This window comes from Taudactylus pleione, unplaced genomic scaffold (assembly GCF_031769625.1).
Source record: "Taudactylus pleione unplaced genomic scaffold, aTauple2 ptg000064l, whole genome shotgun sequence".
Lineage (NCBI taxonomy): Eukaryota > Metazoa > Chordata > Amphibia > Anura > Myobatrachidae > Taudactylus > Taudactylus pleione.
In genome coordinates, this window is record NW_028284466.1 from 407,524 (window position 1) to 479,612 (window position 72,089).

General features: G+C 44.4%; 2 protein-coding genes across 3 annotated transcripts in view; both read right to left on the reverse strand.

Annotated features, from left to right (window-relative positions):
• Positions 1 to 430, reverse strand: part of FRMD7 (FERM domain containing 7) — a 71,410-nt gene extending 70,980 nt beyond the window's left edge. Inside the window, exon 1 of the mRNA XM_088465808.1 lies at positions 374 to 430. Coding sequence (XP_088321934.1) covers positions 374 to 430 — 57 coding nt within the window. The remainder of the gene's footprint in view (positions 1 to 373) is intronic.
• Positions 431 to 10,138: 9,708 nt separating this feature from the next.
• On the reverse strand, positions 10,139 to 40,168 carry RAP2C (RAP2C, member of RAS oncogene family). Of its 2 annotated transcripts, none has more exons than XM_088465738.1 (4): positions 39,987 to 40,168; positions 32,890 to 33,392; positions 26,016 to 26,333; positions 10,139 to 14,021 (listed from the first exon to the last, which is right to left on the reverse strand). In XM_088465738.1, exons 2-3 carry the CDS (start codon positions 33,160 to 33,162, stop codon positions 26,055 to 26,057), a joined length of 552 nt encoding a protein of 183 aa, XP_088321864.1. In that variant the 5' UTR covers positions 33,163 to 33,392; positions 39,987 to 40,168; the 3' UTR covers positions 10,139 to 14,021; positions 26,016 to 26,054. The 2 variants fall into 2 exon arrangements, with proteins under 2 accessions (XP_088321864.1, XP_088321863.1); XM_088465737.1 differs by having other exon boundaries at positions 39,917 to 40,168.
• Between the last annotated feature and the right edge of the window lie 31,921 nt (positions 40,169 to 72,089).

The following is a 72,089-nucleotide window of genomic DNA, read 5'->3' on the forward strand; positions in this document are numbered from 1 at the left end:
GTGCACATCTCAGAGCCAGCAATGTTATTAGGACTGACAAGCAATGCAGAATATAAGCCGTACTGACATGCTGTATTTCTATCACTGACATTTCATTCAGAACATTACATGTTACTATAATATATGTAAACAGAACAGTGCTGCTTTCTACAGTATATATAAATATATTATATAGTATTTAATAGCTGCCTCTCTGTTCAGTTATCTAATTTAAAAAAACGTATCTGGAACATAATCAGAAATAACATGTTACAAAGAATGAAACGGAAAATAATGCCCTATTCAAACAATGTATATCACAAAAGTCTCTTTCTCAAGCTACGTCATCTACTGTTTAAACACATTAGTGAAGAATTGTAATCAATTTACTTACATCCACAACAAAGGTCTTCTGAGAGTCATCCAGAAATTGGACTTTCAAGTGCAGCATCATCGGGTGTAAGACAGAAAGTGACCTGCTCACAAGAAGTGCAGCTGGATGGGGGAGCGTGCAGTGTCAGAGGCAGCTGATGGAGATTTTCTTTCTTTGCTTATAGATAAAACATCTACAAGTAGTGCATGCTAACAGGCACAGGCACAGATACTATTATAAAAAAGTATATATACAGATACAGTGCAAACAAATAGGATATAAAGTGCAAAACAAGCGATTAAAGGAAGAGTGCATAAGGAAAGAAGGACGTGCTCATGGGAGCTTACAATCTATAGCGAAGCAGTAAGTAAAGCCAATAATACAAGGGCAGGATATTACTGGGCTGAGCAGCATATCCCTGGCACCACAAGTAGTTGTCAACTGGTAATACACCCAGCAAGGTTAGAAGATACTTGAGTAGCACCTATCAGGACTGTGAGGTGGGTGGTGCAGCCAGTGCCAGCAGGATCATAGTTGCCAATTCCGCTCATAACAAGAGGAATTAGGTTTGTTTTTTCCAGTTGCTTTTTTTTTTTTTGTGTGCATTGCCGAGGCGCCCCTGGATGTAAGTGAATGTGTGTGTTTTTTACACTGGTAGTGACTGAAGGAGGGGGGAAGGTTGTGTCTGGGGAATAGAGGGCAGTAGCCAGAGGAGAGTGAAGTTGGATTGGGCAGACAGGAGGGAGTGGTAAAATGGTAGTGTCTAAATCCCCTTCACGGAGAGAACCCTGACGTCATTAGTCAGTGTCCAGCGTAATTTCCTACCATCCAAGTGGGCATAGAGGGAGAATATAACCATGTGGCGAGCCACCGAGCCCAAAGCATGGCGAGTGCAGCAAGCCCGCGAGGGGACAACTGTCTTGTTAAAATGGGGACAACTTACTTGTATAGCTGGCCTTCATGGGCATGAACTGCACCTCTGCCCTCACCGACATCACTTCCAGGTCCCTAACGAGAAGGGTAAATAAGCTCTACCGTGGTAAAATAGATGAAGGAAATGAGAAAAGTACATGGGGGGAGTTAAAATTACTGAGGCTGTTAAAGAGAGGGGATAATGGAATTAGGTGAAAGGAATGAGGGAGGTAAATAAGAGGGGTGAGAGGAATGGAGGGGAGAAGTAGAGTCAGGTATAGGAAAGGTGGGTGCACACCAGGGGCAGACTGGGCAGTCCTAATGCGTCCGCAAATGGTGCGTGGCCTCACCACAAAGGGGGCATGGCCAAGCCTGAAAGGGAGTGGCCTCACTGCATGGCCCCGTCTTTCAGTGTCCTGGCCGAGCAGAACCCCGGGAGGCAGAGCAGCTCGGCCGGGGTTTGCAGCCGGACCGGCCCTTCTGGCATTTTGCCAGAAGTGTCAGATGGGCAGTCCGGCCCCAGTACACACTAAATTATATGTCGCCCGATCGTACGGAATCAGGCTGACATATCGTCCACATCAGCCAGTGTGTACCCACTATGCGCGACCATGCACACTCCTGCAGGTTGTCCATCGGGATCATTCCGTCGGCCTGCATGTAGGGCTGATGGAACGACCCAGATGCAGACACCGGCATTGTGGATGGAGTCAGTGCCTGACATATCTGGCTGTCGGGTCACTGCATTGTGCAGTGTGTACCAACCGCCCAATATATCGCGTGGTAGGGCGTCATATACATCGGCAAGTGTGTACCCAGGTGAAGACTGGCAAGGGAATGCGGTATGAAACAAGGAAGGTTAAAATATGGAGGCTGGAGTAGAAAATCAATATAGGCAGATAATAAGGCAGTGTACTGTACACACTAGAACGACAGGCATTCGGCGCGATGGTCGGGCCGAATTCCCTTCATCTCAGACAAAGTGAGATTGCCCGTACACACTGTGCAATCCTATAAATGACGGAACGATATCCTGCACCACATCATACACTTTATCTTCTGATTGGAGGTGTAGCATAGCTATTCAGAAGATATAATATACCACCAGCGGGAGCGTGCAATAAGGCGTACACATTGTACGATCCGTACGATTTGACGTTCCAATTAGTCTGGAAACAACATATCGTGCAGAGAACGTGCTAGTGTGTATCCGGCCTAAATGTGGTGAGGGGAATGAGTTGGGTTAGCAAGGTTGGGCAGTTAAAATATTTAGGTTAGTGAAGAGGGGGGAGTAAAAGTAGTTAGGCAGGTAGAGAGCAAGGACAAAGAGACACCCCCATAAATCCTTTTTAGGATTGGTTTGGGCTTGTTTTTTACTTATTGGTTGCTTGTTTTTCATTTCTGAGTTGGCAACTCTTGGCAGGATGCCTTGGGGCAGTACTGGCCATACTCACCCTCCGCTGCAACCCACGCCCTGCTCTGGCTCATGGCTCCCGTACTGTGTGGGGAGAGACATCATGTGTTCTCCCATAGTGCTGTGGGATCTGTTCTTCCGCTCTTAGGGGTATATTTACTAAAGTGAGAGTTTTTAGAAGTGGAGATGTTGCCCATACCAACCAATCAGATTCTAGCTATTATCTTCTAGAAGCTGCTAGATAAGTGTTAAGTAGAATTTGATTGGTTGCTATGGGCAACATCTCCACTTCTAACAACCCACACGTTAGTATATATACCCCTTAGTGTCTGTAGGACGGATGGGTGGTCCCACCAGAGCAGTAGAGTATGCTGACTGTGCGGATCAAGAGCAGGAAAGGAGCCATGGAAACCAGTGTTGCATGTTATTTTACTTAACAAAAATCTTTATGATAGGAATAGTAAGTGTACATTCTCTAGATATTTATAAGCACTGATCTATGGGCATTTACCACACTCTGGTGATAATTGTTGGAGGAGAGCGTTCTGTGATGTCTCCTCTTCTGTATTGTCGGGATTCCGTAGTACCTGAGTCACGTCATAGCGCAACCTTCCACCCAAGTGCACTACTGCACATGTGCACCACCTCCACACATCTTTGTCCTCCATAGAGGAAGGATGTGCCCTTGGGAGGCTCCTTTGTGAGACTGCCTTCTGATACAGGAGAGACCCTGCATGCTCCACTGTGTCAGCACCACTGAAAGTGGTCGCATACCCCACTGGTTGTATATATACAGGTGTGTGCTGCCATATACACACATTAACTCCCAGATGTTCCTGGGTGGATCTACCAAATATGCTATATAGTGTACCTTCTGTGTTAACCTTGTTATCCTGCAACTCAGTCTACCTGGGTAATAAACTGCAACCAAGTTAAGTTATTCATTGTGCAGACTGAGCTCCATCACACACCCCTGGCACCTATATCAATACCTATAGGATCTGGATCTGCCAATAATAATGCCACTTGCAAGCTTACAAATACAAACCATTAAAAATGCCTGTATCCATCGATTTGTGTACTAGCCATTTATATACTGTATATATTAGATATAACGGCCTGTTATGACTAAAATCATGCAAACAGATACAGAATCCTGAGTACACTCATATCCAATCCCCTGCCCTCCCCAGCTGACACTCATATCCAATCTCCTGCCCTCCCCCAGCTGACACTCATATCCAATCTCCTGCCCTCCCCAGCTGACACTCATATCCAATCCCCTGCCCTCCCCAGCTGACACTCATATGCAATCCCCTGCTCTCCCCAGATGACACTCATATCCAATTCCCTGCCCTCCCCAGCTGACACTCATATGCAATCCCCTGCTCTCCCCAGATGACACTCATATCCAATCCCATAACCTTCCAACACTCATATCCAATCCTCTGCCCTCTCCAGTTGACACTCATATCCAATCCCATAACCTTCCTTATGCTGGGCATACACTCTACAATTATCTGTCAGATATCGGTCAAATCTGTCTGGTGGGAAGGAAAATCCGGTCCGTTTTCTAGTGTTTGGAAGCAAATATCTGTTGTTATTTGCTCCCATACATTACCAGATTTACCAGGTTTTCATTCCAACCAGCCAGATTGGACAGATATCTGCCAGATAATTGTAACGTGTATGACGAGCATTACAATCATATCCAATCCCCTGAAAAACATCAATCAGCATGGGCCATTGTGTGTGATGTGTTTGATATAATACTTACAGTACATAGGAATTAAAGATTTGCATGTTAAAATAAATTGCCACATGAGCAGTGCTTGAGAGGTGGAAAATTATATACTGTATGTTCAGGGCACATTTGGGGTTTGAGGGTCGTGTGAAGGGAATGTGGAGAGAGTATTTATTTGTTCACATTAAGGGCCTCATCCTTCATCGAGTTCTATCATACACTACAAATAATAAAACTCATTACGTATGATAATGGTGCTGCAGCCAATCAGATTCTAACGGTGATCTGTTTGAAAAATGACAGTTGGGAGCTGATTGTCTTGAGCACCATCTATTATGTTGCTACTACTGCAACCGTTTTGTCAAAGCACCACATAATTCATATACACGTCACAATTATTTACATGTTCATAAATTTATACCATCTGCAAAGTGGTACGTCACCTAACCATATAGGGGTATATGTAGTAGGCTGTGAACATCTAGCATTGGCGAGTCCCATATGAGACTGCCCAATGTTTTAAAGTAGCAGTCATTTAAAAGGTTTTGCCATTTAAATGACTGCTACTTTAAAACATTTGAGCAGTCTTGTATGGGACTTGTCGATGTTTGACATGCGCACCCTATTACATATACACCACCTAGTGTTTATTTGGTACTCACTTAAAAAAAAGTTGAGAACCTCTACTATGAGCAAAATACTGGAGAGTCCAGTTTCAGCACAGATATACCTCCCCCCCGACTCATCCACAATCAGCCAGGTTCTTGTTGCAGACACACACCCACCCTCCCAGAAACGTATTAGTTAATGGGCCACCTACTTATTTTACCAGAAGTCTCTAGATGCTGGGGAGTCATTCAGGGTTCATTGGTCCTCAAATATACCAGAAGCAACGTGGAGGTTCCTTGAGGAATTGCAAATCTCAGGGTCATGAAGACCTATTGGTATGGATGACCGCAGTGGAAGTTGAGGTCACCCTTGTCATCAGACAGTGGCCTTTGGATCCATTAAGATAGAGCACATTTACCCACCTTAGATGGAGCACTGGTATAACATTAGTAGAAGCACAAGAACCAAATACATGTTTAGCAAAGGCCCCTCCAGGCTGCACTTGTTGTAGTATTCAATTTTATTTTGGTGCTCAAATAGATGTAAGATCGAAGAACCCAGTTCAAATCAATAACAATCTTCAGAAAGATAAGCTGTATATACACATAGGTCTGATTTGGCACATTCAGCTACGAGGTTCAGAAAATAACCCCTGGAAAGAAAACAATCAAAAGATTGTTGTTTAATTCTGAAAATGCAAAACCTTCTTTGGAGCTGTAAAGGTGGCACAGAGCGGGATCCATGTCGACACTCAATGACAAGACTAAAATGTCTCCATGTGAAATGTCGACATTCTTAGAATGTTGATGGTTAGGGTTTGGCGCCCCTGGGACAATTAGGCACTAGGGGGAAGGTTAGGGATTGGGGATAATACTCAGCCAAACCTCCGTCTGCAGTGGTTATTATTATTACATTTTATTTATAGAGCGCCACAAGAGTTCCGCAGCGCCATACATACAGTAAAGAGTACACAGAGCATTACATTACAATACAGTAACCAACTTATAAACAGAGCACAAGTAACAATTAGCAACACAATTCTCCATACACAATACAGCTGGGAAGGTGAAGGCTGTCATAGAAGTGCTAGAGAAGAGGGCTGTGAGACAGTTGGGAGGAGGACCCTGCTTTTAGGAGCTTACAATCTAGGGGAGACAGACAGATGACATTAGGCATGAGTGTGTAGAGGGGGACCAGAGTTCAGGAGGTAGGCGAGATAGAGATGGCTGAGGCAGGAGGGACAGAGACTTGGTGACGGTTACCTGGTGTAAGGGTCTGCTTTGATGAACAGGTGGGTTTTCAGTGCACGTTTGAAGCTCTGCAAGGTCAGGGAGAGCCTAATTGAGCGAGGGTGCTCATTCCAGTGAAGGGGGGCTGCACGAGCAAATTCTTGTATACGTGCATGAGATGAAGTACCAGGTAACTGACTGCTGGGACACCAGGGATGTTAAGTCGGCATTCTATCATGTTAACATGGTCACTTGTCAACATAACTGTTGACCTAACATACCACACCCGCACTGAGCAGCCCAACTACTGTGTTAACAAAGGAGGACAGTAGGTTTCTATAGCTTGCAAATGTTCACATTTCCTCCATGACAGTGCACTATGGTTTGCTTGGCTGCAAATTTTGCACCAAAGTCCCCCAAGAATATAATTTTAACACTTAATATTTTGTCAAGTGTTATATGTTTATTTCAGTAAACCTCCTGTAAAAAGATTTAAGATCCATCTCAGTTGCTGATCAGAGTATAGCAATTATCAACAAGCGATATTGTTGTGATCACTCATTACTAATCTTAAATGGTGCTCCAACCAATCGGTTCCTGTCACTTTTCAAACACGACAGTTAGGAGCTGATTGGTTGGCGCACCGTTTAAGATTAGTAACAAGTGATAAGAATATAACTCGTTGATAAATTAGGCCCATAGGTTACAAATATACACAGCTTACTGGCTTACACTTAACCATTAATAGGAGCGTTTTTCAGTTTGAAAGTGTGTCTTGATTTTTATGCAATTGCAATCCATTAAATGTTCTTGACATATTGTACTGTTTGTATATGGTGTGTTTATTATTGTAAGCACCTGATGTCCTTTTATAGGGACTATTTATTGCCTTTTTTTTTTTTTTTTTTTTTTTTTTAGTAACAGGGCACTTTACCAAAGGCTGAAAGCAAGAGATCTCTCTTATGTTATAGGTAAGTACTGTACTTCCGATAATTCTCAATGAGGACTGCTCGCTTCACCAATAGATTAAGCTACAAAAAGCTTGCTATCCAGAGCTTCACCTCTAATAGCCAACACAGTCTTCAGCAACTATAAGCTAGTGTCGCTGGAGAGGGACCTTCAGATCCCTCCCTGGCAGCCTAGAGACACCTAATTATCGATTTTTAGTAAAGGAGAAATGGACCTTTACTAATAAAGTAAATAAACTCCTAAATCCACCAACAATGTGGATGCCGCTATTTTTGAGCATTTCCGGTGACATGTTTTTTTTTTTCTCTTTAACTTGTTTCAATAAAGTTTTTCCTCAATAAAAGGGAAACCCTCCCAGTGCTAGAGCCGCTACTTCCCATCTTTTACCCACCTCCCCGCCGAGGTAACGTCATTGATCGCAGTCCGCCGAGGCCCAGACATACCAGGAGAACAGACGGCAGGAGCCAAGCAGCATCTTCCCTAACCACCTCCACAGCTACTAGGACACAGGTTCTCAAACTCGGTCCTCAGGACAGTGCATGTTTTGCAGGTCTACTCACAGAATCACAAGTGAAATAATTAGCACCATATGTGGATCTTTTAAAATGTGTCAGAGTAATGAAAACACCTGTGCACCTGCTGGGTGATCTGGAAAAAATTTACTGTGTGGGGTCCTGAGGACAGAGTTTGAGAACCACTGTACTAAGAGGATAGATTAAGGGTAAGCCAGGGTCAGCATAGCTCCAAGACTTTGTACATTATCGGAACCCCCCTTACATTTGCAAAGAGCTAAATGCATTAATAACCAATTATTTATTTTTCAAGTGTCACTCCCATTTTTTATTCTAATTGTTTTATTTTATTCTAGTTTGGTTATTTTATTGTTTTAGACATAGATTTATTTTATTCCACCCAATTAAGCGCTCATAATTACCCATTTATCTACCAATATTCTAAGTGAGCTGCTATACATAATAAGCGCGATATATCCTCTCTTTATGACATAAGCCTAGTCTACAAACATCTCCTTTAAGGTGTGTACACACTTAGCGATTCTTTAAACGATTTGACAGATCGGACCGACAAATTGTTACATGCGGTGCACTCTCCCGTGGGGTCGTAAGTTGCTTCGCCAGGTCGGACCAACATGCAGGCCAACCTGACTGATGCCGACGAATCCATGCAGTGGGACGCGGCAGGGGCCGTCATATCCGATCGTTTAGTGTCGGCAGGTCATTGCTGGTCGCATTGCTGGGTACACACATCATTTAGAGTGTACCCAGCTACACCATAAGCGGCAAAAGATCTATTAAATTATTAAATGGGGGTATTCCTGACGGATGAGCTGGCTCAAGATGCCTTTAATAACACTGCACAATGAAAAGGTTTCAGATGTGAAAATGGTTACTTCTAATTGATTTCAGTATGCAAATAATGAATATGACATTTAAAACTCTCAGGTAGCTCTGAGTTCTGAGATATAGCCCATTTATGACGATGTAGGGGTATTCCTAGTGAAGTGGGCAGAATGGAGAGAATCTTACCAGCAATCTGCGTTCTGCGCAGAGGGGGAGGGGCCTAATGACCCAATTAAATGAATCAGTTATTTGTCTTCTCCCGTATTCAAATATATGCGATTCACGGGATTACCCACACAAGATAACTGTGGTGCATTGAGTGACAAGCATAGTGAGTGATTCCACCAAGACATTTCAGCAATGGAACAAAGATATCAGGGTAGGTGAATCACTACTGTTGGACAGTGACAAGAGATGCCCCAGAAGAAGAGGAGTACAAGCGACAAGCACAGAGAAAGCACCCCCATGAATAGGCCACTATATTAGATTGCACAGACTGTGTAATGGTAAGCGTTACTACCTCACAGCACTGAGGTCGTGGGTTCGATTCCCACCACGGCCCTAACAGTGTGGAGTTTGTATATTCTCCCTGTGCTTGCGTGGGTTTCCTCCCACACTCCAAAAATATACTGGTAGGTTAATTGGCTCCAAAACATAAAATTAACCCTAGTGTGTGTGAGAGTATGTGGTAGGGAATATAGATTGTAAGCTCCACTGGGGCAGGGACTGATGAGAATGGTAAAATATTCTCTGTAAAGCGCTGCGGAATATGTGTGCACTATATAAATAACTGGTAATAATAGTACTTTCGTATGCTGTATGTTTGTTTTGTATGCTTGTTTCGTTTTGTGTTCTTATTTGTGATTTATTGAATTAAAACTGTTATTTATTTTCTATCAAGAATATATCAGATTATTTTAAAATAGCCTTTCACTATGACACTAATGTACATACAGTATAGTGCAAGTAGTGTAGCTCAAAAAAGAGCTAGTAAAAACATTCTGAAATCATTTTAGTTTTTCTTGACCTCAAATAAGTAATGTATTACTATTTTAAGAAAACAAATTAAAAGTTTTAATTTGTTGTACAGTGTTATCAATTGCCACATTAATCGGCTATCACTGCGAGTAGCAATGATAACTGATATTAACAGGACAAAAGTGCTGAGAGTAATAAATAGACTGATAATTGGGTCTGTAAAACATTAGCATGAAGATATTGTGCTAAGATCTCAGCCCCCCCACAATTGGATACCACCACTAGAAATAACTATCAAACTTATCCATAGTTATTTGTGGAACCGTAAGAATTCTTTTACACTTTCCCAGGTAGCCCAAGACCAGCACTTTCATGCAATACCAGGCAAAAAAGGACTAAAATTCCATAGCAAAGAATTGCAGCTAATGCAATGGCCACCTTTGATGAATTTTGGACTATGCGTTTTTTTTTCCTTCTTGTTGGAAAATAACTTGAATTCAAGGCTCTCTCTACGTAAGGGTCATTTTAAACCCATTATTGTCTGCAACAGAAATATATCGAAAAGAAATCAAGCAAGGTCATTAATACATATTTATTTTATATATATATATATATATATATTTATAAAAAGAAAAAAAATGTACAAAAAACAGGTGAATTGTTGGGCTGCTATACAAAATGCCAAAACTGCAAATATATCAGAAGTGGCAAAGCTTTCTAGATGTCCCGGATATCTTCATTTAGATTGCTCCAGACTACCTGAATAATGAGAAATACAATACAATGTCCAAGCCTTAGGCAAGTGATTTAAACTCGTAAAATGGTGTCATCGTTAAGAACATACATTTGTTGCAGAAAACGCTCAACATGAAAATGCAAAAATCATCCGGAAGCCTGAAGGTTTGGTCCAAATCTCTCATCCAATGTGCTGAAGAAACCGTTTATGTCCTGAACATAATCCAAAGCAATATTCTGGTCAGTTTGGCCTTGAACGAACAAACGCTGGTAAACCGAGAAGAGAAGCCACTTTATACCAATTTTCAACTAGATTATTTATTTTCATGGTCTTAAACATTGTCAAATAAATAAAAACAAATGTAAATATCAGTTTTCATTACCTCCGTTTGCAACCAGGGTGTATTCCTACTGACAATTCACCTTGCTTATAAATATTTGCCTCAAGTCTGATATTAATGTGCAGACAATGTAAATGGCAAAAAAACAGTTTTAGGAAGAACATGAAATGAAATAAACCGTAAACATAAATCAGCAAGCACCTCCCTTGTTTTTTCAGTTGCACAACTTAATCTGACATTTTAAACAATCAACTGATCATTATTACTGCAATATATTGTATTGTGAGCACATCTATCTTTTTCTCTCCTTAAAAACAGAAAGTAAAAACTAAGGGCCTGATTCAGCTTCGGGAATAGAGTGAGACATCTCTCGTAACTGTGTACCTGGACAAACCATGTTGCAATGCAAGGGGTGCAAAAACATTTTTTTTTGCATGCAGGGTAAATACTGGCTGCTTTTGAATGTAGCCCACAAATACTGCACAGCTTTATTATTATTCTACAATTTAGATATCAGTTTGGACACCTCCCTCCCAAATCTAAATCTCTCTGCACATATTAAATCTGCCCCACCTGCAGTGCACCATGGTTTCACCAAGATGATCAGTTGAGTGATATAGCTCTTATTTCCAAAGCTGAATCAGGCCCTAAATCTGGTAGATCAAAGGATTATAAATAATTATATATATAGGTTAAGAGTTAAAAAAAAGGTACATTTTCCATTGTGGCTTTTCTTTTCTGGGAGTTTAAAAAACATTCTGAATATACCACTAATGCAATGCACAAAATATAAACATTTAGAAATCTGTATATCAGATCAATACAGTTGTAAAAGTCAGTACTATTTTGGAGACTAATGGATGTCTGCTGTAAAGGTTTTTTTGATCTAATCTGAGCCTCTGACTGGCATTATGTACCGTTTTCCATCAATGGAAGAATCCACCATCACTAAATTGGAAATGAGTGGATGATTTGGTGATAGTTTACAGTAACAGCTGATCATTTGCGCTAACCTTTGCTAAAATTAACTTTTATAAATAGAACTTTGCGAGCAAAGAACTTGATTTAATATGTGTAAATTGCAATGTACATAAGAGTAACCTTCAGAAGCGTCAGAGAAAGGAAACTCACCCCTCTAAAGTGAATACTATGGGGTATATTTACTAAACAGAGTGCTTTCAAAACTGCCTATTTTCAACGGCTTTGACAGCTTTACTTAAAACGTTGATAGTAATAAAAGGCTAAATAAAGCTTGTTTTGCCTTTATTGCTAATGCAATTTTAAAGATGCCAAAACGCACAATTTAGTAAATCTAGCCCTATGAGTAGTGTAAAAAAAGAAAGAAAAAGAAACCACATTTGCGTGTAAAAAGAAGTGATTCTTTGTAAACCCACAGAACAAATAATACTTTGTATTTATTCCAGATTAATGGTGATGGTTAAGTTACTGGCTTTCAAAAAAAATAATGCTTTTCTAAAATAAAACAAGGGTAATCCCAGTACAGAAAGATTATAAAAAGGTAACATAGGTTGCACGGCATTCACAGACAGCACTCCCCACAGAAGAACCAAAAAAGTGCCATAATTAATAAGTGTCACCCCTCCTTCAACTTCCAAGCTTGATCTATGCTTCAGCAAGTAACACAATGTCCTGACACTTTCTGTGTACGGTCCGTGATCATACTCTCAAACAGGAGAGCTTCAAGTAGCAATTGATAAATCCTCTACAAAACATACAGAGGTACAAGATGGGTATGCTTTATAAAGTATGCTGTCTACTGTAGCTTATGGCATCAGCAGAAAATGGATAGGATACATGAAAAATCTAATTTTCACTCAACATATAATTTAATAAAACTGTAATTACCAGAAAATGTCCTCAGCAATAGGTGTTTCTCCATAATAAAGGACACTTTACGTTCACAAGACATTAAGCGAACCGCTCTTTGGTTAAACATCATTTGTACTTGGTTAGGAATTTAAAAAAAAAAAAAAAAAAAAAAAGGACTTTTTGCTTATCTTAAGAACTAAATTGGTAAGAACATTACAGAAGACTACAACATTAGTAATAGGCTGTGTGACGCATGTTTGTGGCTAATGGCAAGAGTACAGCACGCCCAAATCATGGGCTATCCATAACTGTAACTAAGGTCAGGAGTGTGTGGGCGATAACCACCAATGCATGTGGTGGGAACAGACTTTGTTTCAATAAGTGTATTTAAAAACACAACTATTATAAACTAGAAAACATAAAATCATTTTATTTGCATTAGACTTATGTGCACAGGTGGAAAGAGGGGAAAATGGTTTGAAGTATTATTAGAGACACACAGGAGGTTAACATCCCTTACCTAGGTAATAGCATAAAGCAGATGGACAATGGGTTTGGAAATATAAAGCATTAAAAATAAAGACAAGAACGAAATAAACATAGTATAGACATTTGTGTTTTAACCGCTGGGTGCCTGCACTAGCCCGTCTGATACGCAGGCAGCTAACCATGATGCACCATAATAGGACAATTTCAGTATAAGCATTTTCATATGTTCAAAACACACACCGATGCCGGCATTGCCATTTCATTCTCCAGGAGGATTTTAACACTTTTTTTTTTCCTTCTCCAGAAGTCACCTCCTGATCGGAATAGGTAAGAGGGTACGACAGGCATCTGTGTGCCAACTTGTTTGCTTGGCCACAGATATAGAACAGGTAGGCATCTTACGCAGCACGTGCTACAGTGCTGAGAAAGGAGCCCCAACGGGCTGGTCCAATTTAAAGCAGCTTTACGTGATCACTGTAAAAACGTAAACATGAATCTCTAAGCATACACCAATCACTTTCAGGGAAAATAAAATGTGTAACCAATAAAAATCTAGTGTATGAACTCATACAATGCAAGAGGGGTTAGTCAGCGCTTTGCTGGCCCACTGGCACTGAAGGGGTTAAGAGCAGATTCGAGGTAACATATAAACCATTCTATTAAGGCTCCAATTATCCTCCATTAATGGTTTTCTAAAAAAGGCATTAAGTAGGTAATACTGAGTTTAAGTATTTAATAAATAGAAGTTTCAGAAAATGCTTAACTATCAATTAAAAAAAAAAACAGGACTGAACTGTTGCATATTAGCTATTAATAGGAACGGAGGAGACTAGAAAAAAAAAAAATAGAATAAAAAGGATTTTTTTTTTAAACTTATGGTAAACGTGCTAAGCAGAGCTGCTGATGGCGGGTGAGCGCGAAAGCCACACACCCTCTCTGAGCATTCGATGACATGTATGGCAAATGTGCTGTTGTGCAGACAGGTTTATCAAGGCTCAGATCTGCAACCTGGGCTGTAAAGTCCTCAAAAGCCAGAGCTGTGCAAATTTCCTCTGAGTTATCTGCAGAGAGAGAGAGAGAGAGAAATAGACGAGAACTGGTCATTTTATGCCGGAACACACAAACTTTACAAAAACATTAAAACCATTTGCAAATATAGGCAATGCTTCGATAGGTTGATTTCAGAGTTTTTGTACATTAAACAGATTTGGCTATTATACCGTTTATTATGTATGTATCTAAAGTCTGGCATTTCACTTAATGTTGGTGAAACATGGCGCAACTTGCTCTAATATCGCCGCATGTGTAGCCACAAAGACACCATTAAAAGTCGGTAGGACATTGCCTGGCATGTGGATGGACGCAGCCAGATGACTGGTATAATTAGTGGTCCAGGACATGCATGGCGAAGTTGGACAGTGACTTGCTCGCTGGTTTCTCTGGCACAATATGACTAGCCAGTTTATAGCTCCATAAACACTCATGAGTGGAATTACAAGCATTTGGTGTTGGACTCATCACCTTTCCTTACAGTAAAGCTGAAAATTATTGCTGAAAAAGTATTTGCTCTTTCATAATATGGCCTCAATGCAACTACGAAATTCTCTGCAAAAATTACTTTTAAAGTCAATGTCCAGGTTACTAGATGGAATTGGCAGAAAGGCGCCATCACTTTGGCTAAATTGGGTGCTTCCTGTGGGCTCTATAATGGCAAAATATATCTGTAATGACTACAATAGTATGTCCCTGGTAAAGGATTTTTTATTAAACTATCTTATGGACCCATACTGGTCTCTTCCTGTAGACCGATTTCTTTACTGAACCAAGACATCAAAATATTTACAAATTATTGGCTGAGAGACTACAGCAAACTTCTACTAAAATATTACACAGGTTTTAGTAAAAATTGCCAATCGGTACATAATATTAGAACTCTCATTGCAACTATGATCAAAACCCATCAAGGGCGGGAGATGGGCAATATAGTTATTAGTTGCGACACAGAAAGCTTTCGACAGAGTATCCTGGGCGCATTTAAACAGGATATTTTCCTTTCAGAACTTTGGCCCAGAATTTACCCATATCTACCACCTTGTATCACACACCGAGAGCTTTTCTAATGGTCAACACTCTCAATACCCAACCCTTTACTCTTTCCTGTGGTACGAGACAAGGCTGCCCGCTTTTTCCGCTATTATTTAATTTGGCCCTAGACCCCTGATTAGATCCTTTATTTAATGAAACTAGGTGGAAAAGTATTAATTTGGCTCAAACGGTGATCAAATGCTCCCTGTTTGCGGATGATCTATTACTATATTTTGCAGACCCAAAACTATCAATGCCATTTTTGATGGAAGCAAATGATTCTTTTGAATTGATATCGGGATTTAAAATCAATTGTACTAAGACTGTTGCCTTGGCTTTCTTTCCTGAGGCCAAACTGGGTTGGGGGGGGGGGGGATCAATTTCCTTTCAAATGGGCTACTGGGGATTGCATCACCTATTTGGGAATTAAGATACCATTACACCCTACCAAACTATAGGATACTAATTTTTCCCCCCTTTTATCAGACTTTCTTGGATTTTAATAGATGGTCACATCTCCCTCTATCTTATATAGACAGATGCCATTTATACAAAATGATGTGCTTCCCTAGATTTCTTTATGTCTTTATGCTCCCGATAATACCATCCAAAATAGATCTAGCAAAATTAAATAGAGCACTGACGAAATTTATATGGGCAGGTAAACGCCCTAGGGTATCTTTGTTCAAACTACAGCAAAGACATGACCTGGGAGGGGTTAATTTGCTATGCCACCGTACCTATGCTCTGGCTGCAAACTATAGAGTGGCACTTGATTGGAATGGGGGCTCTGATGTATATATGAAGTGGCATATAGAACAGGCCTTTATCCCTGATTGCAATTTGACTTCCTTATTGCATACCCCCTCATTATCTTCCCCGGCTTCGATGAAGGGAAATGTCCTGATACAATCTACATGTATGGAGTGGAGATTAATGAGATCTAATTTGAAAGTTTCAAAAAACAATTCTTACCATTGTGGGGCAACCCGTATTTTATACCGAATGAAACTTAAATTTTTAAGGTGTGGCACGCTGCAGGATTATGTTACGTGTATCGGTTCTTAAACATTAATAATTTGTCATCTCTCACTCACAGCTACAGGATAAATATCCTCTTCTGTCTAAACCACTATTTCCCTTTTCACAAACGGTGAGTTATGCTCAAAAAATACTTCAAGGCTCAAAGTTAGACCAGCTTTGCTCCCTGGACAGAATATTACTTTTTAAGCTTAAGGACCCTCTTTCCCCTTCTATCTATGCACATTCCTGCCCTATCCTTAATATAGAAACTGACTCAACGGGATTATTAAAATGGAGGATAGACTTCCCTGATCTTTCCATGAAGGATATTCTGGAAGCATATACGAACTCAATTCATTTTTGTCTTCATCCTCCTACACCGAAATGCACCAGAAAATTTTACACAGAACATATTTCACCCCAAAATTGAAATATATTATAGGAGACGCAGTAAACTCTAATTGCTATAAATGCGGTACCCCTGATGCAGATATTATGCATTGTTTTCGGTACTGTTCTCAAGTTGATATTTTAGAAGACTCTCCACGATTATTTTGTTAACCTTCTGAAGATAAGATTTAAAATGACTAAAGAATGGGTTTTTTGGGGGTGTCTACCCCAATGGTAGTGATGATAGTCAGACAAAGGGAAACCGCATATTACTTATTAAATTGGCAGCAGCTGCCAAAAAGGTTATTTTATCAGTGGATTTAACAGACTCCAGTCCTATACATTTTTTTCACACCAAATTTTCCTTTTATTGTTTATGGATTGGACAGAAGCTTCGTTAAATAAGCAAAAAAAAGACTTTTTTTTTTTAAACCTGGCTTCCTTATGTTCACAAAGTCTCGGATATATTAAAAGAAGCATTAAGAAAATGTTTTGGTTTAACAGAATGGTACAATCTGGAAATCCCAGGTTCTGGTATACCTTTCTGATTGATGCGGTTGGTCTTGTGGCCAGATTTTCTCTGTGGAAGCTATATTTTTGGCTATATTTTGTTGGTATGTATTTTGTATATCACTGTTCATAGGCCATCGGATATTTTGTAACAAATATTTGTACCGGACATTGTATTTGCATTTCTTTGTCAATCTGTCAATAAAACTGAAAAAAAAAAAAAAAAAAACACTATGGAAAGCACTAGCACGTCCCTGAGTGCTGCAGATGCCTTATGTCACAGATGCAGAACCAGATTTTATATATTTGTATGGATCCATAAAACATTTCTTTTGGACTACAGAACTCATTGCAACCTCCCCGTCTTACCCTACTCAAGCCATTGATTTAAAAAAACAAGACATTCTACAGTTGAAAAATACCACAAACATCTAGTTTTGTGTCGGCTCATGAAAAAACCAAATACATAATTTGCAAATAGAATAAGGACATTAGACCATAATCCTTGTACTTTGCCATTTTCACACATTTACCCTGTAATTGCACCCTAAGTTTATGCTGAGATGTCAATAGGTGTACCAAATGAATATATATTTATTATCAGCACAGTGGCACACTGATCGCAATGCTGCATCACAGAAATCTGGGTAATATTAAATAACTGGTAATAAATAATACAAGGAGGCAGGATCTGCCTCTCGGGATTGTGCATGGTTTACCTGGGAGCAAGGGCGTCAGAACATTTTTATGTTGGGGGAAAGATATAATTTAATTTCGGTGATCCCTGCCCTCCCCCCCTTCCCCGAAACCCACTTACCTGTAGCCGAGTGGAGGCAGAGGTGGCACCACGGGGAAGGAGGAGGCCACCATGGAAGAAGAGGAGGGCGGGACCACCAGGGAGGAGTAAGCAGCACTACAGTTGAGTAGGAAGCAGGGGCTGTGCGGTATAGCAATAGCCTTCACAGCCCCTGCACTGCACGGAGGAGGTGCTGTAACTTACAAAACCACACATTAGACCTCCTCCTCCGTGCAACGCAGCCTATTGCTATATAAAAAATAAATATATATATATATATATATATATATATATATATATATTAAAAAAAACATTAGACACTGTCCTAACAAAAATGCCTGGAAGATCACCCTGTCATTTTCGGAGGGCGTTCTTGGCTACCTGGCAGCTAAAGAATTAAAGGCAATTGTGTCCTCATCCTATAACAGAGCTACATGCGTTACCAATAAAATAGGAACAGTTGGGTTCCAGTCAGAATAATAAGCAATGAAAAAGTTGACACCATAATGCTGTCACTTTCACAATGCCGACAAATGCCACAAGGGTTAGGCTGTCACTAGGGTTTGGGTCAGTTTTCAGCCAATATCTGTGTCGACATTCACAACATCATGTCAGTGTTGACATATCATTTGTCGACATCCTGAACATCCCAACATAATGAATGTTGACATATTGTACTACAACCAAACTGATCTAGTCAAGTTACATAGAAACTGGTTCTAATACAGTGTTTTATACAAGATGAAGTTGGCCGGACCTCAACTCTGGCTCTACTATCACAGCTTTCTTTCATTGACTAATAGGTTTATATTTGTCATATTGCACATATACAAAGGAGCAATACACACACACACACACACACACACACACACACACACACACACACACACACACAAAGAGGCAGCGAGGAGTTTCTATATTGCATTACTATGCCGAACTGAAGAAAGGAGCCCTTAAGAAGATCACAAGAAAATTCTCATTTAGGGGATGATTCAGTACTGGACATAATTGCAAAGCTGCACGCAGGCAGCTTTGCAATTCCATCCTTGTACACAAGCAAATGCCCCAAAATGTGTAGGACACCCCCTGCTGCATTTGCGATCCGGGCAATGCGACCAAGCTCCATCATGGGTGGACGGCGCTGGGCCACCGGCCGGCTGAGTAAGCCTCAGCTTACTCAGGCTGGCTGGCAAGGCAGGTAATCTGCGTTCAGCATTGCATGCTGAATTAGCCCCGTAGAACGTAACAAGAGATCTGTTTGGAAACACCTGCATGCCCATAACCCCAAACAGCCAGAATGTGTGGTTGGCTACTTCAAGTATTAAAACGATGTTAGACCCATTTACTGCACTTTCAAGGAACAGAGCACCATGGAAATAGTCTGCAAATTGTGATAATACTTTTCAAGAGACAAAGAAGCTGATCACACTGAGCAATCACTTTGGCATGGAACGTCTCTCCTTACAGAGAAGAGGCTGTCTCAGCACATACTATGCCAGATGGCAGTGACAGCTCAATCGCGTTTGCATCAAGACCCTTAACACTGGCAGAACGTGATTATGTAAAATTTTATTGTGAAGCTTTAAGTCTCTATGGAGGCAATTCAATTGAGCGTGATGTGAATAGCATCGGGAAGGGGTTCCCGGAGCTATTTAATTGTCAGCGCTGTTACCCCGACTAAAGGATTTCTTCTTGCACCTTCCTGAGGGTGCGAGCAGAAATCCGACTAGAGTGCCAGCCGCTATACTGTTTTTCAGGTTAGGGCAGCGCTAACAACAATGCGATCGGCACTTAAGGCGTACAATGTCGGTAAGGTTGGTCGAACCATGGGTGCTTTTAGTAGTCTGGATCAAATGTCTGTATGTCAAAGAGCATCAATGTGTTTACATTCAGAAATAATGGCCTAGCTGCTGCTGTTCTTTCTAGTTGCAAGTGGTCAGTGTGTCTATTCAAAACTAGATACATGCACCAATCCCAACTCTTGCTGAAGAACAGAAACAAGAAAAAGTGAGAGAGAGAAGATAGGATGGTTAAAGATCAAAGGTTTTCAATCGAATTTATTACATGATAAGCATATCACTGGCCACATTTGTATAGCAATCATGTGGCGTTCATATCCCAAGTCCATATCCATCGTCCAAGGAGGGGCATGACCCCCCCCCCCCCCCAGGCTCTTGCAGCAAACCTGGATCTTTCTGCGGTAATTGGGGCCTGTGAAGATCCTTGTTCTCTAGTCCATTACTATAACAGATGTGATAGCTGTAATGGATATTATCGCCCCTGTGCATATACGACCCCATCTAACACACCGTCAAGCCCCTTGGTTTGACAATAGTGTTTGTGAACTCAAGAAAAGGGGGCGTAGACTTGAAAGACGATGGAGGAAGACTAACCTGGTAAAGGTTAAGTTAACACTAAACAAACATATTAAAGAGAATATCAATCAACGATAACCCGTAAGAAAACAGAGTTCCTTTCAAATGAGATCAAGGCAGCAAACAATAGGCCAGCTCAGCTTTTCCATACAGTGGAGATGCTTTGCAAACCAGCATGCGTGCAGCTTGATGAAACCCTCTCCCAGTCAAGATGCAATGAGTTTGCAAAATTCTTTGCAGATAAAGTATCCTCCACCCGGGCTGGAATCCCCACAGTGCAAAAAAGGATTGCCAAACTACCAAGCCTGCCAAGGTAAGCCACCTGTCTCCCTGGAACAGCTTTGACATAATCGATGTAAAAGACATTGCCAAAATTACCAGAATGTTGCGACCCACCACCTGTGATCTGGACCCTGCCTCAACCAAGTTTCTCATAGGGTGTATGGACATGTTTGGCCCTATAAGTGCAAAAATAGTTCAATGCTCTTTGCAAACAGGCATTTTTCCAGAACCACTAAAGGAAGCAATTGTTAGACCACTTCATAAAAAACGTAAATTTAGACCCCGACTGCATGACCAACTATAGACCAGTATCAAACCTTCCTTTTCTAGGAAAGGTCATTGAGAAAGTAGTGGCAATGCAACTGGAAACTCGCCTCTCTACCCATGATATATATATCCATTCCAGTCAGGATTCAGGAGAAGACATAGCACTGAAACAGCTCTAGTATGTGTGCTTAATGATCTTCTGATGACAAGAGTCAGAGGTGAATGCTCAATCTTAATCCTTCTGGATCTCTCAGCAGCATTTGATACGGTGGACCACGGGATTCTAATTGAGCGCCTGAAACATTTCTGTGAACTGGATGGCACAGTCCTTAGCTGGTTCAAATAATTTCTGACTGACAGGTCACAGGGAGTTTCTTCTGGAGTAAACTCTTCATCACCAGTGCCACTTCCATGCGGTGTCCCACAGGGTTCTATACTTTCTCCCATGCTTTTTACAGTATGCATGCTACCATTGGGTGAAATAATCAGACGTCATGGCCTGGTCTGCCACTGCTATGCAGATGATACACAACTGTACCTGTCCTTTGCTCCAGGTACAATGGACCCCATAACAACCCTAAATGGCTGCCTAGCTGAGCTTCAGGAGTGCATGAGTGTCAGTTGGCTGCGAGTGAACCCTGATAAAACAGAGGTCCTTAAGATAGGTCACAAGTCAGGGCTACAGCATAGCAAACCAATAGGACTTACTCTTGGCGGGATCAGAATTACAAAACACTGAACATGTGCGGAATCTTGGTGTTGTCCTGGATAGTGGCTTGACACTTAAACATCAGGTATCAGCCACAATCAAATCCTCATTCTTTCATCCGAGGAATATTGCCAGAATCGAGAACTTAATTCCCTCAGAAGATCTGCCTAAAGTCATACATGCATTTATATCATCACGCCTAGACTACTGCAACGCCCTCTACCCTGGACTCCCAGCAAAAGAATTGCACCGCTTGCAGATGGCACAAAAACGCAGCTGCCAGGTTATTAACCAACCTGCCCCGTTCCAGCCACATAACACCCACTCTCTACTCCCTCAATTGGCTGCCTGTCAGATGGTGAATTGTTTTCAAGATTGGCTTACTAACTTACAAACCCCTACATGACCAAGGCACCTAAAGCAGTTTCTGATTCCGCACTGTCCCACTCGATTACTGTGATCCGTTGACAAAGGACTATTAACAGTACCTAGAATCTCCCGGAATTCGTCTGGGGGTCGAGCTTTCAGTTTTGGGGCTCCAACTTTATGGAACTCACTTCCCCACACTGTTCGAGAGGCATCCACTCTAGAATCCTTCAAAAATAGACTCAAGACTTAGCTCTTCACCCAAGCATTTCACTAATGTCCCTTGTTTAAGCTTATTTTGTATTTTGTACTGTAAAGGCAAATGTAAAGCACGTTAAGTCCTTAGGAGAAAAGCGCTATATAAATAAAATTATTATTATCCCAAACTGGAAAGAAACCGCCATAGTAAATATTTATTAGTTACGAAATGGAAACTACAGGATGCCAGTGTCTCCCTGGTGATTGTCTGGCACCAATGTTCTGACTATTAGTCTGAGAACACCTAGAACCACACTCATTTCCCAGGAAGACACCACTTCTACTTCTCATCTCTAATGGTCATTATTTGTAGATTGCTTATAATGGGGGCAATTCAATTAAATGCAATGTTGAAAAGCACCGAGGATGAGTGCATGGAGCTAATTAATTGTCCGCATCACGCCCGACACAAGCCAGGAGATGCAGTTTACGGTGCCGGGTGTTTAGTCGCGGTAAGCAACATTCTCAGTCTCAATGCTGCTAGAGCACGTGGTAAGCCCGGTACTAGTGTACTCTGATTTCGGATAGCCCCTAAGGAGGGTGCGAGCAGAATTTCACCAATTGCAGCCAATTGAATAGCTCCGGGCACTCATTCCCGACTCAATTCAATTGCATTAAATTGGATTGCCCCCTATGACACAATGCTACATGTATATTATTTACGACTGTTTGTTATACCCATTTTATGGCCCGTGTCACAATTATGGTGGGATGAGATGGAAGGGTCAGAACCTGCTAGCCAGCACTAATCATTTAAGGACTTTGAAAAAACAGTGAATATTTAAATATGCTGGATACAAGGGGCTACAAAGCCTTAAATGAGGCTAGTTAACAAGTTAAATAGAATACAAGTAGAGAAAGATGTTCTGGAAAAGGACTTCAGAATTCTAACTGACATTAAGCCAAGTAGAACTAATCTGGAGGCTATTTATAATGCAGTGCACATTTTGCATCGCTGCACAAAATGTGTTATCATTGCAATTAAGCAAAACTGGTCCCTTTCACAATGAGGAGCGCTATTCTACCCCTGTAACAAAGTCCCTTATCTGGAAGTGTAAAGGGATCTTGACAGTGTAATGTCAAAAATGGTATTGCATATCTGCAGGCAGGAGGGAGCTCCTGAAGGATAGCACTCTTCTCTTGTGCAGCTAAACCGCATGAATAACGCCACCCTGAGCTGGCGTTAGGTGCTGTTCTCAGGTTATCACAGTTCAATAAATTGATAACATACTGTACCATGATCCCTTTCCCAGACTTTGGAGATGTGGAATCTAAGAAAATAACAGGTCTAGTGTTCATTCTAGCACCCTGTGTCTGTCTGCTCTGGTGCTTCTAGCATGCTCAGCTGATGCAACAAACTGCTGAGATACAGACCAGTATGTGCTAGAAGTACCAAAGTAGAGAGTGACACCCAAGGCAAGAAAGAGGAACTGCACGGGTTGCGATAGGTGCAGGGTGCTCGGTATTCTGACTGTCGGTATGCCAGCTTCAGGATTCTGACCGCCGGGATGCCGAGCATCAGCACGCCGTACCCATCCCAACAGCACACCCCTCATTACTCGTGCCAATGTGCTTTTAGAATGGGAACTGCAAGATAAAAAAGGAAGAATAAAACTGCCAAAATAAATGTAAATGTTTCCATTAATGGGGCATTTAATGTCAAACTAACTTGAGGAAAAAAGTTTGTGTCTGGGATACTTACACTTATTACATGATGCTTTGCAACCAAATGAATACAATACACCAGTGGTTCTCAAATACCCCAAACACGTCATGTTTTGTGGATTTATTTAATCATGCACAGGAGTGTTGATGTTTTATCCCACCTGTTTCCACAGACCGAAACAGGGATTGCAAAATAAGCACATTTTTACGCGCTACAGGCACTTGGGGACAAGATTTTGGGGACTGCGGTCGGCGGCATTTCCCCAACCAATAGCCGCTGATGTCTCCTCAACCAGTTCCCTCTCCCCCAGCCCTCACCCAATCTTTAACCACGGACATCGGCTGGCCCACCACCCCGTCCCCTCCTACTGCCCGGGAGCAGCAGCAACGTCCGTGGACCGCCAAGCCCCGCCCACTGCACAGGAGGAGCAGCAGCAGCGAGGCAGTGTCTCTAGCCCCACAACCCCGCCCCCAAGCTGAACTCGGAGCAGGTGAGAGCTGGGAGCAGAGCACAGCATGTGACCACAGGAAGTCTGGGTCACACACTCCCGAGCCCACAGCAGCGGACTCAGAGCAGGCGAGAGCAGGGAGCAAAGCACAGCACGGCGACCAGAGGAAGTCCGGGTAACACACCCCTGGGGCCACAACAGCAGCTGCACCACGCCATTCCCCACGCTGAGAAGTTTGTTGAACAGACCTATGGAGGCAGCTCAGTACACCTGTCTGCTCAGCACCACTCCTTCTGCTTCAGTCACACAGTACTCCTCTCTCTCACTAATTCCACTTTACTGTCTGACTGCTTTCTCCCTACCCCCAGCACTGCCTGGCCTTAGCCCCCTCCTTGCCCCCAGTACTGCCCTAGCTGCTATCTACCTTCGCCAACTCCATTCTCCCAGTACTGCATGCCCCTAACCTCCTTGCCCCCCAGTACAGTGCCAGCTGCTTTCTATCATTGCTCCCTCTCAACCCCTAGCACTGCCTGCCCCTAGCCCCCTCCTTGCATCCTAGCACTGTCATAACTGTCTGCACCTACCCCTCCCTACCCGTGGCCTTACTCCCATCTATCCCAACTTTTCCCTGCCTATACTCCCAGCTCTACCCTAACTGATACCTGCCCCCACCCGCCATAAAATGTGATGGGATACAGAAACTGTGGAGTAGGACCCCAATTTTTTAAAGGGAGGGGATCTGGGACCCACATTTTTTTTGCTTAGCGCGATCACTGCCGAAATACAGTAACCTGTTGGGGGTACTCCAGATGCCCTCCTATACACGATTCAACCTGAAAAGGTACTGTAGCTACAGAACAACTAAACCTAACTTTTTAAAATCATCTATATGAAGCACAGAGGTAATAGGGAATCTCTGCCCCCTGCTCAGAGAGCTGAAATACTATCCCAGAGCCACTAAACAGCAGCTAAATGGGTGATGGTGTGGGGCAAAAATACACAAACTGCAAAGCATAGCAGTTCAATTCTGCTTGCAGTAATAAACTAGCAGTGCTTCTGTGTATAAATCCACCATTCTGTACAATGCATTTGTTACCTAGGAGACTGCATGATTGTCATTTATTCTTATTTTGCAGTATCTTGTACTTCAAGTAGTGAAAAATAGCATGTTGTGTAAGGTTAAGGAATTCGCAACACCAGTTTTTTCAGATACATAACATTTGATACAGTGTTTTAACTTCCTAGTTACTGTGTACATGTTAAAGAATATATGCAAATAGATGGATAGAAAAATCAAACCACTAACAGCCTAAAGCTGGCCACACACTAGACCAACTTACATCCAACTAGTTGATTGGTTGGAATGAAAACCTGGTAAGGGATGAAAGCAAATGAATCTCAGCAATTTGCTCCCAAATACTGGAAATGGACAAAAACTGTTGTTTGAACAAATTGTTTTGATCAAATATTTAACAAACTTGTCTGACGACCATTTTCATCTGTTTTCTGGCATTTAGGAGCAAATTGCTGATCATCATTTACTCCCATACGTTACTAGATTTTCATTCCAACCAAGCAACTAGTTGGCTGGTTGGATGAAAGTTGGTCTAGTGTGTGACCAGTTTAAAGATCCCTTGGGTGCTGAAGGTTTTCTTTAAGGATATTTTCAACTAAAATGAAAGCTATTGGTGCATCTGATTGCCTGGGCCTGAACACCAGACACCAAATGGTATGTACCCTCTGGTGATTGGATAGTTAGGATATTCCACCAATTCCTGCATTATGCCTTAATCTGGGTTATCAATAGAGATTAGCCTGCCACACCATAATTGCCAGCTGATAAAAAAAACACACTGATCTCCAATGTTTACTAAACCGACCTGCTTTTTATGGCCATGTTTGAGGTCCCTCTGAGTGTCTCATTGAACAGTGCATGTTGTACAACACTGGTCCTGCTTCTCAGGCAGAGAGGCATAGTTCATTTGCCTGACGATCTCTGCAAACAGTTCGTCCACCATTGTCTTGCTCTTGGCAGATGTCTCCATAAAAGGACAGCCCCACTCTTGGGCTAGAGACCGGCCCTCTGTAGACATGACTTCTCGCTCAGACTCCAGGTCAACCTTGTTCCCGACCAAAATAAGGGGGACTTTTTCATATCTCTTGACTCTGACTATTTGGTCCCTCATTGGCTTGATGTCCTGGTTAAAAACAAGAGTAAATTAAAATAATTAAACTATTTGCTTAAAGTATGTTCTTCGTATTATCGGATTTTCTCCTCACTGCCTGTTCTGTATCCATGTACAAAATATGTTCTTTGAGCATAGCAGGTAATTTAGGAACATAGGTTCAAACTTGTGAAGTGCAGTAACTCACTGCAACCAGATACTTGCTTTCATAAGTCTACCTTATAAGAACTACCCTATACAGAATAGTTACTATGGGTCACTGTCCTGTGCAAATCTTATATCAGAGCATTAACCCTTCAAACCACCTGATAAAGGTGGCCGTCTGGGTCATTGAACCGAATTCTAACCACTCTTACCTGTTCACAACATAAGCTCAGCATTAAATGTCATTGTGTCCAGAATATTCCATGGAATGGATAGAGTAATGCTACAGAGGTTAGAGCCAAGATGTAAACAGAAACACTATGTAGACAAAAGTGATTGGACAACCCCGTGCAAGTGAAATGCATACCATTGCACACGAGTTCCAAATAGTCACTAATGTTGCGATTTCGATAAAAACATTTGTAGTGTCCATAGAACTGCAAGTGCATGGGCCTCCCTACGAAGTGTTCTTATCAGGACGATAATGCCATCTGTCATGTTTCCAGGACGAAGCTGTACTGGTATACAGAAAATTTGGTAACCGGGATTGACTGGCCAGCTCAGAGTCCAGATCTTAACCCCATTGAGAACCTCTGGGACAAATTGAAGCGACTGGTGTGTTCTAGGCCGACTCGACCTTCTTCAGTGTCACAGTTGGTCAGTGTACTTATGGCGCAATGTCAAAACATACTGCCTGCTGTTGTCCAGGAACTTGTGGACAGTTTGCCAAGAAGGGTGTCTGTAGTAATCACTGCACGTGGTGGACCTACAATGTACTGAGGTCAATAAAATCTTGTTGATCAATTTGCTATCAGTGTCCAATCACTTGTCTACATAGTGCATAACTATCGACTCTATAACTAAAAATACAGTTGACATTAAAGAGTAAGTAAAACTAACATGTATATATACTGTATGTATGAAAAATTGTTTTATGGATCTGAATATACATTAAGATTAGCTTTCAAAGTAGACTAAATCTATCCACTGTAAGCTTCCACTCCTCTGCAGCATCCATACACAGTGATGTCACAGCAACTTAAAAGACTGCCACATCCACTTTTTTTTTTTTTTTTTTTTTACACAAGAACCTTATCATAGGAGGAACTAATAGAATGTCTAATAGAGTAACTACTTTATCTGTTCAAACAGAAAGGTTCTACTGAATTATATAGGTTTACTCTTAATGGTTAAGCTCTGAAATAGGTGTAGTTGTACCTTGAAAAAAGTTTAATACTTTTCAAAAGCAAAACGCATATCAGCTTAGTTTACCCGTGATTAGTATAGAGGAAAGTATATATACGGGAGCAGAAAGAGAAGAGACAAAATGGCTTTGTATACATGGTCTAATATGCAAGATGCCGGTTCTCGGGATCCCGACTGTTAGAATCCCAACGCCGGCATCCCGAAAAGGCTAGCATACCGACACTTGTTGGTCGGTATGCTAACTCTCCCCGTCCCTACCCTAAGCCTCCCTATTTGGTGCCTAACCCAAACCTCCCACTCGCCGGTGTCTAAACCTAACCCTCTCCCCTTAGTGCCTAACCCTAACCACCCTACCTTCAGTATCCTGGCAGTCGGGATGCGGGCGGCAGGCTTCTGACTGGCATCAGCATCCAGACTGCCGGGATGCCAAACGCATATCGCCTTTATTGCTCCTTCAAAAAGAGCTATATAGTGTATTACAACACTTTATATAATCATTCCTTTATATATACATTCCAGCAATATTACGTGTAAAAATAGCGTTAGAATGCCTTGAAATATTCTGTGAAGGGATTAGAATGTGTTAATTGTACTAAGTGTATAGTTGTAGTGAGCCGCTTGTAATTGATCTGTTTCCTTCTAATTGAAGGTACGAGAAGAGATTCACAGGCGTTACAGCCAAACCCAGGATATTAAGGGAATGAAAGGTTTACAAGACACAAAGTACTAAAGCACTAGCAGTAAAGGCATTAAGACAATCTACAGTGCAGGGCCTCTGAGCATAAACGTATCAGTGACTGGTAAGTAAGATATACATGACTTCTCTTACCGCTCAGTCACCCACAATCCGGGATGTTTCTCCTAAGTGTCATTAAAAACAACTGCATGAATAAGTGCATGGACAGTAAAGAATAGACAGCATGAAACCCTTCAAGATGAAGGATTCAGAACTGCAAAATTTACATCTCGGCTTGAGGGATGTTTCAGGATCAGGAATTTGAGGAGAGAGCTGGAAAAGACAGACATGACGGATATTGTCCTAATATAGTATCCATGCCATACAGCAGTAGGTGGTTCGAGACTTGGAAGCAACATCAGATTGAAAGATTTTCCTCCCTTTGTAGCCAGGCACTACTGGCCAGGGAGGGTAATTAGAGGGGTTAGCGGGCAGCCACCTAGGTGAGCGGTCATGTGATTATGCAACCTCTGTGCACCAAGATGACACGCCATCTCTAGCACAGATACCAGCCCATTAGGAATAGTGACCGTTGTCACAGGCCTAATTAGTTCAGCTTTAGATTTGAACTGGGTTCAGTGGCTATGTATGTTTTATGCACTGCCCAATTTAACCCTGTGAACAAGTCAGCAATGAAACTAGATAAATAATAAGTGATCTCCGATCTATGTAAATGTTTAGAGCTGGTCAGTCTCAAGGCACACGTCCACTAGCAGATATTAATGGACGACTGAACGATAACGACATAGTTATCGTTCAGTTGTCCATTAATCGTTAATGAATCGGGCACTAAAATGTAGGAAAACGACCAGCGATGCGCGCTCCCACTGGTCTTTTCCGACATCAATCATCACCTGAACGTGCCGGTCAATCTGCAGATAACGACAGATTGGCCATGTTCAGGGAAGAGGGAGGGTGCCTACACTGAGCGATATATCGTTCACTGTAGGCACTGCACAGTTTAATGAACGAAAACGATATCTTTATCGTTCAGTCCTTCACTAGTCACCTAGTGGATGTGTCCCATCAGGATGGTATTTAGAAGATTGTAATACAGAGCGCTAAGCAGTAGGTGAATGGTTGTATATAAAGTGAAGTGGTGAACAAATAACTGAAACAAAAGTAAAACTAATTAAATAAAAAATATAAATGGTAACCATAGGTAAAAGCACAAAATGACAGTGGAGGTAAGACAGTGTTTTCTGACTTTCTGTGCTCCAGTGGGTATAGAATGACAGAGCGAGCTTGAAGTTCTATCCCTAAGCTTACCTTTCCTCATCTGAAGAACCCAGACGAGGTAGGACAAGCTTGGGGATAGAACTTCAAGCTCGCTCTGTCATTATATACCAGCTGAAGCACAAAAAGTCAGACAAAGATGGGCAGAAATCAACTGTTTGTGCCCCCGTTCGCGCCCAACAGCTATTCAAATGTTGCTCCTGAAATGAAATGCGTCAAGTGACCCATCCCCAAACTGCACTTTTCGCGATCGCACCCAGCACTTTGGTCGGGTATAGCTGTTTTACACAGCTAAACCCGAATTCTATGGGCGTGATCATCGGCATCAATTTATTACCGCCCTATAAGTCTTTCCTCTACTGTCAGTTTGTGCTTTTACCTATAGTGTCCACTATATTTTTCTTATTTTTTTTTATTTCCTTAGTTCTACTTTGTTTCAATTATTTGTTCACCACTTCACTTTATATACATCCATTCACCTACACAGCACTCTATTACAATCTACTAAAGCCAGCAATGAAAGTTGAGAACTACTGCTGCCGAGAGCTAAATGTGATAGCTATGAGTGATTGACACCAGCAAGCGGCTTATGACGGTCTCAAAGCACAATGAATATGTGTACATTACTACACAACTAAGAATGCAAACACAGCCAAGATCCTCTGCAATGGTCTAGATCACAGACATTGCCCATTTGTTTGTAATTCTTCTACATACTGTATTTAGTTTTGCTATTCTCAGAGAACCGTGTTATAACACAAATAATAGGTTTGCCATTGTCTGTATCCTGAGACCTCACTTCCATCTTATGTTCTTCATCATTTGGATATTACACAGTTCCATGAACAATCAGATTACCAATAACCAAAGTAATCTCGGTACTAAAAAGATCTCCGAGATGCTTTGAAAATGTTAATATATTTAAGAGTGTTAACAAGCAGCACCAGAACCCCCGCTAAATGACAAATTGTGAAGTCAAGTAAAGACCTAAAGTTTCCTTTACTCTAAATCAGTGGTGGGCAGCAGGCAGCCGGGCAAGACTCTGGGGTAGTTTTAATTAAGATTCTAAAAATGAAAAGTGGAGGTGTTGCCCATAGTAACCAATCAGACTCTGTACATTATTTTCTAGGATGCAATAGGGAAATGATAGCATGAATCTTACAAGCTTTAGTAATTCTGACCCTATTCCTGTGGCACTAGGTCTGGGACACTTTTCCTTACCTATTCTATGCTTTCTTGTAAAGCAGAGAATAAGCCTTAGTGGGAGCAGCCATCTTCAGCATGAGACGTCCCCCTGCAGGGAGGTCACGCAGCACCACCAATCGGTGGAGGAGGAAGTGCAGTGTATTCTGCACAACATATGCTCCCTCCGTTCTCTGTGGGCTCCAGACTAAAGTTTAATATTTGTTACCACAATTTACAATTAATTAAGCTAGTGAGGGGATGTGGGGAGGTCTGTGCACAGGTGCTATGTGGAGGAGTGTTATGGTACATTTAATATCTGAGGGAATGGGGAACTTTGATGGCAAGTGGGGGGCCTGTTCTTGTGGCTTCATTTTTCGGCAAGTGGTGACAGGGTGGAATGTTGGGGCAAGTATGGACTATGTCGAAGCATTCTGGAATAAATGATGCGGGGTTGGCGAGGGAGTTGTACGTTTTTTTTTATTGAAGTAATGCGAGCCCTTTTGGAGGTTGCAGGCAGCACATGCTGGCTTTTGATGTAAATCAGTTTGCCTATTATTGCTCTAAGAATATAGAGCTGCACATTAACATAGATCAGCATGGTTCCTCCAAGTTAGCAAAGGCTGACACTGTTATGCAGGGTACACACCTGAGCGATGGATCAGCCACCCACCTGATGGGCTGACCGATCCACCAGTTTGGTAAGTGTTCTGAAGAAAATATTTGAGCATATACACTTACCAATCCACCGCCCGACATGCCTGGTCAAAGGAGCAGGAAGGGACGTCATTGTCAACGGTTCTTGCAGCCAGTGTACGGGTGGTTGCCAGTACACACATGCAGATCCATAGATATATTGCCATTGGCTGTGCTGCAGGGCTGACCTGATATGTCAGTGACTGAAATAGTTTATAGACATATTGTGTGTACACCGGTGCACTACAGATATATCGTTTGTACGAACAATATATCTACAAATGTTTACGCAGCTTAAAGGATGATATTACAACAAACTAATAGTTAACACATCTATGAAGAGATCATACTTCCAGAAGTTGGAGTTTAGTAGTTTCTTCATTTTCAGAAACTTTGTTCTACTTTTGAAGAACTGGAAAACATACTTTACTCAAAATCACGAGGCGCCAGCAGCCATCATGTGACTGTAGTTGTAACTTACAGGGATATTGCACAATACTTCTATTAGTAGTGTAAAGAGATTCATATGAAATTACAATGAGTCCAGTGTTAAAGAGGACCAGCTCCTTCATGTTGTTTTCATTTATAGTGCATGAAATGTCTTTCTTTTGTTCCGAAAAAAGTTGCACATTGGAGAGGGGGGTCTATAATTACTTTGTATTGCATATTAGGACCTCACAGATCTACTTTAAGTACCACTACATGAAATGCAAGCAATACTGTATAACAGAGTGACTAACAAATGTCAGAGACTCATACATACATATATACCATTCACACACAAAAACAGGAATGAGAGTGTGCAGTTATTTTCTATGCTTGTAGGACGTCCTGCTTACTGGAGGCCTTGAAAAGAGCACACTAATCCATCCAGGGCAAGCTCTCACCTGCTAAGGTATAGAACAACAATATTAACATGATAAACACTTTAAATGGAAGGCCTGATGCACACCACACTATGGTCTTCATTCTAGCACCCTGCACCTGTCATAACCCATGCAGTTCCTCCATCTTGCCAGGGGTGTCACTTTCTGCTCTGGTGCTTCTAGCACACAAACTACTAAATCTCAGCAGTTTGTTGCATCAGCTGAGTGTGCTAGAAGCACCAGAGCAAAGCACATGGATTTGAAAAGGTGCAAGGTGCTAAAACAAACTCTACATAAATTACTGAGACTTGGGGCTAGGTCTATGTTTAGCTTGGCTTTCCTAAAGTCTTTGAACATCAGACTCACTCAGAAAAGTAATGTCTCTGATATTATATAACCCCTTGAAGGGAAAACATAATGTTGCCAATAAATAAATGTTAAACAACAACCCTATTAAAGGTTCCATGGTAGCACTCATGACCTTGTTGTGGAGCACACTCACCTGGAATGACTGCTGATTCACCAAGCTATACACCAAGATGAAGCCCTGCCCATTCTTAATGTACAAATCCCTCATGGAGGCAAACTGCTCCGTCCCTGCTGTGTCCAGGATCTCCAGCACAGATGGTGAAGAGTCCACCTCAATCTCCTTGCGGTAGAAATCCTCAATGGTGGGGTCATATTTTTCAATGAAGGTGCCCGTAACAAACTGTACAGTCAGGGCTGATTTTCCAACCCCTCCGCTGCCCAACACCACCACTTTGTATTCCCTCATGGACCCAGAGAGTCAAGCTACACATGCACTGCGACACAACAGGGTTAGGAGAGTGTTAGTGTGCTGGATGGAGAGCCAACGCGGTCATATCCTCCGTCAATATGAAATATTCCTGGGGAGGTAGATTTGGAAGAGCAGGAAGCTAGATGTGCTTGTCCGGCCTCCTTGTGTCCAGTCACAGCCGCACAAGGACACCGACACCTTCAGGGTCTCCCCAGATCCCTATTGTCCTTTAAAACAAACACAAATAAAATTTTTGTTTTTTACCAAATCACAAGCAGTTACACGTCATACAGAGGACTGATGACCAACTAGAGATCAAAACATAGTAGTATACTAGTCAATAGAACAGGGTGAGGTGCGGGAGACGTTCTAGTAAATGCCACCACAATCTTAAAGAGCAAATAAACCTATTTGATAGTAATATGTATAAAAGGTAAGTATATTACCAAAGTGAAGAATATGCACAAAATCTGTAGTATTCATACTTAGCCCCCTCCCCACCAACCCCGTTCATTACCATGCGCAGCAATAGTAGAGCATCTGGGATTTGGAGATCCCGCCAAACTTTCCCACCACAAGACAGAGAGAGCCTTTAAATCAGGGCAGTTGGGAAGTATGGAAACATATGTACAAGTGTAGTATGTGTATTCACTGGGTATATTTGCTTTAGGGAGGTGTTTAGACATTTTCAATAAGAAATTTAGGGGGCAAACCAATTAAGCACGATGTGAATAGTGACGGGAAGTTGGTCCGACTATAATAACTTAAGTCGGAGAATGCCGGTTCTTGTGATTTAACCTGGGTGTTTAGTTGCGGGAACCGTCATCCTCAAACTGAAGTGCCGGCCGCAAGGCTGCTAGCGCCGTGCCAAGCAGGCAAACAGGCTCGTGGCCAGCACTTTAGCCTGTTTTCTGCTCACACCCACAGGAGGGTGCGAGAAGAAATCTTTAATCAGGCTAACATCGCGCTGCATTGAATAGCTCCGGGAAAGCCTTTCCGGCGCTATTAACAGTGTGCTGAATTGAGTTGCCCCTATGATAACATCAAGAGGAAACAATTTCCCAAGCAGCAATGTTTTAAAATATGCAGATATGTATTTATATTGTTGAAACATCAGTGGTCATTTCAGATATAACAACAGTCCAAAGTTAACAAAATCATCACTGCACGTCAGTCTAGAAATAAGTCATGCTTAAGTATCAAAGTGCGTGATATATATTAGTGTTCATTTTAGCACCCTGCACCAGTCACTGGTGCTTCTAGCACACTCTGGTCTGTATTTCAGCAGTTTGTTGCATTAGCTGAGTGTGCTAGAAGCACCAGAGCAGAGAACAGCACCCCAGGCAGAAAAGAGGAAGTGCACGGGTTGTGAAGGGTGCTAGAATGAACACTATGTCAATCCTATTAGGTGCGATGATCTCACGTGTGCGAGTCATCGTGGCAGTGGCCGCACTTTACGGCAGCCCGGATTCGCCTAAAATTGCTCGCAGCCCCATAGGGCTCCAAGCAAAATTATGCGAATCGAGGCTCAGGTCGGGTAGCGAAGTGTGCGACATGCGGTGCCATTGCCAGCGTTTAAAAAAAATAAAGCATATAAATAACCCAACACTGAAAGGAAGTACATTAGAAATAATCCTTTATTCAAAACATAACTACTTTTGACCAAGGTCCTAACAAATCTATTATGGCTACATTAAAAGATATTGAAAAGTTTATATTGAAAAGTTTATATAAAAAATTATATTTAATATAAGAAAAGCAGAAGCAGCCAAACAACAACGATCAGTCGTTTTTTAAAATACTATGGGCTCAATTCAACACGAATTGAATAGTGACGGGAAGTAGCTCCTGGATCTATTCAAGTCAGCGCGCTGTTAAGCCAGACTAAGCGTATTTCTCACACCCCTCCTGGGGTGCGAGCAGAAATCCGACAAACTACTTGGGTGATGCTGTTTTCTGCCCTTAGTGCCGCGGAAACAACATCGCCCCGGGCAGGTTAGTAGGAGAATGCCCGTTCTCGCGACTAAACACCATGTTTAAGGCACGAGCGGTGCGGCAACGGGCATTCTCTGACATAACAGCACGCTGAATTGAATAGCTCCGGGAGCTCCTTGCCAGCACTATTCAATTTACGTTGAATTGAATCGTGCCCAATGAGACAAGTACATCTGCGCTAAAAGTTAGATCTTAAAAGTATTACTTAGTGGGTCCTTATGCTCTACAATAAATGCCCTCCTAGCAGCAAGAAGATAGCAGGTATACACTGCGTGGCCACTGCAGTGTCATATGTCTGTTGCAAATGTTTTCCAAACATAAGAAGTCTCCCTCCTGTTCATGGGAGTATACTGGTCGACAGGATGGAAATGGCAAACAAAACAGTCATTTCATCCTCCCATGACTGCAAACCACAACACATCATCAACATCATGCCTTCTGCCTACTTAATCTCTTATTATTACTCTATTTACCAAACAACAGAGTCAGCTCACCACTGCCTAGGTCTTACCACACCCTATGAAAAGGCTGCCATTATTAACATTTATGTTGACAATTGCAATGCTACTGCACTAATTGATGCATTCGCAAAGTCACATCAAACAATGCAAACTGGTTTCTACCTTATACCGCCCCACCCCCCATATGCCATAATGTACCCAATAATGACTGATTTTTATTAGCCATTTTGTAGCTTCTGACAGCTAAGATGATACTCTGCTCATTAAAGTCATTCATATTCTATACAGCACCTACACTAAATTCTCTACTTTATCAAGTAGTGCTTTAGTGTTCATTCTGTCTACAAATCGCTAAAGGTCTCTGCAATATATTGCAAACACAGGGCCTGACAGAGATGACGCTAATGCAATTTTCACGCAGATCGAGCGATTGTTTGCCATTGCGCATGCATCGCACTGTTAATGCGCGAAGGCAGTTCTGCGATCAAGCAGGCACGGAGACCCATCGCAGAGTGTTCGACAGGAAATGAGCATTTGGAGGTGGTCAGCGAAACGCAGGCGTGCCTGGCCATTTATACGCCATTACATGGGCGTGCATAAATTAGCCACTGCAATTGCATACGCAGCTCTGCGTGTCAGAAGAGCAGCCAAGGCTGCAGCAGGTTAGACCTGCCGCAAGGGTGTGATGGCCGCCGAAGTGCTTCGATGTTACCGATATTTACGTAGGTATGAGTTGTTGCACGCAGGTAAAAATGCAGCAGTGGGCGTCTATGCTCGGGCGATCTTTGCTAACATTAGCATATTTTCCCAGCTGCGTTCCGTACAAAATTGCAACTGCAATCGCATTAGTGTCCATCTCTGAATCAGGCTCCCAGTTTCAGTGGTGGGCTTCTCATTAAGGCACTTCGTGAGCAAAACACCATACGAGGGATGGATGGTTGGCTCAGTCTCGGCAAGGCACTCTGCAAGGGACAGAAAGGTGGCTCAGTCTCGGCAGGTAACCAGAAGGGAGACGAAAGGGTGGCTCAGTCTCAGCAGGGCACCAGATGCGGGACAAAAGGATGGCTCAGTCTTGGCAGGGCACCACATGGGTGACGAAGGGGTGGCTCAGTCTCGGCAGGGCACCGGGCGAGAGATGGAAGGGTGGCTCAGTCTTTTCAAGTCACATGAAGCAGTATTCATTAGAGTGTGCCTTGGCAATGCACCACACACTGTTGCAAGGTTCTTACTTTACTACCAAATATATTCTGGATACAGGAGATTGTTTGAATTAGAGAGCATTTGAGTAACAAATTACATGTGGTCTGCAACAAAATATTCACATGGTGGGATGTATTGCTGTAATACACTGCATAGAGGGAGATTAGGTGATAATCATGCAGCGCAAGAATATAAAAATATTGTATTTCCCTGTAATAGACAGCAATTGTAGGTGATACATAATTTTGGACCAAAGGACACGTGTACGTGTGTGTGTGTATATATATATATATATATATATATATATATATATATATATACACACACACATATATATATATATATACACACATATACACACACACACACTTATACATGCAGAAGGGGCTTTATTACCCAATTAGGAAAGCATAAACAGAGGAAAATGAATCGTTGTAACATACACTATATGGAGGGCAGATGTTACGGCTGCAGTGAATTATATACTGGATGTATAATGTACAGTATTGGGTATATTATACATTGAGAGGGTCAGATGGGTGAAGTTTGAAAAGTTAACATTCATAGGGTGCAATTCAAATGTTTTCACCAGCAGCTGTCAGTGCCGGGCGGCCGACGGAGAAATTAAATTGTTGCTCTGTTCGGTGAGAATAGCCGCCAGTATTTCTGCCCGCTCGCCCCTTCCTGAGGTGAGCAGAAATGTATGAATAGTCCGTGATTTGAGCACCCTAACCTGGGCTTTATATGAGTTTCGCCATTTTACGCAACTAAACGCAGTCTAATTGGGCGCAACAAGTGCAATAAATAATAGCCGCCCACAAACAATTGAATTGCAACATTAATTATGGCTACTTAAAAAAAAAAAAACATTTTGAATCGCCCCCATAATGTCAACAATGCAGTTTCCCCATAGGGGTGTTAACTAACCCTAAAATCTGCAAATACCGAGTGTCAACATTGGTTCTGTCAACATTCACGTCGACATTCTGAATGTGACTATTCAGACCATGTCGACATTCGGAACATAATACGGGTCAAATATAGTTACTGCAGTAACATAGACAGGGTCTATGGAGTAAGATAAAAAATTTGAGGAAGAGGTGCGTGTGGGGAGTTGGGTACAGGATCCTGGCAGTCAGAAAAACGACAGCGGCATCCCGACAGTCAGAATGCCAACGCCCAAAGGTAAATAGCCTAACCCAATTTTCCCACAGCCTAACCCTACCCCCCACGCAGCCTAACCTAACACCCCTCTCACCCACCGCAGCCCAAACCTAAAACCCCCCGCAACCTAAACCTAACCACAATACTTACCATCGGTCGAGATGCAGGTGCCAGGATTCTGATGGCGGTATCCTGAGCGCAAGCATCTCGACCACTGGGATGTCAACTAAAGGGGGACAGATATCACTTTGTGTGTAAGGTACAACATTAAGTGTATTATCATGTAATGGGAGGAACAGAGTCTGTGTAATGTACTGTATGAGGGTATATATTATTACAGGATCTAATGCACAGGAGTACAGTATGGGAGATATCTTAATATACAGAGAGGAGAGAAGGCTCTGTGTAATGCACTGTATGACATTTATTTATTATCAGTTACTTATAAAGCACCAGCATATCTGTTTCGCTTTACAATTGGGAACAAACAGTAATAGAACAAGATTGGATAATAACAGACAGACATTGGGGCAAGAGTGTACAAGCAGATGCCACTGAAATGAGCAATACACAGAATATATAAGGTACAGTATGTGAAATATAGTATATACAGTGGGTGGTCTGTATACTGTGCAGAATTATGGGAAGCAAATGTCACTACAGTGAGTAAGATTATAGAGCACAAAATATATAGGGTATATTATGTGGTTGGAGGGGGGTAGGGTATGCACTGTTTGGGGAGGGGCAGATATTATCACTGTAGTGTTTTATACACTTTTGCATGTGTAAGGAACAAGATGAGATATACAGTAATATCCAGAGGAGGGTCTATATAATGCAATGTATATGGGAGGGGGCAGATACGGTACTAGTTTACTTTACAGACTCATTGCAGAGAGAACCGAATGAATTTTTTAAATGGAACTTGTGTACTTTACGTACACAAGTACTGAAATGTCCCCCACCCAAAGGAGAAAGTTGTCCGCTCGTCACAAGTTTATATTCCACCTCTATGCCCACTTGGATGGTAGGCAATGACGCTGGACACTGGCTTATGATGTCAGGGTCCTCTCCGTGAAGGGGATTTAGACATTACCATGATTGATAATACTAACGAGTGTAGGACATTTGGGTTCTCTCTGCAATGAGTCCGTAAAGGGGGTTATCCACTAGGCGATTTTAGCAAGCGATTGCAAAATAATGACATTGTTATCGTGCAATCGCTTGCAAATCGCGTATGCATTGGGCATGTTTTGGTCGGAAGCAAGCAGCGATACGCATGCACGCTGGTCGCTTCTGACATCCATCATCACCCGTACATGCTGGTCAACCTGACAATCCCGCAGGTTCAGCATGTGCGGGGATGAGGGATGTGCTGGGATTGAACGAGTGACCGTTCAGTCTAGGCACATCACTAGATATACAAACGAGAGCAGGATTGCAATGTCGTAATCGTGCTCTCATTTATATATCTAGTAGTGGATCCCCGCCTTAGAGTACACAAGTACCACAGATACAACTGCAATGTTATATAAAGGTATATGCATAAGGGACAGAATAGGACCTATAGTAAAATACAGAGGTGGGGTGGGTCTGTAAAATGCACTGGGTGGGGGCAGATGTATTTGTAAGGTACAGTATAGGGAATATAGTAATATACAGAGGAAAGTAAGGCCTTTATGATACAATGTATGGTGTGGGTAGATATCACTGCATTGTGTTATACACGGGTATGTGTAAGGTACAATATGTGGCATAAAGTAGTATACAGAGGTGGCTAGGGTATGTATAATGCACTGTATGGGGGCAGATATCATTGCAGTGTTATACACAGGCGTTTGTGTAAGGTACAGTATGGGGTACATGGTAATATACAGGGAAGGGTCTGTGTGAGGCACTGTATGGGGCGGGAGAGAGGCGCATCCCTATACCTGGATCCCGGGCGGTTGGTTCATGCATGCAGGGCCGGGGTTACCCGCACAGCGATCCCGGGCATCTCACCTCTCTCCGTGCAGGGTGGGTCCCGGATCCTCCGCCGACTCCGGAGTCCCGGAAGGAAGTAGAAGAAGCTGCAGAAGCGGATGTGGACGGGCAGCGGCGGCGGAAGTGAGAAGCGCACCCGGGTCAGCAGCGTAGCGGGTGTGACTGAGAGGGGGTCCGGCATGTGCTCCTGCCTTCTGCTCACAGCTGGACGCCGGTGGCCGTCATTGGACGTGTGCAGCATAGGAGGACGTAGGGCTGCACGGAGCAATAGTCAGCGCCTCTGTCATATTATAAGGGGTGGACACAGCGCCTTTCATATCATAGGAGGAGGGGGACACAGCGCCTCTCACATTATAGGAGGGGGGGCATAGCGCCTGTCACATAGGAGGGGGGACACAGCGCCTCTCACATTATAGGAGGGGGGACACAGCGCCTCTGTCACGTTATAGGAGGGGGGACACAGCGCCTCTGTCACGTTATAGGAGGGGGGGGCCACAGCGCCTCTGTCACGTTATAGGAGGGGGGGACACAGCGCCTCTGTCACGTTATAGGAGGGGGGGACACAGCGCCTCTGTCACGTTATAGGAGGGGGGATACAGCGCCTCTGTCACGTTATAGGAGGGGGGGCATAGCGCCTGTCACATAGGAGGGGGGACACAGCGCCTCTCACATTATAGGAGGGGGGACACAGCGCCTCTGTCACGTTATAGGAGGGGGGGACACAGCGCCTCTGTCACGTTATAGGAGGGGGGGACACAGCGCCTCTGTCACGTTATAGGAGGGGGGGGACACAGCGCCTCTGTCACGTTATAGGAGGGGGGGACACAGCGCCTCTGTCACGTTATAGGAGGGGGGGACACAGCGCCTCTGTCACGTTATAGGAGGGGGGGACACAGCGCCTCTGTCACATTATAGGAGGGGGAGGGGACACAGTGCCTCTGTCACATTATAGGGGGGGACACAGCGCCTCTGTCACATCATAGGAGGAGGGAGACACAGCGCCTCTGTCATATCGTAGGAGGAGGGGGACACAGCGCCTCTCACATTATAGGAGGGGGGGCATAGCGCCTCTGTCACATAGGAGGGGGGACACAGCGCCTCTCACATTATAGGAGGGGGGGGACAGCGCCTCTGTCACATTATAGGAGGGGGGGGACACAGCGCCTCTGTCATATTATAGGAGGGGGGACACAGCGCATCTGTCACATTATAGGAGGGGGGACACAGCGCATCTGTCAGATTATAGGAGGAGGGGGACACAGCGCCTATGTCACATTATAGGAGGAGGGGGACACAGCGCCTCTGTCACATTATAGGAGGGGGAGGGGACACAGTGCCTCTGTCACATTATAGGGGGGGACACAGCGCCTCTGTCATATCATAGGAGGAGGTGGACACAGCGCCTCTGTCATATCATAGGAGGAGGGGGACACAGCGCCTCTCACATTATAGGAGGGGGGGCATAGCGCCTCTGTCACATAGGAGGGGGGACACAGCGCCTCTCACATTATAGGAGGGGCGGACACAGCGCCTCTGTCACGTTATAGGAGGAGGGGGACACAGCGCCTCTGTCACGTTATAGGAGGGGGGGGACACAGCGCCTCTGTCATATTATAGGAGGGGGGACACAGCGCATCTGTCACATTATAGGAGGGGGGGACACAGTGCATCTGTCAGATTATAGGAGGAGGGGGACACAGCGCCTCTGTCACATTATAGGAGGGGGGGACACAGCGCCTCTGTCACATTATAGGGTGGGACACAGCGCCTCTGTCATATCATAGGAGGAGGGGGACACAGCGCCTCTCACATTATAGGAGGGGGGGCATAGCGCCTCTGTCACATAGGGGGGGGACACAGTGCCTCTCACATTATAGGAGGGGGGGACACAGCGCTTCTGTCACGTTATAGGAGGGGGGGACACAGCGCCTCTGTCACGTTATAGGAGGGGGGACACAGCGCCTCTGTCATGTTATAGGAGGGGGGGGACACAGCGCCTCTGTCACGTTATAGGAGGGGGGGACACAGCGCCTCTGTCACGTTATAGGAGGGGGGGACACAGCGCCTCTGTCACGTTATAGGAGGGGGGATACAGCGCCTCTGTCACGTTATAGGAGGGGGGGGACACAGCGCCTCTGTCACGTTATAGGAGGGGGGGACACAGCGCCTCTGTCACGTTATAGGAGGGGGGACACAGCGCCTCTGTCACGTTATAGGAGGGGGGACACAGCGCCTCTGTCACGTTATAGGAGGAGGGGGACACAGCGCCTCTGTCACGTTATAGGAGGAGGGGGACACAGCGCCTCTGTCACGTTATAGGAGGGGGGACACAGCGCCTCTGTCACATTATAGGGAGGTGGACACAGCGCCTCTGTCATATAGGAGGAGGGGGACACAGCGCCTCTCACATCATAGGAGGAGGGGGACAGCACCTTTCATATTATAGGAGGAGGGGGGACACAGCACCTCTGTCATAGGAGGAGGGGAACACAGCGCCTCTGTCACATTATAGGAGGGGGAGGGGACACAGCGCCTCTGTCACATTATAGGAGGAGGGGGACACAGCGCCTCTGTCACTTTATAGGATGAGGTAGGGCTGCACAGGGCAATTATTCAGCGCCTCTGTCATATAGGAGGAGGGGGACACAGCGCCTCTGTCATATTATAGGAGGAGGGGGACACAGTGCCTCTGTCATATTTTAGGAGGAGGGGGACGCAGCGCCTCTGTCACATAGTTACATGCCCTCTCAGTCCACACATAACCTCACACATAAGGCACACATCTACTAGAAGATATGCAAATGACTGCATGATTACGACATTGTAATTGTGCAGTCGTTTGTCAGTCTGTGATGTGCCTACAGTCAGTGGCGGGCTGGGCAGGGTGCCATGTGCCCCCCGGGCCGCAGCGTCATGCGGGCCGGTGCAGTCTGTGTCACTGTGACACAGACTGCACCGTCCGGTTAGCGCTACACAGCACAAACACACAGCCGCCGGAGCCGGCAATGGTGTGTTTGCTGTAATCAGCAGCCGCTGAGAGTCTGTCAGACTCTCAGTGGCTGCCGCTGCTCCCACTGCGGGAGCCATCTTCCGGCTCCCGCAGTGGGTAATGGGAGAGACGTCGTCATGACGACGTCTCTCCCATAATGCAAAGCGGCCAGAGGAGCCGGTGGAAGCGTCGGGACCAGGAGCGGGGTTTCAGGTAAGTGGTTTTTTTTTTAATTAAGTCTCTCTCTACTATGGGGGCACTACCAAGGGGGGGATTACTATGGGGGCACTACCAAGGGGGGGGGTTACTATGGGGGCACTACCAAGGGGGGGATTACTATGGGGGGGGATTACTATGGGGGCACTACCAAGGGGGGAGTTACTATGGGGGCACTACCAAGGGGGGGGATTACTATGGGGGAACTACCAAAGGGGGGGATTACTATGGGGGCACTACCAAGGGGGGGGTTACTATGGGGGCACTACCAAGGGGGGGATTACTATGGGGGCACTACCAAGGTGGGGGTTACTATGGGATCACTACCAGGGGGGGATTTCTATGGTGGCACTACCAGGGGGGGATTACTACTGGGGGCACTACCAGGGGGGGATTACTACTGGGGGCACTACCAGGGGGGTGGATTACTATGGGGGCACTACAAGGGGGGGACTACTACTACTGGGGGCACTACAAGGGGGGGACTACTACTACTGGGGGCACTACAAGGGGGGGACTACTACTGGGGGAACTACAAGGGGGGACTACTACTGGGGGCACTACAAGGGGAGGGGACTACTAAGGGCACTGCATAGGGGGGCGGGGACTACTACTAGGGGCACTACATAGGGGGAGGGGACTACCACTGGGGGCACTGCGAGGGACCACTGCTGGGGGCTCTATATAAAGGGCAATACTGGGGGTACTGCATAGGGGGGAGACTACACCTGGGGCCAATATTTAAGGGACATTGCATAAGGGTTACCACTATTGGGGGCACTGCATGGGGGGGTGGACTGCATAGGGGGTACCACTATTGGGGGCACTATATAAGGGGCCTACTACTGGGGGCACAAGGGGCACTGAACAGGGGGGACCACTACTGGGGGCACAAGGGGCACTGCATAGGGGGGGATCACTACTGGAGGCCTGCATAAGGGTGTTATCTCCTGTGGCACACGGGGGCACTGCATATGGGCACTACGACAGGGGGCTGCCCCTAATCTTTATTTTTACCTTACATTAATCCCATATGGACCCGCCTCCTCCCTGAAACACTTGAGGGGGGGTGGCGCCGTAGCACGCATGTTCTTCGGGCACCGTAGCTACACGCTACTCCTCTGCCAGGGCCGCCTGCATGCATTTGCCCCCCAGGCTAAAAGTTGCCAGCCAGCCCCTGCCTACAGTGAACGAGCAGTCGTTCAGTGAAGACACATCAATCATCTGGAAACATGCTGAGCCTGACAATAACGTCAGGTTGACAGCATGTTTGCACGATGATAGATGTCTAAACGACCAGCAGGATTTATGAATGATAACGTTATTGTTCAATCGCTCAATAAAATCACTTAGTGAATGTGTGCCTATAGTCTTTCTTTCACATCCTCCTGACTTTTGGCAAACATTCCTGTGTGACTGGATCATACAGCCCACCAAGAACCTCTGCTATCTGGCTGGACAAAAATGCAATACTGTATATAGCACCTATCCTTGTGTATCAATGCCTATTTCCCTATAGATTGTAAGCTTGTGAGCAGGGCCTTCCTACCTCTATGTCTGTTATTACCCAGTTTTGTTTTATTAATGTTTCCAATTGTGAAGCGCAATGGAATATGTAGCGCTATGTAAGAAACTGTTAATAAATAAATTATAGGAGGGTGGACACATTGCCTCTTATCACAAAGAGATGTATGGTCAGGTGAGGCAGGGCCTTTCCTGTCCTACTTCAGTATACGCCAGTGTTTTGACTAGAAAAATTTAAAGAAAATATAAATATCTTTGTATTATTCTAGTCATTTTTATAGTCAAAACTCTGGAGTAAAAAAACGTGTCTACCTTTCTTGCATATCCCTGATAAAAACTCACCAAATTTCCAGCGCTATATACTGCTGCACCTTTATATAATGCCCACATGAACCCTTGGGTTCATATATATAATGTAAATCTGGCTCTTGATACTAGCCAGTGGCTCCCCAGCCATTTACCTCACCGCACTTCACTGATCACATTATAGATCGGAAGAGGGAGGGGCACCACTTCTGTCACAATATAGGTGGGGGGTACACAACTCTGTCACAGGAGAAGGGGGACACAGCGCCTCTTTCACACAATAAGGGGGGGACACAGTGCCTCTGTCACATTACAAGAGGAGGGGACACAACGCCTCTGTTACATTATAGGAAGGGTGGGACCTAGCTCCTCAATCACATTATAGGAAGGGTGGGACCCAGCTCCAGAGTCACATTATAGGAGGGTGGACGACACAGTGGCTTTGTCTCAGGTGGGGGTAAACAGCGCCCTTGTCACATTATTATGAGGGGGGGAAATAGTGCCTGTCACATTATAGGTGTGATGGGCACAGTGCTGTCACATAGGTGGGGGACACAGCTCCTCTGTCACATTATAGTAGGGGGACACATGGCCTCTCACATTATAGGATGGGGACACAGCACCTTTGTCACAGACAACAACGCCTCAGTCACATAACAAAGGAACACAGCCTTTCAATCACATTATAAGAGGGAACACTATAGGAGGGGGGATCACAGTGCCTCAGCTGCAGTACAGTAGAAAGGGGGACAGCACTTCGGATACAGTATTATAAGAGGAGGGGAGGGGGGACAACATCTCGATCACAGCATTATAGTGTGGGGGAGCGCAGCACCTTGGTCATAGTACAATAGGATGGGGGACAGCACCTTGGTCACAGTATTAAGGAGGGGGGAGACACTGCCTCGGTCACAGTATTATAGAAGGGGAAAAACATTGGCTGGGGGAGTGCAGCACCTTGGCCATAGTACAATAGGAGGGGGGACAGCGCCTCGCTCACAGCATTATAAGACCAGGGTGTGAGAATACGGGGTTCTCTCGATTACCCAGACACAGAGCAGATAAAACCAAAGTGATGGTTTATTTTTCCACAGCACACAGAAGTAGATAATATATAAGGACAAGAGTTAAATGCAGTGAACAGGCAATAAACAGGTAGCAGTCCAGATTGGGCCAGTCTCAGCACCGTATAACGTCCCAGAACAATTCCACGAAATAGCTAGAGATGCACAGTCCCACAGAAGAAACTATCACTGATCACGCAGCAGTGAATAGCGTATAAGTCCCCTCAAGCGTTTCAGGGATCCCACACTTAGAAACTATCACAGATCACACAGCAGTGATAGCCCCTAGGTCCAACCAAGCGTTTCCAGGATCCCATACAGTAGAAACTATCACAGAACACACAGCAGTGAATAGCGTATAGGTCCTTGCAGAATTTCCAAAGTATAAATCCACACAACTGGTAATGCGTTCCACTAGCACCTTGGCAGAACGAGACCTCTTAGCCAAAGTCAGCAACTAACATCCGCAGCTGCCTTCGGTGACCTCTTTTGAAACCTAATTTCCCACGATATTGTGACTATCCAGGGGGCGTTGCGCCGTTTCCTGATTGGTGCGAGTCCCCTATGCTGTACCTTCCTCCTACCTCCCCCGGATATTACTTCTTGATGAACACCTGCTGGGTTGGCTCTATGTAGTCTGCCAGGCTCCAGTGACGCACAAAAGCAGGCAAATGGAAGGAGGTGAAAATGGGGGGTAGAACTGCGCTCTTGCTGATCAGGGGGTGGTGTGTTGTGGTACGGAGTGCTGCACCTTTGTGCGGGAGTACCGTTCCTGCACTGAGAATGGGAATAAAGGGGGTAAAGTGCACTCTACCTGGGTGTAGTGGTAAAAACTTGTGTTAACGTGGGTGAGTATGGTGCAAGTGTTGCACTGCTGAGCAGTGTGGATGGGAATGGTGCTACCAGTAGGTTTTGTGGTGAGAGGGGGATGTTGACGTTGCAGCCGTTGAAAGAAAGGTGGTAGCTGCAGAATGTCGATGAGCAAAGTCAATTGAATGCCGGTGGGTCCGCGGGTGCCCGACTCTGCTGTTGGTTGGAGGTCACCAAATCTGAGGTGGTCAGAGACCAGCGTGTGCAGCTGGTGGGATTGGTTGGCTGCTGGGTCCCCTGTGGCTGGTCCTGATGCCACTGGCGAGGGTGGGGGAGCTGCTAGGAGACTGGATGCAGGTGTGGTCTGGGACCACCCCTGGGGAGGGGGTGGTGTGCAGGGACACTGGCTTAGGCATGCTGGGAGAGGCTGGTCCGAGGTGGAGCTGAACACTGATGGTGTGAGCGGTGCGGACCAGCGGGCGATGTGCGGGGGGTAGCTGGCTGCATCGGCGGTCCCTGGTGGGGATGGGGAACGTCGGTGGAGGTAAGCCGGGATGGATGTAGGAGTCTCCAACGCGTTTCGGCACTTAAGCCTCCAATGAGGTTGTGAGTGGATCAATGCTTGTGAGGCTCTTAAGTACTGCACTTGATCCATATGAAGCTGGTGCCTTGTGTGTTGCTGTTGTGATATTCTTTGAAGTGTATGGGTATGCTGTGGTTCTCTGTTTGGTGATGTTTCTCAGTTCGGTGATTCTGGTTTTCAGTGGTCTGATGGTCCTATCTATGTATTGTTGATTGCATGGGCATTCTATGAGGTATATTACATTGTAGGTATTGCATGAAATGTGTTCTTTCATTTTATATGTGTTTCCTGTCTGTGTGAACGAGAATGTTGTGGTGGGTGTGGTGTTTCTGTATTTCAGTGTGACACAGTTGATGCATGTGCCACAATGGAAGAATCCCCCTGTGAGTTTGGAGTTGTCTAGAGTGCTTTGTGTCCGGATAGGGGGGCGGATGTGGTTGAAAACGAGCTTGTTGTGGATGTTGGGGGCCTTGCGGTAGATCACTTTGGGTTTGTTGGGTAGGATACCTGGGAGTTGTGCGTCTTCCCTTAGTGCCAGTGTTTGTTGATAATTCTTTTTGTGTCGCCTGGGTGTTGAATTGTGTGATGAAAGGACGTGGTTCTGTGTGTCTTGTGGTCGTTGTTTGTATTCTAAAAGAGGTTTCCTATCTTCTTGTCCTATTTGGGTGAGTGTGAGTTCTAAGGTGTCTGGTTTTATGCTTTGTCCATTAATTTTTTTCAGTGTCCTTGCTTGTTGCATCTGATGCGTTTGAACTGTCCTGTGGGGATGTTGTTGAGCCAGGAGGGGTGATGACCACTGCTAGAGAGAATGTAACTGTTGACATCTACGGGTTTTTGGAAGGTCTTGGTGTGTATCTGGTGATTGTCGATGTATAATTCAAAAGCATTGATCCACTCACAACCTCCTTGAAGAAGGCTTAAGTGCCGAAACGCATTGGTGACTCCTACATCCATCCCACATCCATCCCAGCTTGCCTCCACCGACGTTCCCCATCCCCAGCAGGGACCGCCTGTGCAGCCAGCCACCCCCCGCACATCACACGCCCGCTGGTCCGTACCGCTCACACCATCCGTGTTCAGCTCCACCTCAGACCAGCCTCCCCTAGCGTGCCTAAACCAGTGTCCTGGGCAGACCACCCCCTGCCCCATGGGTAGTCCCAGATCACAAGCCTGCATCCAGTCTCCTAGCGGCTCCCCCACCCGAGCCAGTGGCTCCGCAACACCAGCGGCATCAGGACCAGCCACAGGGAACCCAGCAGCCAACCAATCCCACCAGCTGCACATGCTGGTCGCTGACCACCTCAGGTCTGGTGACCTCCAACCAACAGCAGAGTCAGGCACCCGCAGACCCACCGGCATTCTATTGACTTTGCTCACCGACATTCTGCAGCTACCATCTTTCCTTCAACGGCTGCAACGTTGACATCCCCCTCTCACCACAAAACCTACTGGCAGCACCATTCCCATCCACACTGCTCAGCAGTGCAACACTCGCACCATACCCAGTCACCCCACACCATACTCACCCACGTTAACACAACAGTTTTTACCACTACACCCAGGTAGAGCGCACATTACCCCCTTTATTCCCAAATGGAAGGAGGTGGGAATTAACTTATTGGAATCTTTTGTTCGGTGAGGTGTTACATTGCTCTACTAGCTATGAATAAAACAGGAATATGGACAAGGGCTAAACATCAAGGGCTAGACAGTACTAAACATTAAATTTCCTGACATTATTACAGTAAATAATATACCTGCTAATGGAAATGTATAAGTCCTGTGAATGAACACACATACACTAGGAGACGGGTAGGGTAACACAAAGGGCTAATAAGTTAATTAATCGCTGCAAGGACTGAGATGCTGCAAATAAATGTTTAACACATCTCATTTCCTCACAAAGGGTAACATTGCTGCAAGAATATAGGAGTTGGGGGAACAGCCCTTTGGACACAGTATTATGGGAGGAGGGGGGACACAGAGCCATGGTCACAATACTGTAAGAGTGGGGGACATAGTGCCTCTGTAATATTACTATAGGGGGTAGCACGGTGCCTCAGACAGTATTATAGGAGGAGGAAGGGGACACAGCACCTCAGTCACAGTACCATAGGCGGGAGGCACTGTATCTCAATCACGGTTTTATAGGTGTGGAACTACAGTGCCTCGGTCACATTACAATAGCTGGTAGGGAGCAGTGCCTCAGTTATAATATTATAGGACATGTGGGACACAGCGCCTCTGTCATATTACTACATGAGTGGAGGACATAACTCCTTGGTTACAGTATTGTAGGAGGGGAGGCACAGCTCCTTGGTCACTGTAATATAGGAGGGAGTTTCATTGCTTGGACACAAATACATATTCATAGCCCTATTAAATTTACAATTCTGTCAGGAGTGGAGGACACACTGCCTCAGTCATAGTATTATAGGAGGGAGTGACAATGTCACAGTACTATAGGAGTGGGGGACACAGGGTCTCATTCAGACCCGCTCGCGAGCGCAGGACGCTCGCAAGCGGGTCGATGGTACCCAAATGCGCACGACGGAGGCTGCTCCGTCGTGCGCATGCGCGAGACCCGGCGAGCGACGGGGAAGCCGTCGCTCGGGGTCTCGCACCAAAGGGGGCGTGCTGTCGATGGTGAGTGACAGCACGCCCCCTTTGGTGGGCGTGTCGGGGCGTGGCTGCCCAGACAGAGGCGTTCCCATGGGAACGCCTACCGTCTGGGTCCAGCCCCATTGACATCACAAGTGATGTCAGTGGGAGTGATTTTGGCTCTGAAAGAGCCAAAATCACTCCAGGGCTTGCAGTCACCGAGAAACTACCGCAGGGTCTCGTCGCAAACCCGATGGTCGCGATGGTCTTGACCATCGCGACCATCATCATGGACGCTCGCATAAGCTGTGGGCGAGCGTCCAGGAGGACACACCAAAAAAAAACAAAAAACGCCCTGATTCAGAGCGGGCGCTCGGTCAGAGCGTCCGGCTCTGAATCAGGCCCACAGTACGTTGGTCAGATAACTACAGGAGTTTAGGATAGTGCACCTCGGACGGACGCAGTATTGTAGTTGGGGAAAAAGTGTTGCGGTCACAGTGTTACAGAAGGTTGTAACATAGAGCCTGATTCAGAGATGAACACAATGCCAATATTTACACAGATCGAGCGATTGTTAGCTATTGCGCATGCCTGTAAGTCACACTGCACGCACAGCGATTGTGTTGCTATTGCGCTCACACAAAAGATTCACTTGCAAAGTGAGTGACAGGTAGTCAGCGTTTGGGGCAGGTAACGGGGTTTGTCAGACTGTTTAAATGCCATTTCCTGGGTGTGCATAAATTAGCCACTGTGTTCATGCTCACAGCATCTGCATGTCTACAGACCTGCTGTGTCTGCGGCATCTTAGACTTACTCAAGTCTGATGGCCGGTATTGTACATCCCTGATTCAGCCTCAGTCACAGTACTGTAAGAGTGGGGGACACAGTACATCAGTCAGATTATTATACCTTAGGATACAGCGCCTCGGTCACAGATTTGTAGTAGGGGGAACAGTATTATAGAAGGTACTGACATAGCACCTCAGTCACAGTACATAAGGAGTGGGGACATGGCACCTTGGTCAGATTCAGGTTTGGAAGAAAAAAGTAAAAAAAAATAAAAATAAATCTCTTTGGGGTTTAAACTTTTTTTTAAACCAGTTTATTTTGGAAAAAAAATCCTGCATATTATATTAATACTGTGAAACATTGCTATGTATTAGAAACCTTGATCAGCCATGTTTTAATGCTTTCTAACCTTAACAATCCAAAATTATTAGGATTTTTTATCTCATTAAAAAAGAGCCAGACTAAAGGCCTTATTCAGAGATGGATGAATTTGTAGAGTTGCACACGAGCGGCTGTGCAAATTCGTCCATTTCAGATGCAAATGCAGAAAGTGGTGTCAGATTAGTCTTCCTTCCACTTATCTCAGTAGGACTGAGGGGTTTGAATTGAAATAAACATGACTGAGATTAAACCATGAGATATTTCTTTATGTATTGCCTCTTTAATGTGTTGGCGTTGTTTACCCTTACAGATTGGGAATGTTAGTTGTGGTTTTCTCCTGTCCTATAGGATTGTCAGTGGAGGAGTTTGTGGAGTCTTAGCTGATGCTAAGCATATTTAGTACCTCTCTGATCGGGTTCACCCTCCCTATTTCTCTGTTGTGTGTGTGAATTTAGAGTATTTGTTCAGATCACTCAAATTAAGGCCCTGATTCAGAGCTGAACGCTCTGAGCAGAACGCTCGCTCTGAATCAGGGCCATCCTATTTAAATGTGGAGCGGCCTTATGGACGCTCGCATAGCTGTGGGTTACCACCCACAGCTTATGCGAGCGTCCATAATGATGGTCAAAGACCATCGCGACCATCGGGTTTGCGACGAGACCCTGCGGTAAGGTCTCGCTGCCGCAAGCCCAGGAGTGATTTTGGCTCTATCAGAGCCAAAGTCACTCCCACTGACATCATTACTGATGTCAGTGGGGCCAGACTCAGACGGTAGGCGTTCCCATGGGAACGCCTCCGTCTGGCCGGCACGCCCACCAAAGGGGGCGTGCTGTCAGTCACCATCAACAGCACGCCCCCTTTGGTGCGAGACCCCAAGCGACGTATTTCTCATCGCTCGCCGGGTCTCGCGCATGCGCACGACGGAGCTCCCTCCGTCGTGCGCATGCGCATTCTCACAACATCGACCCGCTAGCGAGCGAACTTTGCTCGCGAGCGGGTCTGAATGACCCCCTAAGACCACAAGTAACAAGAATGTGGAATAATACTAGGGGGATTCTCTTATATATACACACACACATACAGGTGCAAGATACAAATATTAGTCAGGGTGCATACAGACATCGCTTCGTCGCACGTGATGACTTCACAGGTCTCACGAGACTCAGTGACACAGAGCATCCACACCACAAGTGAGCTATAAACAAAGAATGTGATTGGGATCCTGCCGTGTGGGTATTTAGCTTGGTAATTATTATGTTTGTATGCACCCTGACAAAAAATTTAATCTTGCACCTGCCCCTTCCTATCTCATTCAAATATTGCACTTTTATTTGCCATTGATTCAAACTTAAAAATCAATCATGCTGAATCGCGTCATCATGACCCCGCCCCTGCTTCACAATGACATTAATAACTGCATTGTGAAAAGGGTGCTGGGCCACAATGATGTGCTGTCACGTCACCATGTTCCGCCCCCAAATATCTGTAATCGTCGGGACATGCGCCCTTTTTTTACCACGACCCGCCTCCCGCCGAGAAAACCAACAGCTCCCTCCAGGAAGGAGGGAGAGAAATGTAGGCAAGTATGAGAGAGATAGAGATAGATATATACACACACACACACCTACAGCAATTACTGCCAGCACTCTAAAGGGCTAAGAGTGTAATGTGCGCCTGGTGCCTTCCTTAAATACCTGTCCCTGTGATGGGAAGGAAAAAAATGTATGCAGCAATGGGCGGCACTCCGAGCAACCTCCCAAAAGATACAAACACTCGTAGTAGTAAATCAACGTTCCTTCCTCAGGATACAATCTAATCAACTTCAAGTAACTTATAGAGGTGCCCTAAACTTTGGTATAACGGACCAGTTGTTATTGTATTTATTAAGGAGAGTGCCGCACCTTGGACTGTGCATGCGCACTTGGGCACCATCGACCCGCTCGCAAGCGGGTTTGAATCAGGCCCTGTGTGTGTATATACATATATCCATATAATGATAGGCGGCTCTCCGAGATTAGCAAATAGATAAAGCTGTATTAAGGCATGTCACAGCGTCCAACATTTCAGAGAACCACTGTGCTCTTTTTCAAGGTAACATCTTAAAGAAAAAAAAAAAAAGAGCACAGTAGTGCTTTGAAACGTTGGACGCTGTGACATGCCTTAATAAGGGTGGTGTGACATGCCTTAATACAGCTTTATCGATTTGCTAAGTCTCAGAGTGCCGACTATCATTATTTATATTACAATTACAGAGGAGGGCACCCGGGCAGTTGATTCATTGGAGATAGAGTTCCGGTCCAAGTCACAGGACCTCATTCAGAGTCGGTCGTAGCGGCCGCACGGTCATACGGGCTACGGCCGCAAAATCCGATCGTACGGCTGGTCGAAACAAAGTGACGCCCATTCGTTAGCACTGCACCTCCTCTAGCTACCGACTGATCTGATCGAACGAACGAGACAGTCGTAGTCAGGAGCTGTCAGTCGCTGTATGCTAATTACGTTGTGATGGTTGCAGCCGTATGTGTTGTATTGATGGTCACATGTCATGTTTACATGGACTATCGAACAGCTTGTTATTAGCTTGTTGTCAATTATCTAATTAAGAGTGTTTAACTCTTGCTGTTCTTTTTATTCAGTTTTTTTTCATGTTCTCGTTTTTTTAAAAAAAATCCATAACAAAGTAATGTTTATTATATGTGAATGTACTGTTGCCAATTGTGTTAACTTTAAAAATGCATGTGCATTTTGCGTTAGGATCATTTGCACTCTTATGTTTGCAGTTGCACACTGCATGTTTTATCCAATCAAATCTGACCTTATTTTTCGGGTCACATGATTAAAGGATTGGCCAATAGTGTTTTTTTTTAGGAAACTGAGTAAATATTGTAGCCAATCATCTTTATTTTACCCCATGTATAGTTCATGTTTTCTGTAAAATCGCCCATTGCCATCATGAGAGCCGCGGCCTTTACCCGTCGGGAATTAAGCATCCTTGTAAATATTTTGGACAGGCGGCTTAAAAAACGCCCAGCCTCCCATTTCCAACCGCATAAAGCGTGCGGCCTATGCGGAGGTGAGGAGAGCCCTTAGCCGTGTGTGACATAGGCGCAATATAGCGCAATTAGAGAGGCGTGGTCGGATTTGCGCCGCCGTTCTCCAGTCCTTTTGGCTAATTTGCGGGCGCGATTACGCAGACGTAAGTATGCGTTTGTATGAATGTTATAATTAGTGGACTGTTAAAAATGTCTGTTCCTTTTCCAATTCTTTTATTAAATGTAAACAAACCCTCCTGTATGTTGTCCCTATTGTCCTGAATGTGTAAAGTGTAATTGTATTGTGTAGCCGAAAGTGAAAACTAAACTTAGATTTTTTTAATATCTTTAAATTTTAGAAACACAGCGGAGACAGAGAAGGGCCCGCAGATTTGGCCGCAATGCAGGTCCCAACCTGCAGCCCTCCCCCTCACCTTCCCCATCCGCTCAACCCAGCCCTCCCTCCCCACCACCATACTCCCCCAGTAACCCTCCCTCCCTCTTCCAAAACTCCCCTAGTAATCCTCCCTCCCCTGCCCACTCATCCCAAATCACCACTCCCGTGCCCAAGTCCTCTACCCAAATATCCCCTCCCTTGGATTTTTTCAACTCCATTTCCCCTTCCACCATTCCACCAACTCCAACTTTCTCCCCATCTGGATCTCCAGCACCATCTCCATCTCCAGCACCATCTCCATCGGGTGCTTCGTTGCCACGCTCTGATGGTATGTGTTTTTTAATATTATGGGGTTTTTTTAATTTTTTTTGTGGAGTGTTGTTGTTATTCATGTTTTTTTTAACATATTTTGGCTGTGTGTTTGTTTTCATTTTTACAGTATGGGTGTCATAATCATTACGCAGTAATCCTGTTACTCAATATTTTGTGCTTACGTTTTGTGCCTGGACCCTTTTTTTTTGGGGGTGCCCAAAAATGTATACCTTTTGGGGTTTACAAAATACTTTTTATTTGGTGTAAAAATTGATTACATTTGGATTTGTATTTTCGATTTAAATAAAACATGTCACAGAACTTGGGAAGGTGACAGGAACCAGACTAACCTTGTTAATGTTGTGTACACTGTGTTTAAAATGTACTAAGATGTAACTTCGTTAGGAAAAGTGATGTTTGCCATGGCAAACAAACACATTGTAGTTTTGGATTATCAAGAACATTCTAGAAGTGAATACATGCAGTGTGTTTTAAGGATATGGCCATCATGACTTAAGAATACACCTCCCAGTTGTTTATAAATCATCCTAGGGCATTTTTGATTATGCCACATAGTTAGGGTTTCAAAGTGTTTTTACACCATAAAAGTTTCTACATAATAATAATGTTGTGTGGAGTAAACTTTAGAACACACCCTAACATCATTGTGTCTACCCACTGTTTGGGACATTGAATAATGTTTAATGTTAAAATGTGGGTAATTTTTTAGATGTTTTTAATCTACAAATAAATTTTTCTGTCCACAGATCTAACCAACATACTTGTGGGAATTCGGGAGGAGCTAACTCGGACAAGTGGCCATCTGTTGGAGGCCTACTGCTGCCTAAAGCAGATTGTGGGGAGTCTGGAGCGTTTTTAGTTTTTTTTATCTTTGTACATTTATAAGTTTTGAGATTTCAAGTAAAGTTTTTGTTTGAAAAACATTTGTCATCTTTTTTCATAAAAATTAAATGGTGTAATTCTGCATTTCAAATACTTTGTGAACAAAGCTGGGTGCCTTTCCATAGAATAACTAATACAAAAATGTTTATGTAAACCTTAAGAACATTTGCAGTAATGTTTTTTTTTGTTTTGCTTGGGGTTGCCCTACATTATCCACCTCAAAATGGGTTTCAAAATACATTTACACCAAACCTTTTTTTTTGGTCAAACATTTATTAAATAACAAACATGTTGCCAACATGCTTTTAATTGTAAAAAGCATTTCATCACAGAATCACACAAAAAAAATGGCCTCAGGGTTTCCAAAAATAAAATATCTTGCTTAGTCAGACATAAACAACAAAAGCAAAACTCAAACATAATATTCCTTTTTTAACAGACAAAATAAAAAAAAAATCTCAATTAACTAAACATGTGGTGGTATATCCGGAAAAATTATGTTAGTTGTCCAAAAACAGTACAGGGTATTGCCAATGGGTTCCATTAGTTTTTCAGTTTTGGAAAGTGTTGTGATTTTGGAGCAAAAATAAATAAATTAGGTTCACCTTAAAATACATTTGGTCTAACTGTAAACTTAAAAACAAAGTTAAAAACTATTACCTAAAAAGTCTTGAAACAACAGAATCGCGTCTGGCCCCCCCTGACAGCATCACAACACCTTCCTCCGGGGGGCCATCCTCTGGTAAGGCATCCTCTGGCTGCATGGGTACTCGACTCCTTATTGCAATGTTGTGTAAAATCCCACACAGGACCACAATGCGAGAAACCATATCCGGCGAGTACATGAGTGCACCACCAGAGTGATGGAGACACTGGAACCGGCCCTTTAAAAGGCCGATACAGTGCTCCACCACCTGCCTGGTGGCAGTAAACGTGGCATTATATTGAGTTTGTGGCCCTGGTGTGGATTCAAATAAGGAGTCAGCAGCCAGGGCGTGCAAGGATATCCACTGTCACCTGATGGAAATGGGACACCAAAAGATCCATAAATTGTCAATGAAAACATGTTTACACTATTACTATAGCTACATACTGGATTTATACTTACCAAGAAGCCAGGCGTCACCAGCTTTCAGTGTGCTTAATTTTGGCCAAATCCCTGAATGCTGGATCACGTACGCATCATGGCTGCAGACTGGAAATGTGGCATTCAGGGAGAGGATCTGGAGGGAGGCATTACATAGCACCATTACATTTAGCGAATGGAAATGTTTACGGTTCCTATAGATTTGTTCCCTGCATGCAGGGGGCTGAAGTGCTATGTGAGTGCCATCCACTACCCCTATGATGTGTGGAAAGCCTGCAATCTCAAAAAACTTCTGCTTTACCACATCAAGGGCTTCCGTATCCAAAGGCATACTAATAAAATGTGCTATATGATTGAAGAATGCATCTAGCACATGCCTCAGAATCCGTGAAAATGAGGGCTAGGAGAGGCCACCCACCAGCCCCACAGTGGTTTGGAAGGACCCTGAGGTGCAGAAATTTAACACCAACAACAACTGTGTAAGTGGTGTGATTGCTGTAGGAATGTGAATCTGACTTTCTAGATCATTCTTTATTATTGAGTGTCTAGGATAATATTTGGAGGCAGGTGATAAGTGGTAACAACCACATCATCAGGCATTTCAAAAAGGGTGACACGTGTTCTATATATCTTGGCCCTTGCACGCCTCCTATGCCTATGCCCAGGAGGAGGCTGAGGAAGGTTGGTTTGGGGCAACATGGCCACTATTAGCTGGCCCACATCGCTCTGTAAAGTTACAATAAAAATAAAAAAGTGTTGTTGAGAAAGAATTTTCAATATTTTCCCAAACATACTTAGCTTAGTAATAATGGTGCATATTCTTACAGGGTCGGGCTGTGCCATCTTCGGGAACCCCTACAGGTGTTGTTTGTGTATGGGTTTTTATTTTATGGAAGAAAAAGAAAAGAAAATTTTAATAAAAAAACACCACTATTCCTACTATTATTGTTAAAGCAATCCTTAACTTTGAAATTGGGCAATATTAAAAATTGAAAACATAATTATTGTTTTATCAATAACATCCACAAATGCATTATTAAATGTAAAAAAGACAGCATAAAACACTTCATTAATAAATACAACAAACTTTTAGGTTTGTAAAAATAGACACTTACCTGATTCAAGTACAAACTGGACCTAAAACAAAACAATAGAACATGACAATAATTGTTTGAATAATGACCTTTTTTTGGTTTAAAATACCAAAAAATAAACAAAAAGCTTGCAGTAGGCTGGCACACTTACTGGAGTCTGCAAAGAACGTTGTTATTTTGTTCCTCAAAAAACACCGCCACCCAAACACACAAAGTAACCGGGTTTGGGAAATGTATGGACAAATAAAAATTCAAAATTAACCCATCACCCAAACAAAAATTCAAAAAAAAACACCACCCAAAAAAAATAATAAAAAAAACCACCACCCAAAAAAAATAATTAAAAAAAACCCACCACCCAAAAAAAAACAAAAAAACCACCACCCAAAAAAAAAAAACCACCACTCAAACAACACACACAAGCACCACTCAAACAACACACACAAGCACCACTCAAACAACTCCAAACACTATAAACACTAGCAATCCCTTCCTGCACCACAAATCACTCCAACTACAACCCACAAGTAAGGGAACATTTGGCTTTGCCTTAAATAAGGCCAAAAAAAACACAATGATTGAATAATGCAGGCAAGGTGTGCATTGTAGGTATGCAAATAGGGATGCACGGGTAACCAATCCAGGGATGCGCTCACATCTAGCCCAACCCACGCAGTGATTATGGAATGCAGGCAAGGTGTGCATTGTACGTAGGCAAATAGGGATGCACGGGTAACCAATCCAGGGATGCGCTCACATCTATAAAATAGTCATCAAAAGCACTATTCTTCATGCTCTCTCACAAGTTTTGAAAATGGCAAGCGAGGAGCATGGTTGGCAGAGGACAAATGAGGCAGGTAAGTGTTAAACACATTTTTTTAAAAACACAATAACAGTTCATATCTTACACAAATGCCTTTTTGAAATTAACAAAATTCAAAAATATTGTAGGTGCTGGGAATCCACTACCACCACCAGAGGAGGAGGAGGTGGGGCCAAGCAGACCAAGGCCCAGAAATCCACCATTTTCAAGGCTAGAGCTTGAGACATTGGTGACCATGACAATGGATAACCTTGTCCATGCCCCAAGAAATATGGGGGCTGGAGCCAAAGACAGGATTTGGGAGGAGCTATCCAGGGCTGTTAATGCTGTGGGGACAACCCACAGAACCATGAAAGTCGTCAAAAAAAGGTAATTCAATGATATTGTGAGTGTACTGAAGTCAAAAGCGAGATCTTAATTAAATAAACTAACCCATAAAAAATTCCAAATCACATTGTCAGATGGACTGATTTCAAATACCAGCTGAAGAGGAAGCCACAGAGTAGGGTGGACCATGCTGCGGGGACAGGTGGTGGTCCCATCCCTGAGGAGCTGACCTTGACGAGGTTGGAGACGTTGGCTCAGGGATGTGTGACGGAAGAGGAGATAGTCGGCGTGTCCACTATGGACACTGACATGGCCGACTACAACGCTCCACATGTGTAAGAATGTAAATATTTTTAGGACTCAAAAAAGTATAAAGCTAAAACGTGTATGCGTTTTTTTTTTTCAAAAAAATACAAATGTTTTTTTTCATTTTTTTCCAGACTCAGAGGAGGTAGTGCCTGCTCCTGAGGTCAGGTCTGGGTCCAGCACAGATGGAGACTCTGCAGGGGAGGATCCAAGTACTCTATCTGGGGACCCTGTGGAGTCTACTCCAGGGCAACCATCGGACCGAGCAGTGCCTCTCCTCATCAGGTTGGTCTCCAAAAGTCAGGAGAACAGATGTGTTCTTCTGAGGATGGAGACCACTCTGGTGAGGGTGGCGGTGGCCGTGGAGACCATTGTTGGGGCCATAGATCGTTGGGCCAATACCCAGGAGCAGGCAAACCCACCTGCCATGATGGAGTGAGACTCCCTTCCTCCCAGGACCACCACCTCTGGCAGCCCAACAGCCACCCCCGCAAGTATGGAGAGCCCTATGCCTAGGCCTGAGGAAATACCATCTACCTCTGGCCAGGCCAGTCGGCGGGTTACACGCCAGTCGGCTGTCCGTAGCTTACCTCTTCCTCCGAGCCGGCCCAAACGATGCAAGTAGCCCTGGATATCTCCTTCCTCACCTCTTTTCCAGTCCCCATATTTCTTGTCACCAATGTCTCAAGCTCTTTTTTTATTTATTAATTTTTTTTTAGAATTGTGTTTTTTATTTCATTTTTTATTTATAGGCAAATGTTGCCCTAACAATTGTAAATAAAATTGTGATTAAAGGCTAATTTCCTAAAAATAAAAAATAAAAAATGTCTAAATTTACCTATATCAATGTATACATGGTTTAAAAAGTATGGTATCTGAAAAGGCTGCGACGCAAAACACAATGCTAGATGTTTTAAAAAATGTCCTAAAAAAATAAATTAAAAAAGCACAAATAAACAGTTGTGTTACGAATTCCCTAATGCACACGCAAGTGAAATCATTTACAAGGTAATTAGCAGTGTTAATAGTTACAATGCACCAATCTTAGCTGCTTGGTTTGTGTGGTTCCAATTAGAAACATCACAAGTAACATCGGATTAACGATTGTACTGTTATGGCTTACGGACGCTTCTTGCCTACCTTAGCCTGGACGATCATCCTGTTCGTAGAGTGACTTTGTCATGCATCCGCAATTCATGGTCGTACGAAGCAGATAATTTATGCACTCCCCTAAAACGCCTGGAAACTCTGAAACACGCCTCCGTTTGCAGACCACCACCCCCGTATACACCCACAAACGGACTTTCCTGTCAATCAACTTTCGCAAGCCACTTCCGTTTCGGAAGCCCTACGACCGACAGTATTTTGCATCGGTAGAGCTCGTACGCACATGCGCACAGCTAGCCGTGCGCAGGCGCAGAAAGAAAAACATCGGATGCGTACGACCGACTCTGAATGAGGTCCTCAGTCTCTCTCTCTCAGGACCTCATTCAGAGTCTCTCGTACCCAGCGTATGCAAATTTGTCAAAGTGATGCCACGGGAAGTATTCGCTCGCCAAGGCATAAGCACGCCCACCATGTCTTAGCGAGCGGCCAGCGTAAACTCAATCGCACAGGCAGAACCGCACACCAGCACACGTTATCTCCAGGAAGTGTATTAAAACATTGGTACATCGAGGACAATCGGAAGCGATCGCAGCACTTGTGGTTGCCTTAACCTACCGCAAGCCCTGCGAGGACTTCAGTGTAAAAAACAGGCATGTGATGTGTACTATGACGCTAAGTGTTAATTATGCATGCCTCTAAAACAGCGTTGAAACACTCAGGCACGTCTGCGTTCGTACCTCCACTCCCCTGTTATTAGTGTACTGCCCCTGTTACCACCCACAAACGGCCTCTCCTGTCACTCATTTCACTGGGCTGTCTTTGCTGGGCGAGAGAGTTGCCTGCGATCGCACAGTGTAGTTCGCGCACATGCAGAACGAAGCGCGCGCATGCACGTATGCTAACCATCGGGCCGCTTGCGAGCGCACAGCACTAGCGAGAGACTCTGAATGAGGTCCTCAGTCTCTCTCTCTCTATATATACCTCCGCGTAGCATTCACTTTCCAGGTGTCCGCTTTGATGACATTGCCGACAGATAGGGCGCTCCTGTTGGTCGAACTGATCCGTGGGCCTTCGTCCTGGGTATCTCCAGTTTTCTCTGTATGGCCTCCTCTCAGCTCTCCATCCGACCGAATCTTCCTGCTGATTGGCTTTTAAGGATTGTATTTCCTTGGCAAGTTCGGCAACTTGTTTACTTAAGGATTCCAACAGGTCCACTTTAAATTGCTGACTGCTTTGGGTCGCTGATGCTGTTAGCGGGTCCCGCTCCCCATTTCTTGACCCAGTATTTTCACCTACCACCAGGATGGCTGTCTCTTTGAAGTCCAAAAAAGTCACTTCTGGATCTTGCCGTTGCAATAATCATAGCTGGATTTTCATGGGTTCTCCCCTCACGCCTTCCGTGAACTGATCAATTAAGGTTTTATCAGCGTCTCTCACTTCGTCTTCATCTACTTGCTGAATGGCCTTCAACGCCTCCTGAAGACTAAGGGCATAATCACGGAGTGATTCTCCATGTTGCTGTGTCCTGACATAGAACCGCATCTTCAGCTCTGACATAGTTTTCTTTTCAAAGATTGTTGTTAGCCTCTCGAATATCTGTTCGACGGTGGTCTTTTCACGATTTGGCCAGGAGGTGACTTCTCTTAAAGCTGACCCTTTTAATTGTCCTATCAGGACTTCCACTTTCTGTGCTTCAGCCAGCGAGTATAATCTGAACATGGACCTTAGTTTTGCTTTGAAGTCTTTCAAAGACCCTGTTCCTTTATCTCCCACTTCACCGGAATAACATGGAAGCCATGGGGCCCCAAAGTAGTAAGACATAGTGATAGGAGTAAGGCTGGTCCCCTCCTGGGAACTGCTGCTTGGAGATGACTGTTTGGCTTCCATTGTATCTGTAAGGGTAGGCTTGCATGGAATCTCTGTATCCTGTTCGTCGACGCCAAAAATTAATGTGATGTACTGACTGGTTTGTACAGTGCTGCACCACTAGCACCAGGTTCAGGTGTGTTCGGATTGCTTTGGTGGCCGATTTCCCCGTGTTCAGATAGGACACACCGTGACAGAGAGGCAAGCCTGAATTCCCCTTTTGCAGACACAATGACCAGTCAGGAGGGAAGGTGCAACACAATTTTCTTACTTGTTAATAATTAACAACAAATAACAGGAGATATTTACCATTTACAGATGGAATGAAATTAATTACACTATTCAATGACAAGGTATTTATTTATTACCTCCCCGTCATCTACCGGTGTCCCCAGCTGGCAAGCAATGTGAAACCAACAAGAACCACAATTCCTGCAGAACTTTACTTTACCAAAAAAACAAATGAGGGACCTAAATATGAAACCTGCTGGTCTAGCTTGAATCAATGGTGCTCTGGCAGTCTATAGCTGTGAAATACAGTCTGGGTTAACGCTCCATTTTTGCTGAGAAAAATGTGGGAAAACACATGCAGGTTGGATAGGTTCTTGTAGTGCGCCAGCTGTAACAACAAATAGTCCATGCAAAATAATTAGCTGCAAGCAGGGTTATGCACCTGCAGGTTGGATAGGTTGTTGTAGTGCACCAGCTGTAACAACAAATAGTCTATGCAAAATAATTAGCTGCAAGCAGGGTTATGCATCTGCAGGTTGGATAGGTTCTTGTAGTGCACCAGCTGTAACAACAAATAGTATATGCAAAATAATTAGCTGCAAGCAGGGTTATACACCAGCAGGTTGGATAGGTTCTTGTAGTGCACCAGCTGTAACAACAAATAGTCTAAGCAAAATAATTAGCTCCAAGCAGGGTTATGCACGTGCAGGTTGGATAGGTTCTTGTAGTGCACCAGCTGTAACAACAAATAGTCTATGCAAAATAATTAGCTCCAAGCAGGATTATGCACATGTAGGTTGGATAGGTTCTTGTAGTGCACCAGCTGTAACAACAAATAGTCTATGCAAAATAATTAGCTGCAAGCAGGGTTATGCACATGTAGGTTGGATAGGTTCTTGTAGTGCACCAGCTGTAACAACAAATAGTTTAAAAATACAGTTCATCAGCTGAAAACGGCTAACAGTTTATGCAGATAGCAGTAGTTTACCGGCAACTTGCAGTAACTTACACAGTCTTTGGGCCTTGAGAAAATAAAAACAACTGAGGCTATGCTGGTAGCAGTAGTTCACCGGCCACTTGCAATAATGTAACACAGTCCTTGAGCCTTGAGAAAATAGGGACAACAGTCTTCCTAATTGCCTATGCCACAAATTACTATCACCAGAATTGCCAGCCGGGGTTACACAGGGCTAAATAAACAAGCAATATACATTACATCAGCATGAATGGACTTTGAAATGGTTACCGGGCCAAATAGTGTATAAGAAACAATTTACATCAACACCAATACAGGTAAATACTCAAACATTTCATGCAAGCAAAATATTAATCAGCATTGACAATAATAACACAGCGAGCAGTGAACAGCTTTACAGAGTATTATAACCGATAAAGGGCCACGGAGGGCCACTATCAACCCTTTAGCTAACACACAAGTCAAACAGTAAACAGAGCCAAATACATTTCACATGGCATTACATTTACTTTAAAGCTAGACATAAAATACTTTGTACATCACCCACAGTAGTATCGGACATGAGCCGACACCCATAATGCACGTCCCTTCCTGGACATGAGCCAGAGGTTCACAGGAAAGAAAATGACCACCAATGCAACTCTTGGGGAAAAGAGGGGGTGACCTATCTTTTACTTCCCCCCTATTTCATCACTACACACACACTTTACCTAATTTAAAACACTATGACCTCTTTCTACACCCAGTTGTGTGGGATTCTAACCGGTCCCAGCTTTTACACAAAACCTTGTCTCCCAGCCTAATCATGGTTAGCCGCAAGGTAAAGGATAATGCAATAGGCCCAGGGGACCCAGATAGGATAAGTGTGCATAGGGGCAGGGCCTTAAAGTAGGGAAGATAGGAGCTGTGGAGTGACAGAGTATAGGGAGGTTATGGTATGATCTCACCCCTGGCAGTGACTGTTCAGCCTCTCACGATGTCCAGGGAAACTCCAGGATGCTAGGCACCGCACCAGAGCTCCCAGCTGCAGACCTCCGGCAGGTATTTTACAAGGAGCAACAGGTGCAAAATCCCATTCCACAGGAGCTCTTTCCAGCAAACACACACAGCAGCAGGGGGGGTCCTGAAGCACTCTTCCTCTGGGGCTGTCTTTTCTTCTGTCCGTGCGGGTGCCAGCAGGGTTTTCATCACTGGCGGGACCTTTTCCTCAGCTGGGGCTTCATCTGCGACGATGGAGCAATGAGACCTCCTTCCCAGGCAGCTCCTCTTCCCTCCCAGCATGCGCAGATTTACAAATGTGGCTCCTCCTGATAACAGGCACTTAGGAAGGCAGTCCTTTATTCAGAGGAGGCTTCTTCCAAAGCAGGGTCCTCTATGCAAATCCCCAGGCAAGCTTCCTCCAGGGACTCACATCCAGCATCAGAGCACCTCTCCTGGCAGGATAGATAGGTAGCCTTCCGGGCTAATATGAAGTCTGGTAATTGTAATCCAGGGCAAACATAAAAGTTATAGCATGTTTACAGCTCCAAGGGCAGTCCACAGCAACTCATTACACACAGCATACCAGGTGTAGTATTTGTAATCCTGGGAAAATGAGAGGGGTTACTGCTCCCCTATTTGTACAGATCCAGGGACACTCCACAGAAGCACCTCACAGACAATCCTTTTTCAGAAATTCCTCCCAGACTCTTTCTACAGAAATTCTTCCCCAGACTCTTTCTACAGAAATTCCTCCCAGACTCTGCACTGACAGCCCTGAGGAAGGTATTTTGTAAGCTCTCCCTCACTTTCCTCCCTGTCGGTCCGGCATCTGTGAGTGGACAGAGGGGACCCAGCAATAGGCCGCCTACAGGGATCTCTGCCTGGACACCTAGGCTACCAATCAATGGGGCAGGATTTTTCCCTTCAAAAATGGGTCGCTGACCAAGGGGCACTTTCTACCTCCCTGTCTGCACATGCTCAGTGGGGTTCAGGGAGAGCAGGGTCAGTCAAAGTTCACTATACCTGCCTATAATAAGGAAAGGGGGTGCAGTATATCTATGTGTACATACATGAAAAAAAATATTGGGGGACCCCTATTTGGGAACAAACTTGGGGGTACCACAATGGTGCCATACAACGTAAAATGCATGAAAAGGTACCAACAAATGAGTAAAGTGCAAACCTTTTTTTAATTCAAATTTCAGTTGAGTTTCTGTTTAAGTTTTTGCATTTGTTGGAATCTTTTCATACAGTTTACCTTGTACAGCGTCACAATTTCCCCTATTGGCAGATTTTAGAAATTGTTTTTTTCTCACGCAATTCTCCCCATTCCTTCTATAGAATATATTCTCTTAAGGGTCCATAGGAATCCACAGGGATACCATGGGGATATTATGGTTGGAGAGATACAGGCACCAAACAGTTAAAGCTTCAGCTCCCAGGATGCCTTGGATCCTCCTCCATATATACCCCGCCCCTAGCCATAGGCCTTCAGTTGTTCGTTTGGTGCGGCAGGATCAAGACGCACCTTTGTAACAGGGGACTGCTCAGGCAGTCCTAAGCTTTTATTTTATGTTTTATTTTATTTCTATGTTTTTGGGTTGACAGTACAAAGTGTCTGAATTAAGACGCATGTACTGCGACTCCATCTACCTCTGCCGGGCCGCAACACCAGTAACTGGGCTGGTGATTCTGGCGGGTCACGGCTGAGCTTGCTGCAATCGAACACACGGAGATGTCAGGTAAGGAGGTTCCGCGCTTATGGGGAATCACGCGCGGCAGTCCTTCTGCTGCCAGAGATGCACCAGAAGCCGCTGCAGTCAGGGCCAGGGATTGTCCGCGTCCTCTCTACACCACCGGGCCCTTATCGTCTGACGCTGGGGATTGGCAGCAGACGCTTCTGCTGCCACAAGGCCGGCGTACCCGGCTGGTTAATGCAGCTTAGAGGAGGGAGGCGCTCCCCCGGCAGCTCCAACCCAGGCGCAGTCCCTACTAAAGGTTTTGTGCATCTGATTTGCTCCGCCTACCCTCCACGTGTATATGAGATGCTTATGGTCCACTATCAGTACGTTGCTGCTGGTCTCAGGAGGGTTTGTCTCCGTGTATACCTCTCCCTTGGTTAAGGTATACAGGGCTCTATATCCTACCATTCCTGGTGTTGATTTAGAGTCCATTGTAATTATATTACATATGCATTGTATGTGACTGTTTGCAAGCTGCTATTGACATTGTCTTTTATTTCTGTCTGTCAATTATAACTATCACTATTTTTATCTCCATTTTTTGGGGTGAAGGTTTTCCTTTGAGTACTTCGCATTCTTTTGAGATTTTGGAAGGCTGTCACATAGCATTGCATTTATTACCTTTATGAACATGTCTAAAGATAAAGGGAAACAGGAGGTGGAAGCCCCCTGTGCTGGTTTCATGTAAATCATGTATGGCCTATGTGTCCTCTCAGGACTTAAAGGATGATCTCTCTGTGGTCTGTTATAAAGAATTACTTCACCAGTCCAGTTTACCTGTCTCTGGACAAGAGCCATCTTGGGTATCCTCTTTGTCCCAGGTAATAAAGCAGTTTGTGGATCGTATGGCTGCTCCCACAATGCCCCCTTGGATGGGGTATCCACAGCATTCTATGTTTGCATCTCCTATGCATCCTTCCTGGAAAGATGCTTATGGCCATTCTAGTCAGAGTATGGCACCATCTAATGTTGAAAGCAGACCGGTAGTTACTAAGTTATCTTTTTATCAGTCTGCTCAACATATGGATTCAGACGCATCATCAGAGAAATCAGATGATGCACAGGGTTCTCCTGGGTCTAGCTCGGGGGAGGAGGACCATCCATCCAAAAGTGGATGTTCCTTCTCTGGAGAGGGAGGTTAAATCAGTCCTAGATATTCAGGATGATGAAGCAGCTCATAGTAAGAAGGCGCCTGTATCTGAACAGCTCACTGATCTTATGGATGAGGCATGGGGTAACCCGGATAAACGATTTTATGTATCCTTTCCCAGCTTCTCTATGTACTAAGTGGGAGGTACCTCTTACTGTGGATACTCATGTAACGCATTTAATCAGAATTGCTACGTTGCCTATTCCATCAGCATCTTCTCTGAAGGATTCCACAGATAAGAAAATTGAAGCATGTCTTAAGGCAATATTTTCATCATCTGGAGCTGTTACTTGTTCAGCTAAGGCTGGAGCCTGGGTAGCCAAAGCTGTTGAAGAATGGATGGGGGGCATTGGAAGACTCTCTACCAGATGCTACCGTAGAACAGAGGATGTATATCTCCAACATATGGGAAGTGGCTTCCTATCTGAGAGGAGCTGCAATACAGTTTGCGGATTATTGGCACAACAGATGCCTGGGTCTGAGAAGTAGTCTCTCAGGGGTATGCCCTCACTTTCAGGAGGCATCCTCCCCAGAAGTTCTTTTGCACAGATCCTCCATCAAATGCGGTCAAGGCCATGGCCTTTCAGGAAGTTATTCACTCCCTGCTGCGGGCGGGGTTAATTGTCCCGGTTCCTGTGACGCAACAGGGAAGGGGTTATTATTCCAATCTATTTCTGGTTCAGAAACCGAATGGGGCTTATCGCCCTATACTAAATCTAAAAACCTCAACAAGTTTATCCATGTACCCAAGTTTCATATGGAAACTCTCCGGTCAATTATCTTGGCAATGGAGCCAGGGGATTACATGGTTTCCCTGGACATTCAGGATGCATATCTGCATGTTCCTATTTTGATGGTTTGCTGTCCTTCAGCAGCATTACCAATTTCAGGCTCTACCCTTTGGCCTAGCTACGGCTCCCCGGGTATTTACCAAAATAATGGCAATAATGACAGCCTATCTCAGGCGTCTGGGAGTCAGAATTCTGCTATATCTGGACGACCTTTTGATATTGGTACAGACAGTTGTTTTACAAAGCCATCTTCAACTGACCATAGCCTGCCTACAAAAGCACGTCTGGAAAATCAATTGGAAGAAATCACTTTCTCCAACACAGCAGATGGTACATCTGGGAGCGTTGCTGGATCTCGGGCACAAACGTCGTTTCTGCCAGAGGACAAGATTGTGGCGCTGTCATTATGAATACGCAAGCGAAGGGTATCCATTCTGTTAGCGATGCAGGTCCTGGGATCAATGGTATCCACCTTCGACATGGTGGGGTATGCTCAGTTCCATTCCAGGCCTCTGCAAAAGTTGATTCTCTCCAAGTGGAACAGACAGCATCATCTAATAAGGATCATTCTTACTCCAGAGGATCGTCACTCTCTCCTGTGGTGGCTGAGAAAGGATCATCTGAACACAGGGCGCCCATTCTGAATTCCAAATTGGGTACTTCTCACCACAGATACCAGTCTTCGCGGATGGGAGGCAGTGACAGGTCATCACACCTTTCAGGGAAGATGGACAAATCAGGAAAATCATCTGCCAATAAACATTTTGGAACTGCGAGCGGTGTACAAGGCACTTATCATGGCACAGGACCTGCTCCAGGACAGGCCGGTCCAGATTCAGTCCAACAATGTGACTACAGTGGCCTATCTCAATCATCAGGGAGGCACAAGAAGTTACTCAGCCATGAAAGAAGTGACAAAAGTTCTGATTTGGGCAGAACGTCATCTTCCGGCCATCTCAGCAATATACTGTGAGTGCTTAATTGGGAAGCAGACTACCTACATCTCCAGGACATACACGCCAGAGAGTGGTCTCCATCCGGGAGTGTTTTAGCTCCTGGTAAACAAATGGGGTCTACCAGAGATAGATCTCATGGTGTCACGTCACAACCACGTGGTCCCCAGGTACGAGTCCAGAGATCCATCAGCAGCCTTCGTGGATGCACTGGCAGTGAGATGGGACTTCAAGCTGGCGTATCTCTTTCCTCCGATTTCTCTCCTTCCAATAAATCTCAGGAAATTCAAGCAGGAAGGCGGTTCAGTAATACTGGTACTCCCGGCTTGGCCCAGACGTCATTGGTTGACCGTCATACAGAATCGGTCTGTAGACAGTCCGTATCCTCTTCCTCTATGGCAGGATCTGCTAACACAGGGTCCCTGCCAGCATCTGGACTTACCTCGTCTGGCTTTGACGGTGTGGCTCTTGAATCTTCCATCCTAAGAGCAAAAGGTTTTTCCAGTTCTGTAATTCAAACAATGCTTAGGGCACGGAAGCCTACTTCTGCCAGCATCTATTACAGAGTTTGGCATTCTTTTGGTCAATGGTGTTCCCATAGGAAGTATGATCCTAAAGTGTTCAGGATTTCCAGGGTACTGGCTTTTCTTCAGGTGGGGTTAGACAGTGGTCTCCGCCTGGCCACTTTGAGAGTGCAGGTTTCTGCACTGTCAGTCTGGTTCCGGAGAAAGATTGCCTCATTACCAGATGTTAGAATTTTTTCAAAGGAGTTCTGCGAGTTCAGCCTCCTTTTGTTCCACCGGTAGCACCGTGGGATTTGTCTTTAGTTCTAAGGGGCTACAAGCTCCCCCATTTGAACCTCTAGATTTGAAGTGGTTGACAGTGAAGACACTTTTTCTTCGCGCTATCTCTTCTGCTTGCAGAGTCTCTGATTAGGCAGCGCTCTCTTGTTGCTTCCCATTTTTTATTTTTCACCAGGATAAAGCTGTTCTTCGTACAAAGGATGGTTACCTTCCTAAGGTAGTGTCCCGTTTTCATGTAAATGAAGATATTGTAGTACCAGCTATTCAGGCTCCAGATCTTTCTGTACGTGAAGCTTCCCTGGATGTAGTCCGTGCTCTCTGTATCTATGTGGAGCGCACAAACTCTGTTCGAAAATCAGATGCTCTTTTTGTATTACATGGTTTTCACAAACGAGGATGGCCAGCTAATAAGCAGACTCTGGCGAGATGGCTACGCATGACTATCTCTCAGGTGTACACACAGCCTGATCTTCCTGTCACAAGCACGGTGACAGCACATTCTACTCAGTCTGTAGGGCCAACGTGGGCATTTATTCGTGGTGCCTCTGCTGAACAATTGTTCAAGGCAGCCACGTGGTCTTCTGTCCACACTTTTCTTAGATTCTATGCCCTTGATAATTTTGCCTTAGGATGCTTCCTTTGGGCGAAGAGTTCTCCTTTCTGCTCAGGAGCGTCCCCCACCCTAGGAGAACTGCTTTAGGACATCCCTGTGGATCACTATGGACCCTGAAGAAGAAAATTAGAGTTATGGTAGACTTACCTAGATAACTCCTTTTCATCGAGGTCCATAGGGTCCACAGGGCACCCACCCTGATACCCTGATGGGCAATTTTTTATTTCGGTCACAGATTCCCTCATTTTGTGTGAGTGTTTATGGTGTACGAGTGCTCTTCCTTCTCCTCTTTCCTTCTGCCTTGAGGCTTGTTAATTAAACTGAAGGCATATGGCTAGGTGCGGGGTATATATGGAGGAGGTACTGAGGCATCCTGGGAGCTGAAGCTTAACTGTTTGGTGCCTAGATCTCTCCAACCATAATATCACCATGGTATCCCTGTAGACCCTATGGACCTTGAAGAAAAGGAGTTATCTAGGTAATGGCCCGTACACACGGGTCGATCAGACAGCGATCAGATATCGTTGTCTGATCGTCCTCCATGTGCTGGATGTTCGATATTGAACATCCAGCACATGCCCCAAACACCTAACTACTATAACGACCGGGTCCCTATAGTAAACAGGCTAACCTGGTCGATATCGACCAGGTTGGCCTGCATGCACGGGCGATGATTGATATCGACTATCCGTGCCCGCGCATCGACCATTCTTGGTCGTTGAAAGGGGCTATATTCAGGATGATATAAATGATCGAACAATAAACGATATAGTTTATATCGACCAGAATATCTGACCGCGTGTACGCACCATAAGTCTACCATAACTCTAATTATTTACTACATTTGGTGCCTATTAGAGCTACAGATAGCTTTGAATAGTGAAACTTTAATTACAGCCACATTGTAAATACTGCTCTCTGTACTGTTAGAGGGAAAGGAATAAAGGGCCTGATTCAGAGCCGGACGCTATTTGCGAACGGTCGTTCAGAAAAAGGGCCCGGCTATTTAAATTGAGCGCTCGCTCTTTGCGGTCTGTTGACGCCTCTATGTCTGAGCGAGCGAACGAAACATGTGCTCGCTATTTTGTAAAGACGCCCCCTGGCCGTTCGCATCATACGTCATCTCCGCTATTTATTAGATTAATCGAGTACATCGAAAGGCGTCTGAACTGCTCGCAGTGCTTGTGGTAGGTTTTACTTCCCGCAATCACTGCGAGCAGTTCAGGCTAAAAGACAACCAAGTGACGTGGTCGATGACGCTTCTTTACTAATTATACACTCCCATTAAATGCCCGTTTTGACCGTTTGGCACGCCTGCGTTCGGATCGCCACTCCCCGTTTTCAAGCATCTTCCCCTGTTACCA

Bases quoted from the DNA above. Each gene is read 5' to 3' on its own strand.
- RAP2C (XM_088465738.1), bottom strand. From the start codon at position 33,162: ATGAGGGAATACAAAGTGGTGGTGTTGGGCAGCGGAGGGGTTGGAAAA. The intron at 26,334-32,889 runs GTGAGTGTGCTC...GTTTTTAACCAG, and splicing joins TGAATCAGCAGTCATTCCAG to GACATCAAGCCAATGAGGGA.